This window comes from Bufo bufo, chromosome 11 (genome assembly GCF_905171765.1).
Source record: "Bufo bufo chromosome 11, aBufBuf1.1, whole genome shotgun sequence".
NCBI lineage: Eukaryota > Metazoa > Chordata > Amphibia > Anura > Bufonidae > Bufo > Bufo bufo.
The window spans coordinates 139,916-211,279 of NC_053399.1; the positions used below are offsets into that span (position 1 = coordinate 139,916).

A 71,364-nucleotide genomic window follows, 5' to 3' on the forward strand; every position below is an offset into this window, starting at 1 on the left:
TATTTCACTTACAGCCTGTCAGGCACCTGGAAAAGCTGCGTGTTCAGCTGGTTTTACATGTATGTTAAAGGGGTTTTCTGACATTTTACTATTGATGACCTACCCTCAGGATAGGTCGATATCAGATCGGGGGGTCCGACACTGCTGCTGGCAAAGACCGCAGCAGCGGACAGGAAGAGAGGCGGCACGTGCTCACTGCGCGTGTCGTCTCCTCATACAGCTAATGGGCGGGGGGTGCCGGGTGTCAGACACCTGCCAATCCTGAGGATAGGTCATCAATAATAAAAGCCTGGACAACCCCTTTAATTCCACCCATCACGGACGTGCATAGGTGTCATTGCAGTCATGTGAGCTCAGGAGCTGCGCTCACGTCATCGCCTACGGGTGCCATCTTTATTGCACCCAGATCTTACTGCCAAGATTGGAGATAACACCTCAAAAAATGCAATCAAAAGTTCAGAAAGTGGTACATACTCCAGAGTGGACCCAATAAAGCACCAGGGCCCCCCAAAAAGGTGCTATTCAAAAATACAACCTGCAATAAACAAGCCCTCAATGGCTGTGTCAGCGGAAAAGCTCTGGCCTCTGGGGTGTAGAGATGAAAAAACTCTGCGTCCTGAAGTCCAAAATAGACAAGGTGGGGGGGGGGGGGGGGGGGGTTTATATACAATAACCCTGTCTTAACAAGGCTTAATGCATAGCTACAGCAGGGAGGCCGATGAGGAAGGGAAGCGGATAAGGAAGGGAAGCATGGGAGGCGGATGAGGAAAGAGAAGCAGGAGAGGCGGATGAGGAAAGAGAAGCAGGAGAGGCGGATGAGGAAAGAGAAGCAGGAGAGGCGGATGAGGAAAGAGAAGCAGTAGAGGCGGATGAGGAAAGAGAAGCAGGAGAGGCGGATGAGGAAAGAGAAGCGGGAGAGGCGGATGAGGAAAGAGAAGCGGGAGAGGCGGATGAGGAAAGAGAAGCAGGAGAGGCGGATGAGGAAAGAGAAGCAGGAGAGGAGGATGAGGAAGGGAAGCAGGAGAGGCGGATGAGGAAAGAGAAGCAGGAGAGGCGGATGAGGAAAGAGAAGCAGGAGAGGCGGATGAGGAAGGGAAGCAGGAGAGGCGGATGAGGAAGGGAAGCAGGAGAGGCGGATGAGGAAAGAGAAGCAGGAGAGGCGGATGAGGAAAGAGAAGCAGGAGAGGCGGATGAGGAAAGAGAAGCAGGAGAGGCGGATGAGGAAAGAGAAGCATGGGAGGCGGATGAGGAAAGAGAAGCAGGGGAGGCGGATGAGGAAAGAGAAGCATGGGAGGCGGATGAGGAAAGAGAAGCATGGGAGGCGGATGAGGAAAGAGAAGCAGGAGAGGCGGATGAGGAAAGAGAAGCAGGAGAGGCGGATGAGGAAAGAGAAGCAGGAGAGGCGGATGAGGAAAGAGAAGCAGGAGAGGCGGATGAGGAAAGAGAAGCAGGAGAGGCGGATGAGGAAAGAGAAGCAGGAGAGGCGGATGAGGAAAGAGAAGCAGGAGAGGCGGATGAGGAAAGAGAAGCATGGGAGGCGGATGAGGAAAGAGAAGCATGGGAGGCGGATGAGGAAAGAGAAGCAGGAGAGGCGGATGAGGAAAGAGAAGCAGGAGAGGCGGATGAGGAAAGAGAAGCAGGAGAGGCGGATGAGGAAAGAGAAGCAGGAGAGGCGGATGAGGAAAGAGAAGCAGGAGAGGCGGATGAGGAAAGAGAAGCAGGAGAGGCGGATGAGGAAAGAGAAGCAGGAGAGGCGGATGAGGAAAGAGAAGCAGTAGAGGCGGATGAGGAAAGAGAAGCAGGAGAGGCGGATGAGGAAAGAGAAGCAGGAGAGGCGGATGAGGAAAGAGAAGCAGGAGAGGCGGATGAGGAAAGAGAAGCAGGAGAGGCGGATGAGGAAAGAGAAGCAGGAGAGGCGGATGAGGAAAGAGAAGCAGGAGAGGCGGATGAGGAAAGAGAAGCAGGAGAGGCGGATGAGGAAAGAGAAGCAGTAGAGGCGGATGAGGAAAGAGAAGCAGGAGAGGCGGATGAGGAAAGAGAAGCAGGAGAGGCGGATGAGGAAAGAGAAGCAGGAGAGGCGGATGAGGAAAGAGAAGCAGGAGAGGCGGATGAGGAAAGAGAAGCAGGGGAGGCGGATGAGGAAAGAGAAGCAGGAGAGGCGGATGAGGAAAGAGAAGCAGGAGAGGCGGATGAGGAAAGAGAAGCAGGAGAGGCGGATGAGGAAGGGAAGCAGAGGAGGCGGATGAGGAAAGAGAAGCAGGAGAGGCGGATGAGGAAAGAGAAGCAGGAGAGGCGGATGAGGAAAGAGAAGCAGGAGAGGAGGATGAGGAAGGGAAGCAGAGGAGGCGGATGAGGAGCGGAAGCAGGGGAAGAGGATGAGGAGTGGAAGCAGGGAAAGGGATGAGGAGTGGAAGCAGGGGCAGAGGAAATATAGCAGGGGAAGCAAATGAGGAAGTAAAATGGGACGCAGATAATGAAGAGAAGCTGATTAACAGTGTAAGCAGGGGAAGTGAATGAAGACGTCAATGACTGTAAAGGCTGAACTGCATAGGGTGAAATCCGTGGCAGAAGCCACATGTAACACGTATGTTGTGGATTTTACTGGTGAAATGTGGCACAGAACCTGTCTTTATTGTGTCTCTGACAGAGCACCAGGATGGGGTACAGGAGCTCCAGCTCTCCAGGGGGCACCGTGCAGGGGTACAGCCCCCCCCCCCCCCACTTCTCACGGAGCAGGGCGACACCGGTCACACAGGTCTGGACACTAATCTTCACATCTTTCGGTCTTAAAGTATCTAATTTGTAGGCGAGAATTGCAATGTGCATGGAATATTGTGGAGGGGGAAGGCCTAGGACGGGGCTCACAGTTACTGCGCCCCTCACCCCTCCTGACATGTCTGGTGCAGGAAATACTCCCATCTCCCAGGTAGTAATAATTCTGGGGCACCTATTCTTATCACTCTATGTGGTGCCTTTCCTCTATTATTCCTACCTGAAGTTAGGAATGAATTGCTAGTGGTCTAGATGGATGTTACCAGATGGGACGGTGCTGGGACATACCCCCCAACTGGTAACACCTATCTGGACCTTCAGTGCTAGTAATTTACGGCTGGCACACTATAGAGCGATCAGAATAGATGTTTCAGAATTGCCATCACAGGTAGAAGTAGTTACTGCACTGGAGATGTCAGGAGGGGTACGGCCCTTTACAGTGGTGGACACATGGTTCTGGTAGCTGGCCTTCACCTGGGGATGGGTGGCACCTTTACACAGGGCAGTGTTCAGGAAGCTGGCGTGGAGCCTGCCCAGAGATAAGCGGCTCACACGTAAGGCTGCCCCATCCCTGATTTGGTTCACCACTACTTGCTGGGCCGTACTATCTGATATAAGCCGCATGTACAGGTGCGGCAGGAATCAGCGGTAATCTCAGGCCACATGGTGCACGAGCGGCCTCACACGGACCCTGCAAGTCCTCAGCCTTCATCTATATGTGGTCTGCACTGTAAAACACGTGATGCCGGTGGAAGCTGGATCTTCAGAAGAGGCGCGTCACGTTTTCTTCAACCGGTGGGTTGTGGGTTTACAGCAGAGCTGCTTCTTCAGAGAACAGTGGTGGGGACTTCAAGGGTTTGTCTCACCTCTGGGACCCCCGAAGTGAAGGAGAGCCCACTGAGCATGTGTGGTGTGCTCTCCAATAATTTATACGGGAGAGCACACAGCTACTCCATCCACCGCTATGGGACTGCCGGAAACTCCCATAGTGATGAATGGAAGGCAGCAGCGTGTGGACGGAGTGGGACCTTCCTCTGACATTGATGGCACGTCCTCGTGAAGGAGAGACCACACACTCAGGACCATTTCAGAAGGCGTATCTAAGCCCCGGGGCCCCCTGAACCTTACCCTATAACACAGACACCTAATAACGGATTCATCAGACGGTTTAGTAAAATATGACACACAAGATCTTATTCCTCCCTGGGAGCAGTCTCCATAATACTGAAGGACTCGGGGCACAGTTTGTTGGTAGCCCTTAATGTGCAGGAGGTGTGGACTCTGAGCGCAGCAAGAAATCAACATGCAAAGCAAATAGGTGAGAACCTGGACCCAGTGTCCCTCAGCGCAAGTCCTACAAGCATGAAATCAGGAGGTCTGAGCTGTAAGGTCACTTCTTGTGCTTGTCGTCGGCGGCGGGATGCAGGTGATGTCTCTGGGTGAGCAGTCTCTTTACTCAGGGCTCTCTTTACACGTTCCATTCATGCTATGAGGACGTCGGTTTTCTCTCCGACTGGTGGACAGAAGACGACGTAGAGAAGAAGCAGAGCTGAGGTCTCCACAACTCTGCATGGGTGTCCCAGCCTGACGTCTCTCGTAATCGAAGGAAAGAGGACTCTTCGGAGCCTGTGGACGGACAGAACGGTGTGAACATTACAAAGGATGACGAGATGGAGGAGGAGTAAGGGACAATGGCTGAATGATCAGGCCAGTCTACGGGAAAATGTGGCTCAGCTCTCAGGGGCATGAGGGAGGTTTCCAGGACTGTCACCTCTGGCTACATGAGAGGACACGTGAAAAGGGTTCGTGCAAAGCAACAAGGCAAATAGGTAACATAGTCCACAGCACAGACAGCTCTGACTGCAAGCTTCGCAGGTGACATTACCGGTTTGCAGCTGTCTCCTCCATCCTTAAGACTCCGCCGAGACCTATTCAGGAACCTGGCCACCAGCACCCGGGTATTGCGCCCTCCCTTCAGGTCTCCCAGAGACAGAGCTCCACTTCTGGAAAGTCGCTGAACGGCTTTACGGGTAAAATGCATCCTGCTCTTTCCATCTGAATTAGTGCGAAGGAGCGTTGGCGAGCCAGGCGGCCGCAGTCTGTGTAAACCGGCTCCTTCATATAATCCTGCAGCACAAGAGGCGCGATTCACAACACTCACCTGCTGCTTGCATCCATCTAAACAGCGCGGTGCACCATACACCCTGCATGTCCAATCTCACCCTCTATCATTCATCCCTCCTCACCTGCATCCACAGAGGAAGTCGAGACACTGTCCTCCTCTAGCACCTTGCTGTAATCAGGGACCCCAAAATCTGAGAAATAAAAGAGATTAGAATGACCTCTGCAGAGGACTACACATGACGTCACCTACAGACACGTGTGTGGCTCACCTGAACTGATGCCTGGGTCACTGTGTGAGCGGATGACAAGTCGGGGAGTGACGTCTATGGACAGGGCCTTTGGCCGGGTGTTCTCACTGTACCTGCGGTGGGGACAGTCTGGGGTCTGGCAGGGAGAGCTGTGGAGCAGGGAACACCCAGACCCCCTGTTTACTTCTCTTCCATCCGAAACCTTTCCTTTTACTCGTAACTCTGGAAAACAAGGACCAACTGTGCACCCAATGGTTTCCAGCCTGTTACAGCTCCGTGTGGCACCACTTTCTGCATGGGAAGGAGGATCGGGGCAATCACTGGGTGTAGAACAGGAGAAAGAGCGCCCCCCTTTCACTCGAGGAACTACCACTTCCTCAAAAGGTCCCTGCAGACTTATGGTAGGGCTCTGCTGGTGATGTCCACATTGTCCGCAATCAGCACTGAGACAGTAGTCAGCCCGGCTGCGCTTGATGAAGCGATACTGGACATAACCCACAGATCCGGCCGAGCCTTGCATCTCCAGCAGTACAGAGTCTTCTGAGGGACTGCTGTCCTCTGCAACCGAGAGAGATTGTGTTCAGGCGGGGGGGGGGGGGACTGGACATGAGGCCTGAGGGGACCATGCAACCCACTCATGTAGATCCTGTACATAACTCACTGTCCGCTCATTACCACCATGGCTGCTCTCCTATCTCTGTGCACTCACCATTACCACCATGGCTGCTCTCCTATCTCTGTGCACTCACCATTACCACCATGGCTGCTCTCCTATCTCTGTGCACTCACCATTACCACCACAGCCGCTCTCCTATCTCTGCGCACTCACCATTACCACCACAGCCGCTCTCCTATCTCTGCGCACTCGCCATTACCACCATGGCTGCTCTCCTATCTCTGTGCACTCACCATTACCACCATGGCTGCTCTCCTATCTCTGTGCACTCACCATTACCACCACGGCCGCTCTCCTATCTCTGCGCACTCGCCATTACCACCACAGCTGCTCTCCTATCTCTGCGCACTCACCATTACCACGACGGCCGCTCTCCTATCTCTGCGCACTCGCCATTACCACCACAGCCGCTCTCCTATCTCTGCGCACTCCTCATTACCACAACGGCCACTCTCCTATCTCTGCATACTCGCCATTACCACCACAGCTGCTCTCCTATCTCTGCGCACTCACCATTACCACGACGGCCGCTCTCCTATCTCTGCGCACTCAATTTTAAAAATTGATTCAGGATCTTTGAAGGCCAACGTGGGGCTACTGACCTCAAAGTACCATTTCTTATCCAAATATGACTAACACACCCTACTGTCTGAAGATGTCCAAAATGTATATTCATATGGGGGGGGGGGGGGGGGGGTAATACTAGTCAGGAGTTATGGAGTGCCATAGCGCGTTTGTAGAAATACCTACTACAGGGCGCGCCCCACTCCCCAAAAACAAGACCGGAGCACACACCCGGGGTAACCCAATCAATAGCACACTTTGCGCTATTTTTATTATTATTTTTTATTTATTTATCTACCATTAACACCAAGGAACATATACACAGATTCACACTAAATACAATGCCAATTTTATGCCACTGCCGAGAGATCTTAAAGACCCGACCACCACTACGTCCAGCCGATAGCTCACACTGCCGTTACATTTCATATAGTATCCCATAAAAACAGGTAGGTATACATACCGCAACATAGTCCGCTCTTGTTTATTATTGAGTAATGCCGATCACTTGTCCTTATCGGCACAGTCAGGTAGCGATCCCCCCGCGCATTCCATACAGGAGTAAATATTAACAGACAGCGACGCTCATGCTGTGTTATAATCAGCACCTGTATAATACAGAGCTGCACTGAGCAGCCGACACCCTTCCCTACCACGCCCCCCTCTGGCAGCAGAGTCGCCTGTCGTTACCACGCCCCCCTCTGGCAGCAGAGTCGCGTGTCGTTACCACGCCCCCCTCTGGCAGCAGAGTCGTCTGTCGTTACCACGCCCCCCTCTGGCAGCAGAGTCGCCTGTCGTTACCACGCCCCCCTCTGGCAGCAGAGTCGTCTGTCGTTACCACGCCCCCCTCTGGCAGCAGAGTCGGCTGTCGTTACCACGCCCCCCTCTGGCAGCAGAGTCGCCTGTCGTTACCACGCCCCCCTCTGGCAGCAGAGTCGCCTGTCGTTACCACGCCCCCCTCTGGCAGCAGAGTCGCCTGTCGTTACCACGCCCCCCTCTGGCAGCAGAGTCGCCTGTCGTTACCACGCCCCCCTCTGGCAGCAGAGTCGCCTGTCGTTACCACGTCCCCCTCTGGCAGCAGAGTCGCCTGTCGTTACCACGTCCCCCTCTGGCAGCAGAGTCGCCTGTCGTTACCACGTCCCCCTCTGGCAGCAGAGTCGCCTGTCGTTACCACGTCCCCCTCTGGCAGCAGAGTCGCCTGTCGTTACCACGTCCCCCTCTGGCAGCAGAGTCGCCTGTCGTTACCACGTCCCCCTCTGGCAGCAGAGTCGCCTGTCGTTACCACGTCCCCCTCTGGCAGCAGAGTCGTCTGTCGTTACCACGTCCCCCTCTGGCAGCAGAGTCGCCTGTCGTTACCACATCCCCCTCTGACAGAGTTGTTTGGGCAATCTCCACACATAGGATAAAGTGTCCAAGAGTGGGAGACAGACGTGCCATTCCACTATGGGTGGCTCTCCTATTGTCACAATAGGTAGGTAAGCGGGGAAATAACCAAACACGGAAAAACAAACAGAACAAACGACTAGGCCCAAAAATTAGGGAGAAAAGGGTCACCTCCTAGCGATCCCTAATAGCTTTCCCTAAACTGCTGTGCCCATGTGCATACCCTAATGGTAGATATGCACATGGCCTCGTGCCTAAACCTAAACACCCTGGGCAAACCCTAAGCAGCAGGGGAAAGGGAAGAGGCAACCTGCTTCTTCAAACCAGGAGGAAGCAAGCGTCTCCCTAGAGGCCTAGATTAAACACACACAAGGGAAATGAAGGAGAGGACTTATCTTGAGCAGAGCTGGAGCAGACGATCCACCACAAATCAAGAGCTCCCAGGAAAGAACTATAACCCACACAGGCCACTGGGAGAAGGAGGGATAAATAGCCTCACTAACAATGAAACCCAGTACAGCTGAGGGAAGGTGGATCCAGCTCAAACCCAAATCAAAACAAACAAATAAGTCAGACATGTGCAGCCAGTCTGACAGATCTCTGCACATTCACAGGGCAAGGCGTGACTACCCACCCCTACCTTCTACCGGTGACCTCCGGAACCAAAGAACCAACTGTATCCGGGTGTGCCCTGTGAAAGGCCCTCACCAGGCGGCTAGCACTGACATCAGCAGCCGGAACCCACATTCTTTCCTCGGGACCGTATCCCTACCAGTGCACCAGGTACTGGAGGGAACCCCGAAGAACACGTGAGTCGAGAATCTTAGAGATTTGAAACTCCAAAATTGCCATCCACCAGGACAGGGGGAGGTGGCAATGGAGATTGTTCCACAGGTTCCACATATTTCTTTAATAAAGACCTGTGAAACACATTATAGATCTTCCAGGCCGAAGATCCAGACGAAACGCCACCGGGTTGACAATCGCAGAGATTTTGTAAGGGCCGATAAATCTTGGACCCAATTTCCAAGATAGTACCTTCAGCTTAATGTTTCTTGTAGACAACCACACCGAATCACCCACACACAGGTCGGAGCAGTTATACATCTCCTGTTAGCCATCCGTTTATATCTTTCACCCATCTTTTACAAATTAACTTGGATCTTTCGCCAGATAGATGACAAGGCGGAAGAGAATCTCTCCTCTTCTGGCATCCCAGAAGATCCAGTCCCAGAAAAAGTACAAAACTGTGGGTGAAAACTATATGCGCCAAAAAATGGCGACTTATCAGTGGACTCCTGTCTACGGTTATTCAAGCCAAATACGGCTAGAGACAAGAACGATGACCAGTCATCCTGGTTCTCGGCAACAAAACACCTCAAATAGGTCTCCAGGTTTTGGTTAGTGCGCTCTGTCTGACCATTCGACTGGGGATGAAAAGCCAAAGAAAAAGACAAATTCTCAGACGAGAGCAGAACGCCCTCCAAAACCTGGAAACAAATTGCGTTCCCCTATCAGACACCACATCAGAGGGAATGCCATGTAGTTTCACAATGTTATCAATAAAACCTGAGCGAGAGTTTTGGCATTGGGCAAGCTAGGTAACGGTACAAAGTGAGCCATCTTACTGAAGCGGTCCACTACCACCAAAATCACAGTTTTTCCAGAGGAACTCGGTAAATCGGTAATAAAGTCCATGGACAAATGTGTCCAAGGACGAGAGGGGATGGATAAAGGAAGAAGGGATCCTGAAGGCCGAGTGTGAGCCACCTTCGCACGTGCACAGGTCTCACAAGCTGTCACATAACCCTCCACACCCTTGCGCAACCCTGGCCACCAGAATCTCCGGGAAATAAGATCTAAGGTGGATTTGCTTCCAGGGTGTCCCGCAAGGACCGTATCATTATGTTCCTTGAACACCTTGTATCGCAGTTCAGCAGGAACAAACAACTTGTCTGGAGGACAGAAATCAGGAGCCTCCTCCTGTGCCCCCAACACCTCCATCTCAAACTCAGGGTACAGAGCGAAAACCACCAGCACATCAGCCAGAATCGGAGCGGGATCCTCTGAATCACTCCCCCCAGGAAAACTACGTGACAACGCATCTGCCTTGACATTTTTAACCCCAGGGCGAAAGGTGACCACAAAATTGAACCTAGTAAAAAACTGTGACCATCTAGCCTGTCTAGGATTCAGGCGCTTAGCAGACTGCAGGTAAGCCAAATTCTTGTGGTCAGTATATACTGTAATAGGATGAGTAGCACCTTCCAACCAATGACGCCATTCTTCAAAAGGCCAATTTAATGGCCAGCAACTCTATCTCCTACATCATAATTTCTTTCAGCGGCCGAGAGTTTCGTGGAGAAAAAAAGCACACGGATGCCATTTGCTAGGGGATGGACCTTGCGACAGAACTGCTCCGACCCCCACTTCTGATACATCAACCTCCACGATGCACGGTTGAGACACATCAGGTTGCATCAGAATAGGAGCAGACGCAAAACATTTCTTAATAGCAGAAAAGGCCTGCAATGCCTCATCCGACCAGACAGAAAAGTCGGCGCCTTTTTTAGTCATATCTGTCAAAGGTTTTACAATGGTGGAATAATTCAAGATGAATTTTCTGTAGTAATTGGTAAAAACCCAAAAACCGCATCAGAGCTTTCTGATTCTCAGGCCGGTCCCATTCCAGTACCGCCCGGACCTTTTCGGGGTCCATACGAAAACCAGTCAGAAAGCGGGTATCCTAAAAACGGTAGCTCCTGGACAGCAAATACACATTTTTCCAATTTTGCATACAATTTGTTCTCCCAAAGGATCAACAACACCTGTCTCACGTGATCCTGATGGGTCGCCAAATCAGGTGAGTAAATTAGTATATCATCAAGGTAAATAACAATGAACCTTCCCACTAAATGATGGAAAAGATCATTGACAAATCGCTGAAAGACCGCTGGCGCATTAGTTAAACCAAAGGGCATGACAAGATTCTCGAAATGACCTTCGGGTGTATTGAAGGCCGTTTTCCACTCATCTCCTTAATTCTGATCAGATTAGAAGCTCCTCTTAAATCCAACTTGGAGAACACCTTGGCTCCGACAATTTGATCAAATAGATCAGAAATTAAAGGAAGGGGATACGGATCACGGACTGTAATAAGATTAAATTCCCGGAAATCTAAACACAGTCTAAGTGATCCGTCTTTCTTTTTTACGAAAAAGAAGTTGGCGGCCACAGGGGACTTCGATGGCCTAATATGTCCCTTTGCCAAACTCTCGGCAATATACTTCCGCATTGCCTCTCTTTCGGGTTGGGAAAGGTTGTATAGCTGAGATTTTGGCAGTTTAGCTCCAGGGATGAGATTGACCGGACAATCATATTCTTGATGGGGAGGCAGCTCTTCAGCTCCACCGTCCGAGAATACGTCCGCAAAATCAGAGAGAAACTGAGGTAGGACCGTAGTTGACACCCCTGAGATAGAAGCACAAAGACCGTTGTCCGAACAAAATTCACTCCAGCCACTGATTTTTCTTGTTTGCCAGTCAATAGTAGGGTTATGCTTTATCAACCACGGTAAACCCAGAACCATCGGGGCAGGCAAGCCCTTCATAACAAAACAAGAAATGGACTCAACATGTGAATCCCCCACCCTTAACAGAATGTCATGAACGATATGAGTAAGACTCTTTTGTGAGAGGGAGGAGGAATCAATAGCAAACACTGGTATCTCTTTATCTAAAGTGCTAGTTCTAAAACCAAGAATTTGGAGGAACTAAAAATCAATAAAGCTTACCCCTGCACCACTGTCAACAAAAACCCTTTAAAAAAAAAAAATCCTGAGTCTAGCGCCACCATGGCAGGCAGGAGGAAACGGGTATTGCAGGCAGAATGCATATTTGCTTGCTTAGACTTACCATTCCCACTACCAAGAGTCAGGGAAGTCTTATTTTTCTCTTTATGTGAATACCTCCGTAGTTTTTCATTACCGCTTTGAGGTTTAACCAAAAGGACACGCACAAACAAAATTACCTTTTCCACAGAAGAAACATAGCTTATTCAGCTTCCTAAAATCCCTATCACCTGAGCGAAAGGAAACCTGGCCCAACTGCATAGGCTCCTCTCCTGCCACAGATTCAAAAGTCATATTACCCCGGGGACTAGGTGGGACGGATCCACTTACAGACGGGACCCCCCACTCGAGAGGAAACATACCTTTCTCTATGACGTCTATCAAGCCGCACTGCCAAAGACATGGCCGTCTCCAATGAATCGGGATACTCATGAAAAACAAGGGCATCTTTCAACCTCTCAGATAGCCCCTGACAAAACTGACTCAGGAGTGCAGGATCATTCCTCCCCAAGTCAGTTGCCCATCTTCTAAATTCTGCACAATACGACTCTGCAGTACGTTCTCCCTGTAACAAACTGTGCAGCTTAGATTCAGCCATAGAGACCCGGTCTGGGTCATCATAAATCAAGCCCAAGGCTCTAAAAATTTCATTCACCAACCGGAGGGATGGTGAACCGGTCGGCAGAGAAAAAGCCCAGGACTGCGCGTCCCCTTTGAGCAGAGATTTAATAATCCCCATTTGATTCTCGTCAAATACAACCTGCAGGACTCCCTGAACCGAATAAAGTCATCACCACCCCCTGAGAACCTATCAGGGAGAGCGACTTTAGGCTCCTAGCAGACCTGATTTCCTGGAACGGCTCCAGACGCCAGAGCATTCTGACACTGTGCAACAGAACTGTGGAGATCAGCAACCTCCAGTGATAATCCCTGCATGCGATCAACCAAGGCATCCATAGCCTCCATTTCGCAAACAGGGATATAACAGTTTTTTTGGCGGGTTATGATGTCACGATAGGTAGGTAAGCGGGGAAATAACCAAACACGGGAAAACAAACAGAACAAACGACAAGGCCCAAAAGCTGGGAAGAAAAGCGTCACCTCCTAGCGATCCCTAAACTGCTGTGCCCATGTGCATACCCTAATGGTGGATATGCACATGCCCTCGTGCCTAAACCTAAACACCCTGGGCAAACCCTAAGCAGCAGGGAAAATGGAAGAGGCAACCTGCTTCTTCAAACCAGGAGGAAGCAAGCGTCTCCCTAGAGGCCTAGATAAAACACACAAAAAGGAAATGAAGGAGAGGACTTATCTTGAGCAGAGCTGGAGCAGACGATCCACCACAAATCAAGAGCTCCCAGGAAAGAACTATAAACCGCACAGGCCACTGGGGGAAGGAGGGATATATAGCCTCACTAACAATGAAACCCATTACACCTGAGGGAAGGTGGATCCAGTTCAAACCCAAAACAAAAACAAAGAAGTCAGACATGTGCAGCCAGTCTGACAGATCTCCACACATTCACAGGGCCAGGCGTGACACCTATCTCTGCGCACTCACCATTCCACCACGGCCGCTCTCCTATCTCTGCACAATTACCACGGCCACTCTCCTATCTCTGCACACTCACCATCCCACCACGGCCACTCTCCTATCTCTGCGCACTCACCATTACCACCACGGCCACTCTCCTATCTCTGCACACTCACCATCCCACCACGGCCACTCTCCTATCTCTGCGCACTCACCATTACCACCATGGTCGCTCTCCTATATCCGCACACTCACCATTACCACCATGGTCGCTCTCCTATATCCGCACACTCACCATTACCACCATGGTCGCTCTCCTATATCCGCACACTCACCATTACCACCATGGTCGCTCTCCTATATCCGCACACTCACCATTACCACCATGGTCGCTCTCCTATATCCGCACACTCACCATTACCACCATGGTCGCTCTCCTATATCCGCACACTCACCATTACCACCATGGTCGCTCTCCTATATCCGCACACTCACCATTACCACCATGGTCGCTCTCCTATATCCGCACACTCACCATTACCACCATGGTCGCTCTCCTATATCCGCACACTCACCATTACCACCATGGTTGCTCTCCTATCTCTGCGCACTCACCATCCCACCACGGCCACTCTCCTATCTCTGCGCACTCACCATTACCACCATGGTTGCTCTCCTATCTCTGCGCACTCACCATTACCACCATGGTCGCTCTCCTATATCCGCACACTCACCATTACCACCATGGTCGCTCTCCTATATCCGCACACTCACCATTACCACCATGGTTGCTCTCCTATCTCTGCGCACTCACCATCACCACCATGGTTGCTCTCCTATCTCTGCACACTCACCATCCCACCACGGCCACTCTCCTATCTCTGCGCACTCACCATTACCACCATGGTTGCTCTCCTATCTCTGCGCACTCACCATCCCACCACGGCCACTCTCCTATCTCTGCACACTCGCCATCCCACCACGGCCACTCTCCTATCTCTGCACACTCACCATCCCACCACGGCCACTCTCCTATCTCTGCGCACTCACCATTACCACCATGGTTGCTCTCCTATCTCTGCGCACTCACCATCCCACCACGGCCACTCTCCTATCTCTGCACACTCGCCATCCCACCACGGCCACTCTCCTATCTCTGCACACTCACCATCCCACCACGGCCACTCTCCTATCTCTGCGCACTCACCATTACCACCATGGTTGCTCTCCTATCTCTGCGCACTCACCATCCCACCACGGCCACTCTCCTATCTCTGCACACTCGCCATCCCACCACGGCCACTCTCCTATCTCTGCACACTCACCATCCCACCACGGCCACTCTCCTATCTCTGCGCACTCACCATTACCACCATGGTTGCTCTCCTATCTCTGCGCACTCACCATCCCACCACGGCCACTCTCCTATCTCTGCACACTCGCCATCCCACCACGGCCACTCTCCTATCTCTGCACACTCACCATCCCACCACGGCCACTCTCCTATCTCTGCACACTCACCATCCCACCACGGCCACTCTCCTATCTCTGCGCACTCACCATTACCACTGTGGCCTGTGGAGTCGATTCTGTCTGATATGCTTAGACACAAGACTTCATTCGCTTGGGCATCGTATAATGTGGCCTATGAAAACAATTCAGAAAACCAATATCAACCGAACAAGCTGCAGGAACCTGGGTGGTACGAGCAGTGAACCTTACCTGGCTGTCCTCTCGGATCCCCATCACACTCTCATATGATGGTGGGAAGTCTACTGGGTAGAGAGGGATGGGGCTGTCCATGGATCCATTGTATGTAATACTGTAGAAATAAATCAGTAACATCATGGAAATGAGCGCCCAAGGTCTATGCCCGACATCAGCTGGGCATGGCCGTACCTCTGGGCATCTGTCTCCGAGCTGCAGGTGTATTCTGGAGGATAATATGGAGGTGGAGGAACAGGGGGCACAAACTCTTCACACTCCATCATGCGCTGCAGGATGGCGTCTTGTGCAGAGAAGCACTCCAGGTTGACAGAGGTTGATCTCTGAGGGGCCAGCTGAGGGCGACAAGAGAGATACGTGACAGGGCAGGCGCTTTCAGCTGACGTGGGTGACGTGGTACAGCACTTACTACATGGGTGACATCCAATGAGAAAATCTGAATGCAGCAGATGACAGCGGACAGGGTGCAGATGATGGTGGAAAAGATGGTGAGGCCACAGACACTGAACAACAGGTCCTAAGACACACAGAGGGCGGTCAGTAAGAAAAGGACGTACCACCACAGGCAGTGGCAGATGACCAAAGGAGAGGAAGGCAAAACATGAAGACCATGTAAAAAAAAAAACAAGATACATTTATCTCCTGCGTTATATATGTCCAGTGCAGCGAAGACGCAAAGGTGGACTTACCACCAACAGCAGCTCCTCAGAGGTCACACTATCTCCACCAATACAAGGGTCACATGAAGTCTACCAAGCAACATGAGTAGGAAGGCCTTTCCTGTTCTCCAAGACCTAGCGCTACAGAACGAGCTTCTCTCACTGTACCCATTACATGCAGCCAGTGAAGGGTCACCTACCTTCAGAGCGATGCGGATGCTGTCACACTGATGGTTGGGATACAGGGTCAGCTTCTCCATTTCCCTGCAGTCAGGTACTGCCTCCTGCTGGCTGATGGGGTGGCAGCAAATGCACCAGTTATTGTCCTGGGGAAGAGAGTGCAGTGATAAGAGCCCCATCTGATGAGCCTGGGGCTGAGAGCATAGCACAGGAGGCACACTCACCTTCTTACAGGAATTAAAGGATTTCACCAGCTGCCCGTTCTGGCAGGAGAGGATGGAGCCGGCCAGGCTGAGCATTACACTCAGGGCACTGACTAGGGTGAAGGCGGTGACCTGGAAGAAGGATTCAGCATCACTCTCATCATGCTGCTAGTCTCCCCTCACAGTACTATATCGCCACCGCCTGTATATCGCCACCAGCCAGTCTGTATATACCGTCCTGTGTTGTCTTGCCCACCAGATCCCACTGGCTGGAGTTGCACCTTATCCGCTTCTTTTTGTGGGGCATATTTTTCCTGAACACTTTGTGCTATCCTACCTGCGTACATTGATAAGCTCGCTCCAAATAGTCTAGTGAGTTTTCTACCAGTCTAGAACCTGCCATGCATCGTGCTCAAGATCAATACGACCCAACCTTACCCGGTAGCCTCGGCTCCATACTTACCACCAGAGTGATCGGCTTTTTCCATGAGATGCAGCCAATGAGGCCTGAAACAGCCAACTAAGAGAAGGACGAGCAAAGGAAGAGGAAAGAGGGTCGGAAGAAGACCACAAAACGGGAGAGACAGGGTAATGGGGGGTGAAGAGTCAATGTATGGAGGGATGGTGGAAGGTAAAAGAAAGAAGGAAAAAAGGGACAGTGTGTTAGAAAGTGACCATTATACACATGGATGGAGACTGGTGTACGTGACCAGGTCCTCAATATAACACAATATTACAAGTCCGGTCAGCACCACCCCCATCACAGCTCTCTGGAATCTACAGCACCAGCCATGACCCTCTACACCCAATATAAATCCCACTGTGACCCTCTGCGCCTGTTATAGGGCCTTCTGTGACCCTCTACATCGGTTAGATACTTCTGTTACCCTCTATGCCCGTTATAGGGCGTCTGTGGCTCCCTACACTCATTGCATCTTTCTGTGTTTCCCTACCCCCAGTTATAGGGCCTTCTGCGTTTCCCTACCCCCAGTTATAGGGCCTTCTGCGTTTCCCTACCCCAAGTTATAGGGCCTTCTGCGTTTCCCTACCCCCAGTTTTAGATCCTTCTCTGTTTCCCTACCCCCAGTATTCGATCCTTCTGTGGCTCCCTACCCCCAGTATTAGATCCTTCTGTGGCTCCCTACACCCGTTAGATACTTCTGTTACCCTCTACGTCTATCAGATCTTTATGGGTTTCTCTTTGCCAGTTATAGGGGTTTCTTTGGCTCCCTGCGCCTGTCAGATCCTTCCGTAGCCCTCTACGTCTATTATATGGCCTTCTGCCTACGGCCGTTAGATCCTTCTGGGGCTCCCTACGGCCGTTAGATCCTTCTGGGGCTCCCTACGGCCGTTAGATCCTTCTGGGGCTCCCTACGGCCGTTAGATCCTTCTGGGGCTCCCTACGGCCGTTAGATCCTTCTGGGGCTCCCTACGGCCGTTAGATCCTTCTGGGGCTCCCTACGGCCGTTAGATCCTTCTGGGGCTCCCTACGGCCGTTAGATCCTTCTGGGGCTCCCTACGGCCGTTAGATCCTTCTGGGGCTCCCTACGGCCGTTAGATCCTTCTTGGGCTCCCTACGGCCGTTAGATCCTTCTTGGGCTCCCTACGGCCGTTAGATCCTTCTGGGGCTCCCTACGGCCGTTAGATCCTTCTGGGGCTCCCTACGGCCGTTAGATCCTTCTGTGGCTCTCTACGGCCGTCATACCTTTTCGCGACTCCCTACACCAGTCATACCTTTTCGCGACTCTCTACACCAGTCAGATCCTTCCGCTACTCTATACACCCATCATACCCTTCTGTGACTCTACACCCGTCAGACTGTCCTGTGATTGTCTCCACAGACATACTCATACTACCTGACCCCCTCCACGCACCTCTCAGTACCTGAGCTCAGACTGCTCCCGGCCATCCACAACACCTAATATGTGTCCTCCGCTCATCTAGCAGGACTCCACACACCCAAAATATCTGTCCTCCTACGCACCTCTCCCCACATTATACAGCTGTCCTGCACCCCAGATTCCCAACATGTCTTCCTACTCCTCAGGTAATATATCCTTTCAGTAGATCCTTCTAGACAAGGCAGGCTGCCACATTCTGAAGGAAGCACCATGAACTGACTGTTCATGGTCCGAGGCCCCCCGACTACGCTGAGAGCAGAGCGTAGGTACCGACTCCAGAAAAGAAGCAGAACTTACAGAAAATCCGGCCCACGATGGACATGAGTGTTTGATTTTGGTGTTTGTGGTGATAGAAGCTGTGACCAGACTGAACGTGACTATGAGGACCCCCAGAATCACCTGCACAAACCCCAGTGCTAGCAGCACATGTGTCCAAGCCCGGTGGAGCCTCAGCTGGGACAGGCTGCGGGATGTCCGTCCAGTAAGGGAAAAACTGGAATCTGTTGGGGAGGGCATCTCTACAGAAGGCTCCAGTGACCGCTCTCATCAGGAAGAGGCCCCCAGAACAGAGGCTTCAGTGAGGGGCTCCCTAGCCAGCCTTATGTCCGCAGTACACAATCCCACGGGATGGAGGAGACGAGAGGTTAACCCTTAATGATCAGTTAAAAAAGCACAATCTCATTAAACTCAATTGTAAAGATTTAGAGAATTCCACGTAAAAGGATCTAGCGGGAATATTAAGCATGGTCATCAGAGAACACAGCAGAGGGCGGCCATGCAGACAACTCGGCAAGAATCGAGGCCAAGCAATGCAGCATGGACAGAGCGAGGTCGAGGAGCGACAAGTCCAAAAAACGGAAGGGAGGGAAGCAAAGGTTATTTACACATCAACTACACAAAATCCAGGACGGGTCCCCGAGACCTGAAGTCATCACCGAGCTGTCCTGTGACCCTACATAACTCCACACACAGAAGAAAGGACCTAGGCCAGGACGGTCAGCGATGGACAGATGTGATGGTGGTTAGATGGTGGGCACGGAGCCAGGGAGACATCACTGCAGGAATGATGGATACTACAGAAGTGATGCTCGTGGTGGAAGACCGACAATGGCTGAAAGGTGAAGATGCTGGAGAAATGAGATGCAGGAGATAGAGGGTTAAAAGCTCCACGTGATGACCAGAAGATGAAGACCCTCAGGATGCCAGACTGAAGCAGGTAAGTGAGGACCTGAAGCACCAGACAGAAGGGTATAAGATCCCAAGGCAACAGCAGCCTCCAGTCAATCACACAAGAGATCCAAGGCCACCATTCATTTGCAGTAGAAGTCCCTGGGTCGCCTGCATGTCGGAGGATGAGAGTTGCAGCAGGTACAGAAGTGTCTGTGTCAGTCCCAGACCAGACTGGGACATCTACCAGCAGAAGTCTGAGCGCTGCAGACGACTGACAGGAACAGGGGACCCAGAGCTGAACAGTATTCTCCGGCATCTGCTCAGCATCCTTACAGCTGCAGTACTGCTCCGCTCCCCTCCCTCCACACTGCAAGGCAGGCTGGGAAATGTAGTCTGCAGGGGGATGGGGACCTGTGATGTCATGGATTTAAAGGGACAGGAAGCATTAACTAGAGCGCTAAAGACACGCTGAAGACACGGTCAATCTCTAGGAATCCATGACCAGGAGCAGAGAAAATGTCCTATATTACAACTTGACGTTCTAGGCTGAAAAGCTAGCACTCGCCACTCTACTCACTGATGCTGGTTCTATGCAGAGCCATCCAGGAATCGGAGGGCTACTGGTGTTCTGCTCCCTTCCCCCCATCCCTGTGGAGCCGTCTAATGGAACCCTTTTATCTGGATCCAGCTCGGGTTTCAGTCAGCAGAAAGGAAATGAACGTCAAACTCATCTTTTATTAATGCCTCATCTTCAGCTAGTGCGCCACATCCAGCGGGCAGCGCCTCCTCCCCGCGCCTCACTCTGCAGCACTCTGCCCAGTACAAAATGGCGGTCATTGTGTGCTACTCCATGGGCGCCCATGCAGGAATGAGTGCACCCCCGCCGGTGTGAACGGAAGACTACAAAGAGGACATCAGCTTAATAAAATGGTTTAATTTGGCATCAGCTGGTCAACACGTCCGACCCCTCCGCAACATCACGTGGGCCAGACAGAATCTGAGGCTACATGCATTACCCCTATTACCAGAACATACATGTAAACATGAGGCATGCTCACCCCCCTCCCTCCCAACATCACAGGTACACCCGGCTTTAACTGAAAAGAGCCCTCCACAGGCAGAGAAGGGTTAATCCTGAGTGGGAAGGCGTTACGTCCCGGTAGGTGGCGTTACACGCATGACACAACCACAGACAGTCGTCTCTCGCACGCTCCCCCATAGTGTCACGCTCACATTGTGTTAATACAGACACACAAGCATTAATGAAGAGCGGCGAGCCCAGGTGAACGTCAGCGCTGGAACAAGCTGCCGCAATACAGTCCAACAGTGCAGGGATGTGGCAGACAGATGGCGCTCCCGTCCCATCTTAAGGCGTGAACGCACTTTGGGCAGCCCCGGCTGCTACGTTGGTCGCTGCAGTGCGCACAGTGGGATTAGAAAACACACCAGCAGCAAACTCCTCTTGTGCCTTCTGGAAACTGGCACCGGTCCGGCGGTAGATGGAGTGGATCTGTGGGAGAAATCAGAGGTACTGCCAAGCTCGTGTCTCACCAGAGATACATATATATGATACAGAGGTGCCGCCCAAACTCACCCTCTTCAGCATGACAATGCCCATGACTGCAGTTGCTGTAAGGAGCAGCGCGACTATCATCATGAAGACAGAGACCCCCGTATAACCGCCTTTCAGCGCAGCGAGAGCAGCGACCCAGCCGCTAGAAACAGGAGAAAAGCAGCACCATTAATACAGCCCGGTGCGGGCAGCGCATGTCCGCTGCTCACATCATCACATGACTGTCCGTACCTGAAGCCCCAGCCAGGGATCCCCACTGCCTCCAGCACATACATTATATCTTGGACAAAATAGATGAAGAAGAAGGCGAAGAAATTGAAGGAGCTGTCACTCCTGATGAGAGAAGACAACAATCAGAGCAGCGGGGGACATGGCCTACTTACAGGAGCGATGCAGGCGGCCATTCTTTACCAATATGAAAACATCATCATTTGGAGTCGCCCTCCAGTCCAAACCTGAAAGACAGTCTACATACCTCCTGGCCACCATTCCTGTTCCACCCGATTCCTTTCGAGATGGCCGCCAATATCTCAGACTTGTCCATGCAAATAGAACAGTCTAAGGGCTCTTTCACACGAGCGGATCCCGTGCGGGTAATCTGCTGCGTGAGAGAGCTAAGCCCTGTTCCAGACAGCAGAGACACGGAGCATTAACATGATTGATGATGCTCCGTGCCTCTCTCTGATCTTTTTACTACAAAATCAGAGTGGGATAAAGTTGTAGTAAAAAGGTCACAGAGGGGCACAGAGCATTATCAATCATGTTAATGCTCCGTGTCTCTGCTGTCCGGAACGGGGCTTAGCTCTCTCTCACGCAGCAGATTACCCGCACGGCATCCGCTCATGTGAAAGAGCCCTAAGACTTGTCCTCAGATGGACACAGGATTTACATCATTGCTGCTGGCCCTTCCCAGGGCAGTGGAGGGGCCTCACATCTTAGACTGTTCTACAGTACTCTGCATGGTGGCAGGACAGAGGAATGGGTGGCACCAGGTATGCAGCAAACTATTCGGGTGTCGTTAGACTGGAGGCCATCTTACCTGAAAGCCTTGTACAGTGGTCTGTACCAGCAAACAAATGAGCAGGGTGTAAAGAGGATACCCCAGAGGATGGACAGGCCAAAACCAGAGGCCCCAGTGGCATCTACACAGAACAAGGCGAAACAGGCCACGAAGTTCAGCAGCAGAGTTCCTGCACTGACTGCAACAAGAAGGAGATGGAGAAAGGGCACAGCATAGACAGACCAGGAACACAGGCTTTCATACATGCATTAAACACGCACCAAGCCACAGGTAATACATGATGGACACCGTCTTCTGGAAGTCCTGTGGAATGTCCACACCTATATCCTGGTAGAAGCAAGGCTTCACAGGGCAGAAAGATGGCAGCGGGGGCCAGTTATTCTGTCTCACTAGGACGACACAAGAGAGGAAAAATAAAAAAAAATAACTCCCATAGGAACGAGCTCCATCAACGAAAACTGCAAATGTGTATAACCAGACCATGACATCTAGACTGAGGCCTGAGATCTACCTGACAGAACTAGGGCCGCACAGTTCCTGACCCCTACTCCAAACCTCAGGCAGCTCATGTCAGAACTATCAGAACAAACCCTTAGCCCCCTTGCAGACGAGCGGACTAGGTCTGGATGCGTTCAGTGAAAATTGTGTGATTTTGCAATCAAGTTCATTCCGTTTTTATCACGCGATTTAATGCGTTTTTCAAACAACATCTCTTAGCAACCATCTGTGAAAAATGCATTGCATCCGCACTTGCTTGCGGATGCAATGCGATTTTCACGCAGCCCACTCACTTCTATGGGTCCATGCTGCGATTTTCACTCAACGCAGAACTGATGTGTGAAAACCAACACTCATGTACACAGACTCATTGAAATGAATGGGTCCAGATTCAGTGCGAGTGCAATGCGTTCGTATCATAAATTGCACCCGCGCGGAATACTCGCTCGTGTGAAAGGGGCCTTAGTATCCAACCATAATGCATACACAGTCCCCGCCAGCCTCTGTGCTCTATCCATCCCGTCCAGACCCTCACCGTCCCCGCCAGCCTCTGTGCTCTATCCAGACCGTCCCCGCCAGCCTCTGTGCTCTATCCATCCCTTCCAGACCCTCACCGTCCCCGCCAGCCTCTGTGCTCTATCCATCCCGTCCAGACCGTCCCCGCCAGCCTCTGTGCTCTATCCATCCCGTCCAGACCCTCACCGTCCCCGCCAGCCTCTGTGCTCTATCCATCCCGTCCAGACCCTCACCGTCCCCGCCAGCCTCTGTGCTCTATCCATCCCGTCCAGACTGTCCCCGCCAGCCTCTGTGCTCTATCCATCCCGTCCAGACCCTCACCGTCCCCGCCAGCCTCTGTGCTCTATCCATCCCGTCCACACCGTCCCCGCCAGCCTCTGTGCTCTATCCATCCCGTCCACACCGTCCCCGCCAGCCTCTGTGCTCTATCCATCCCGTCCAGACCCTCACCGTCCCCGCCAGCCTCTGTGCTCTATCCATCCCGTCCAGACCGTCCCCGCCAGCCTCTGTGCTCTATCCATCCCGTCCAGACCCTCACCGTCCCCGCCAGCCTCTGTGCTCTATCCATCCCGTCCACACCGTCCCCGCCAGCCTCTGTGCTCTATCCATCCCGTCCAGACCCTCACCGTCCCCGCCAGCCTCTGTGCTCTATCCATCCCGTCCAGACCCTCACTGTCCCCGCCAGCCTCTGTGCTCTATCCATCCTGTCCAGACCCTCACCGTCCCCGCCAGCCTCTGTGCTCTATCCATCCCGTCCAGACCCTCACTGTCCCCGCCAGCCTCTGTGCTCTATCCATCCTGTCCACACCGTCCCCACCAGCCTCTGTGCTCTATCCATCCGGTCCAGACCATCACAGTCCCCGCCAGCCTCTGTGCTCTATCCATCCCGTCCAGAATGTCCCCGCCAGCCTCTGTGCTCTATCCATCCCGTCCAGACCCTCACCGTCCCCGCCAGCCTCTGTGCTCTATCCATCCCGTCCACACCATCCCCGCCAGCCTCTGTGCTCTATCCATCCCGTCCAGAATGTCCCCGCCAGCCTCTGTGCTCTATCCACCCCGTCCCCGCCAGCCTCTGTGCTCTATCCATCCCGTCCAGACCCTCACAGTCCCCGCCAGCCTCTGTGCTCTATCCATCCCGTCCAGACCCTCACCGTCCCCGCCAGCCTCTGTGCTCTATCCATCCCGTCCAGACCCTCACCGTCCCCGCCAGCCTCTGTGCTCTATCCATCCCGTCCAGACTGTCCCCGCCAGCCTCTGTGCTCTATCCATCCCGTCCAGACCCTCACCGTCCCCGCCAGCCTCTGTGCTCTATCCATCCCGTCCACACCATCCCCGCCAGCCTCTGTGCTCTATCCATCCCGTCCAGAATGTCCCCGCCAGCCTCTGTGCTCTATCCACCCCGTCCCCGCCAGCCTCTGTGCTCTATCCATCCCGTCCAGACCCTCACAGTCCCCGCCAGCCTCTGTGCTCTATCCATCCCGTCCAGACCCTCACAGTCCCCGCCAGCCTCTTTGCTCTATCCATCCCGTCCAGACCCTCACCGTCCCCGCCAGCCTCTGTGCTCTATCCATCCCGTCCAGACCGTCCCCGCCAGCCTCTGTGCTCTATCCATCCCGTCCAGACCCTCACCGTCCCCGCCAGCCTCTGTGCTCTATCCATCCCGTCCAGACCCTCACCGTCCCCGCCAGCCTCTGTGCTCTATCCATCCCGTCCAGACCCTCACCGTCCCCGCCAGCCTCTGTGCTCTATCCATCCGGTCCAGACCATCACAGTCCCCGCCAGCCTCTGTGCTCTATCAATCCGGTCCAGACCCTCACCGTCCCCGCCAGCCTCTGTGCTCTATCCATCCCGTCCAGACCCTCACTGTCCCCGCCAGCCTCTGTGCTCTATCCATCCCGTCCACACCAGCCTCTGTGCTCTATCCATCCCGTCCAGACCCTCACTGTCCCCGCCAGCCTCTGTGCTCTATCCATCCCGTCCAGACCCTCACTGTCCCCGCCAGCCTCTGTGCTCTATCCATCCCGTCCAGACCCTCACAGTGCCCGCCAGCCTCTGTGCTCTATCCATCCCGTCCACACCGTCCCCGCCAGCCTCTGTGCTCTATCCATCCCGTCCAGACCCTCACCGTCCCCGCCAGCCTCTGTGCTCTATCCATCCCGTCCAGACTGTCCCCGCCAGCCTCTGTGCTCTATCCACCCCGTTCAGACCCTCACTGTCCCCGCCAGCCTCTGTGCTCTATCCATCCTGTCCGGACCGTCCCCGCTAGCCTCTGTGCTCTATCCATCCTGTCCAGACCCTCACAGTCCCCGCCAGCCTCTGTGCTCTATCCATCCTGTCCAGACCGCCCCCGCCAGCCTCTGTGCTCTATCCATCCTGTCCAGACCCTCACAGTCCCCGCCAGCCTCTGTGCTCTATCCATCCCGTCCAGACCCTCACAGTCCCCGCCAGCCTCTGTGCTCTATCCATCCCGTCCACACCGTCCCCGCCAGCCTCTTTGCTCTATCCATCCTGTCCAGACCGTCCCCGCCAGCCTCTGTGCTCTATCCATCCCGTCCACACCGTCCCCGCCAGCCTCTGTGCTCTATCCATCCTGTCCAGACCCTCACCGTCCCCGCCAGCCTCTGTGCTCTATCCATCCCGTCCAGAATGTCCCCGCCAGCCTCTGTGCTCTATCCATCCCGTAGAGACCCTCACCGTCCCCGCCAGCCTCTGTGCTCTATCCATCCCGTCCAGACCGTCCCCGCCAGCCTCTGTGCTCTATCCATCCCGTCCAGACCCTCACCGTCCCCGCCAGCCTCTGTGCTCTATCCATCCCGTCCAGACCCTCACCGTCCCCGCCAGCCTCTGTGCTCTATCCATCCTGTCCAGACCGTACCCGCCAGCCTCTGTGCTCTATCCATCCTGTCCAGACCCTCACAGTCCCTGCCAGCCTCCCTCTATCTCATCCAGACCCTCACTGTCCCCGCCAGCCTCTGTGCTCTATCCATCCCGTCCAGACCCTCACAGTCCCCGCCAGCCTCTGTGCTCTATCCATCCCGTCCAGACCGTCCCTGCCAGCCTCTGTGCTCTATCCATCCCGTCCAGACCGTCCCCGCCAGCCTCTGTGCTCTATCCATCCCGTCCAGACCCTCACAGTCCCCGCCAGCCTCTGTGCTCTATCCATCCTGTCCACACCGTCCCCGCCAGCCTCTGTGCTCTATCCATCCTGTCCAGACCGTCCCCGCCAGCCTCTGTGCTCTATCCATCCCGTCCACACCGTCCCCGCCAGCCTCTGTGCTCTATCCATCCCGTCCAGACCCTCACCGTCCCCGCCAGCCTCTGTGCTCTATCCATCCCGTCCAGACCCTCACAGTCCCCGCCAGCCTCTGTGCTCTATCCATCCTGTCCAGACCGTCCCCGCCAGCCTCTGTGCTCTATCCATCCTGTCCAGACCGTACCCGCCAGCCTCTGTGCTCTATCCATCCTGTCCAGACCCTCACAGTCCCTGCCAGCCTCCCTCTATCTCATCCAGACCCTCACTGTCCCCGCCAGCCTCTGTGCTCTATCCATCCCGTCCAGACCCTCACAGTCCCCGCCAGTCTCTGTGCTCTATCCATCCCGTCCAGACCGTCCCTGCCAGCCTCTGTGCTCTATCCATCCCGTCCAGACCCTCACAGTCCCCGCCAGCCTCTGTGCTCTATCCATCCCGTCCACACCGTCCCCACCAGCCTCTGTGCTCTATCCATCCCGTCCAGACCCTCACTGTCCCTGCCAGCCTCTGTGCTCTATCCATCCTGTCCAGACCGTCCCTGCCAGCCTCTGTGCTCTATCCATCCCGTCCAGACCCTCACAGTCCCCGCCAGCCTCTGTGCTCTATCCATCCTGTCCAGACCCTCACCGTCCCCGCCAGCCTCTGTGCTCTATCCATCCCGTCCAGACCCTCACAGTCCCCGCCAGCCTCTGTGCTCTATCCATCCCGTCCACACCGTCCCCACCAGCCTCTGTGCTCTATCCATCCCGTCCAGACCCCCACTGTCCCCGCCAGCCTCTGTGCTCTATCCATCCCGTCCAGACCCTCACTGTCCCCGCCAGCCTCTGTGCTCTATCCATCCCGTCCAGACCCTCACAGTCCCCGCCAGTCTCTGTGCTCTATCCATCCCGTCCAGACCCTCACAGTCCCCGCCAGCCTCTGTGCTCTATCCATCCTGTCCACACCGTCCCCGCCAGCCTCTGTGCTCTATCCATCCTGTCCAGACCGTCCCCGCCAGCCTCTGTGCTCTATCCATCCCGTCCACACCGTCCCCGCCAGCCTCTGTGCTCTATCCATCCCGTCCAGACCCTCACCGTCCCCGCCAGCCTCTGTGCTCTATCCATCCCGTCCAGACCCTCACAGTCCCCGCCAGCCTCTGTGCTCTATCCATCCTGTCCAGACCGTCCCCGCCAGCCTCTGTGCTCTATCCATCCTGTCCAGACCGTACCCGCCAGCCTCTGTGCTCTATCCATCCTGTCCAGACCCTCACAGTCCCTGCCAGCCTCCCTCTATCTCATCCAGACCCTCACTGTCCCCGCCAGCCTCTGTGCTCTATCCATCCCGTCCAGACCCTCACAGTCCCCGCCAGTCTCTGTGCTCTATCCATCCCGTCCAGACCGTCCCTGCCAGCCTCTGTGCTCTATCCATCCCGTCCAGACCCTCACAGTCCCCGCCAGCCTCTGTGCTCTATCCATCCTGTCCAGACCGTCCCCGCCAGCCTCTGTGCTCTATCCATCCTGTCCAGACCGTCCCCGCCAGCCTCTGTGCTCTATCCATCCCGTCCAGACCCCCACTGTCCCCGCCAGCCTCTGTGCTCTATCCATCCTGTCCAGACCCTCACAGTCCCTGCCAGCCTCCCTCTATCTCATCCAGACCCTCACTGTCCCCGCCAGCCTCTGTGCTCTATCCATCCCGTCCAGACCCTCACAGTCCCCGCCAGTCTCTGTGCTCTATCCATCCCGTCCAGACCGTCCCTGCCAGCCTCTGTGCTCTATCCATCCCGTCCAGACCCTCACAGTCCCCGCCAGCCTCTGTGCTCTATCCATCCCGTCCACACCGTCCCCACCAGCCTCTGTGCTCTATCCATCCCGTCCAGACCCTCACTGTCCCTGCCAGCCTCTGTGCTCTATCCATCCTGTCCAGACCGTCCCCGCCAGCCTCTGTGCTCTATCCATCCCGTCCAGACCCCCACTGTCCCCGCCAGCTCTGTGCTCTATCCATCCCGTCCAGACCCTCACTGTCCCCGCCAGCCTCTGTGCTCTATCCATCCTGTCCAGACCGTACCCGCCAGCCTCTGTGCTCTATCCATCCTGTCCAGATCCTCAGTCTCTGCCAGCCTCCCTCTATCTCATCCAGATCCTCAGTCTCTGCCAGCCTCCCTCTATCTCATCCAGATCCTCAGTCTCTGCCAGCCTCCCTCTATCTCATCCAGATCCTCAGTCTCTGCCAGCCTCCCTCTATCTCATCCAGATCCTCAGTCTCTGCCAGCCTTCCTCTATCTCATCCAGATCCTCAGTCTCTGCCAGCCTCTGTCCTCTATCAAGGTTCCCCCTGAGCCTTATAGTTGGGGCTCTTACATGTTCCTCCTCCAAGCGCAGCATTCTGTAGTTCTCTTTCCCTCCGGTCTATCTCTTCAGCCTTGCGGTTCAGCTCTTCCTGGCGGCGTAATAACTCTGCTGTCGCTGCAGCTGTAGAGTCCTTCAAATATAAGAAACAAATACCCAATATGAAGAGATGAGAACTAGAAAATTCACCAGAAATTACCATCAACGGATGCGAAGAGCAGCAAATCAACATCACAGGTCTGGGCGGATCTCTACCTGGGTCCCGTATGAGCCGTAGTTTTTGGGTTCAGTGGGACTTTGTTTCTTGACAGCTGGGCTGACAGTCGGCTGGATGGTTGCAGCAGGCGCAGTGGCAGCTGGCTGGACTGATGGCTCATGGTAAGGAGGCGGCACCTGAAACCATCAAGCCATAAATCGTGTATTCAAACTAAACTCTAAGCATATAATGCAATAGAGAGGCCCCAAGTGGGGAGGTGGTGGACGCTTGGACCACATGATTCTCACCCCGAGGTTGTCAAATGGATTGTAGACATCTAACGTAGCATACTGGCTGCTGGGCCGATGCTCCGTCACCGCGGGGTCCTGGATAAAAGGAAAAAAAAGAGAGAAGTAGCCCCCAGTAATACAGGAGAGGACAGTGCCGAGGAGCCAGCGCCCAAACACGGGAGAGGAGCCAGCGCCCAAACACGGGAGAGGAGCCAGCGCCCAAACACGGGAGAGGAGCCAGCGCCCAAACACGGGAGAGGAGCCAGCGCCCAAACACGGGAGAGGAGCCAGCGCCCAAACACGGGAGAGGACAGTACAGACAACTAGTATACATATATCTCCAGGCTCAGCCGGTATACATATATCTCCATGCTCAGCCGGTATACACATATATCTCCAGGCTCAGCCGGTATACACATATATCTCCAGGCTCAGCCGGTATACACATATCTCCATGCTCAGCCGGTATACATATATATCTCCAGGCTCAGCCGGTATACACACATATCTCCAGGCTCAGCCGGTATACACATATATCTCCAGGCTCAGCCGGTATACATATATCTCCATGCTCAGCCGGTATACACATATATCTCCAGGCTCAGCCGGTATATATACACATATATCTCCATGCTCAGCCGGTATACACATATATCTCCAGGCTCAGCCGGTATACACATATATCTCCATGCTCAGCCGGTATATACACACATATCTCCAGGCTCAGCCGGTATATACACACATATCTCCATGCTCAGCCGGTATATACACACATATCTCCAGGCTCAGCCGGTATATACACACATATCTCCAGGCTCAGCCGGTATACATATATATCTCCAGGCTCAGCCGGTATATACACACATATCTCCATGCTCAGCCGGTATATACACACATATCTCCAGGCTCAGCCGGTATATACACACATATCTCCAGGCTCAGCCGGTATATACACACATATCTCCATGCTCAGCCGGTATATACAGTGGCGGAAATAATTATTTGACCCCTCACTGATTTTGTAAGTTTGTCCAATGACAAAGAAATGAAAAGTCTCAGAACAGTATCATTTCAATGGTAGGTTTATTGTAACAGTGGCAGATAGCACATCAAAAGGAAAATCGAAAAAATAACTTTAAATAAAAGATAGCAACTGATTTGCATTTCATTGAGTGAAATAAGTATTTGAACCCTCTAACAAAAAAAGACTTAATACTTGGTGGAAAAACCCTTGTTTGCAAGCACAGAGGTCAAAGGTTTCTTGTAATTGATGACCAAGTTTGCGCACATTTTAGGAGGAATGTTGGTCCACTCCTCTTTGCAGATCATCTCTAAATCCCTAAGGTTTCGAGGCTGTCTCTGTGCAACTCTGAGCTTGAGCTCCCTCCATAGGTTTTCGATTGGATTAAGGTCCGGAGACTGACTAGGCCACTCCATGACCTTAATGTGCTTCTTCTTGAGCCACTCCTTTGTTGCCTTTGCTGTATGTTTTGGGTCATTGTCGTGCTGGAACACCCATCCACGACCCATTTTCAGTTTCCTGGCAGAGGGAAGGGGGTTGTCGCTCAGGATTTCACGATACATGGCTCCGTCCATTTTCCCGTTTATGCGAATAAGTTGTCCTGTGCCCTTAGCAGAAAAACACCCCCAAAGCAAAATGTTTCCACCCCCATGCTTGACGGTGGGGACGGTGTTTTGGGGGTCATAGGCAGCATTTTTCTTCCTCCAAACACAGCGAGTTGAGTTAATGCCAAAGAGCTCTATTTTGGTCTCATCAGACCACAGCACCTTCTCCCAGTCACTCTCTGAATCATTCAGGTGTTCATTGGCAAACTTCAGACGGGCCTGCACATGTGCCTTCCTGAGCAGGGGGACCTTGCGAGCCCTGCAGGATTTTAATCCATTGCGGTGTAATGTGTTTCCAATGGTTTTCTTGGTGACTGTGGTCCCTGCTAATTTGAGGTCATTAACTAACTCCTCCCGTGTAGTTCTAGGATGCTTTTTCACCTTTCTCAGAACCATTGACACCCCACGAGGTGAGATCTTGCGTGGAGCCCCAGAGCGAGGTCGATTGATGGTCATTTTGTGCTCCTTCCATTTTCGAACAATCGCACCAACAGTTGTCACCTTCTCTCCCAGCTTCTTGCTAATGGTTTTGTAGCCCATTCCAGCCTTGTGCAGGTCTACAATTTTGTCTCTGACATCCTTGGACAGCTCTTTGGTCTTTCCCATGTTGGAGAGTTTGGAGTCTGCTTGATTGATTGATTCTGTGGACAGGTGTCTTTTATACAGGTGACTAGTTAAGACAGGTGTCCTTAATGAGGGTGACTAATTGAGTAGAAGTGTCTAACCACTCTGTGGGAGCCAGAACTCTTAATGGTTGGTAGGGGTTCAAATACTTATTTCACTCAATGAAATGCAAATCAGTTGCTATCTTTTATTTAAAGTTATTTTTTCGATTTTCCTTTTGATGTGCTATCTGCCACTGTTACAATAAACCTACCATTGAAATGATACTGTTCGGAGACTTTTCATTTCTTTGTCATTGGACAAACTTACAAAATCAGTGAGGGGTCAAATAATTATTTCCCCCACTGTACACACATCTCCAGGCTCAGCCGGTATACATATATCTCCATGCTCAGCCGGTATATACACACATATCTCCATGCTCAGCCGGTATATACACACATATCTCCAGGCTCAGCCGGTATATACACACATATCTCCATGCTCAGCCGGTATATACACACATATCTCCAGGCTCAGCCGGTATACATATATATCTCCATGCTCAGCCGGTATATACACACATATCTCCATGCTCAGCCGGTATATACACACATATCTCCAGGCTCAGCCGGTATATACACATATATCTCCATGCTCAGCCGGTATATACACACATATCTCCAGGCTCAGCCGGTATATACACACATATCTCCAGGCTCAGCCGGTATACATATATCTCCATGCTCAGCCGGTATATACACACATATCTCCAGGCTCAGCCGGTATATACACACATATATCTCCAGGCTCAGCCTGTATATATACACATATCTCCAGGCTCAGCCGGTATATACACACATATCTCCAGGCTCAGCCGGTATATACACATATATCTCCATGCTCAGCCGGTATATACACACATATCTCCAGGCTCAGCCGGTATATACACACATATCTCCATGCTCAGCCGGTATATACACACATATCTCCATGCTCAGCCGGTATATACACACATATCTCCAGGCTCAGCCGGTATACACATATCTCCAGGCTCAGCCGGTATATACACATATCTCCAGGCTCAGCCGGTATATATACACATATATCTCCAGGCTCAGCCGGTATATATACACATATATCTCCAGGCTCAGCCGGTATATATACACATATCTCCAGGCTCAGCCGGTATATACACACATATCTCCAGGCTCAGCCGGTATATACACATATATCTCCAGGCTCAGCCGGTATATACACACATATCTCCATGCTCAGCCGGTATATACACACATATCTCCAGGCTCAGCCGGTATATACACACATATCTCCAGGCTCAGCCGGTATACACATATCTCCATGCTGTGAGGATCTGCCCGGCTGTCGGTAGTACCTGGAAAGGGTTGTCCAGCTCGCTGTACGGGGCCGCCATGTCTACAGAAGTCCTACCCGGAAGCGGCGCAGTCAGCCGGTCACATGCCGATCCCGTGACCATGACGTCACATGATGACTGCCGCCGAACCTGTGACGTCATCTCTCATATACATATATGTATGCTGATGTCTGTCAGCCGGGTGTGTCTAGTAATGACTGCTCCTCCTATGACGTGCGACCTCATCCCCCCACCCCCCCCGCCTGTGTGTGACTGTATATATATATATAGGAGTGGAGAGTAAGGGGAGGTCGTGTGTGGGGCTGGCGGACCAAGGGTTAACGCTAGCTGCCGCCTTGTAGGGCCCCGTGCTCCTTATAGGGCCCCGTGCTACTTGTAGGACACTGTGCGCCTTGTAGGGCCGAGTGCGCCTTGTAGGGCCGAGTGCTCCTTGTAGGGCCGAGTGCGCCTTGTAGGGCCGAGTGCGCCTTGTAGGGCCGAGTGCGCCTTGTAGGGTCTGTGCGCCTTGTAGGGCCGAGTGCGCCTTGTAGGGCCGAGTGCGCCTTGTAGGGTCTGTGCGCCTTGTAGGGCTCCGTGCGCCTTGTAGGACACTGTGCGCCTTGTAGGGCTCCGTGCGCCTTGTAGGACACTGTGCGCCTTGTAGGGCTCCGTGCGCCTTGTAGGACACTGTGCGCCTTGTAGGGCCGAGTGCGCCTTGTAGGGCTCCATGCGCCTTGTAGGGCCGAGTGCGCCTTGTAGGGCCGAGTGCGCCTTGTAGGGCCGAGTGCGCCTTGTAGGGCCGAGTGCGCCTTGTAGGGCCGAGTGTGCCTTGTAGGGCCGAGTGCGCCTTGTAGGACACTGTGCGCCTTGTAGGGCCGAGTGCGCCTTGTAGGGCCGAGTGCGCCTTGTAGGGCCGAGTGCGCCTTGTAGGGCCGAGTGCGCCTTGTAGGGCCGAGTGCGCCTTGTAGGGCCGAGTGCGCCTTGTAGGGCCGAGTGCGCCTTGTAGGGCCGAGTGCGCCTTGTAGGGCCGAGTGCGCCTTGTAGGGCCGAGTGCGCCTTGTAGGGCCGAGTGCGCCTTGTAGGGTCTGTGCGCCTTGTAGGGCCGAGTGCGCCTTGTAGGGCCGAGTGCGCCTTGTAGGGCCGAGTGCGCCTTGTAGGGTCTGTGCGCCTTGTAGGGCTCCGTGCGCCTTGTAGGACACTGTGCGCCTTGTAGGGCTCCGTGCGCCTTGTAGGACACTGTGCGCCTTGTAGGGCTCCGTGCGCCTTGTAGGACACTGTGCGCCTTGTAGGGCCGAGTGCGCCTTGTAGGGCTCCATGCGCCTTGTAGGGCCGAGTGCGCCTTGTAGGGCCGAGTGCACCTTGTAGGGCCGAGTGCGCCTTGTAGGGCCGAGTGCGCCTTGTAGGGCCGAGTGTGCCTTGTAGGGCCGAGTGCGCCTTGTAGGACACTGTGCGCCTTGTAGGGCCGAGTGCGCCTTGTAGGGCCGAGTGCCCCTTGTAGGACACTGTGCGCCTTGTAGGGCCGAGTGCGCCTTGTAGGGCCCCGTGCTCCTTATAGGGCCCCGTGCTCCTTGTAGGGCCCCGTGCGTCTTGTAGGGCCGAGTGCGCCTTGTAGGGCCCCGTGCTCCTTATAGGGCCCCGTGCTACTTGTAGGACACTGTGCGCCTTGTAGGGCCGAGTGCGCCTTGTAGGGCCGAGTGCTCCTTGTAGGGCCGAGTGCGCCTTGTAGGGCCGAGTGCACCTTGTAGGGCCGAGTGCACCTTGTAGGGCCGAGTGCGCCTTGTAGGGCCGAGTGCACCTTGTAGGACACTGTGCGCCTTGTAGGGCCGAGTGCGCCTTGTAGGGCTCCGTGCGCCTTGTAGGGTCTGTGCGCCTTGTAGGGCTCCGTGCGCCTTGTAGGGCTCCGTGCGCCTTGTAAGGTCTGTGCGCCTTGTAGGGTCTGTGCGCCTTGTAGGGTCTGTGCGCCTTGTAGGGGTCCGTGCGCCTTGTAGGGTCTGTGCGCCTTGTAGGGCTCTGTGCGCCTTGTAGGGGTCCGTGCACCTTGTATGGCTCCGTGCGCCTTGTGGGGTCCGTGCACCTTGTAGGGCCGAGTGCGCCTTGTAGGGCCGAGTGCACCTTGTAGGACACTGTGCGCCTTGTAGGGCCGAGTGCGCCTTGTAGGGCTCCATGCGCCTTGTAGGGCTCCATGCGCCTTGTAGGGCTCCATGCGCCTTGTAGGGCCGAGTGCGCCTTGTAGGGCCGAGTGCGCCTTGTAGGGCCCCGTGCTCCTTGTAGGGCCCCGTGCTCCTTGTAGGGCCGAGTGCGCCTTGTAGGGCCCCGTGCGCCTTGTAGGGCTCCGTGCGCCTTGTAGGGCCGAGTGCGCCTTGTAGGGCCCCGTGTGCCTTGTAGGGCTGAGTGCTCCTTGTAGGGCCCCGTGCGCCTTGTAGGGCTGAGTGCTCCTTGTAGGGCCCCGTGCGCCTTGTAGGGCTGAGTGCGCCTTGTAGGGCCCCGTGTGCCTTGTAGGGCTGAGTGCTCCTTGTAGGGCTGAGTGCTCCTTATAGGGCCCCGTGCGCCTTGTAGAACACTGTGCGCCTTGTAGGGCCCCGTGCGCCTTGTAGGACACTGTGCGCCTTGTAGGGCCCCGTGCGCTTTGTAGGGCTCTGCGCGCCTTGTAGGACTCTGTGCGCCTTGTAGGACACTGTGCGCCTTGTGGGGCTGAATGCGCTTTGTAGGACTCCATGCACCTTGTAGGGCTCTGTGCGCCTTGTAGGGCTCTGTGCGCCTTGTAGGGTCTGTGCGCCTTGTAGGACTCCGTGCGCCTTGTAGGGTCTGTGCGCCTTGTAGGGCTCCGTGCGCCTTGTAGGGTCTGTGCGCCTTGTAGGGGTCCGTGCACCTTGTATGGCTCCGTGCGCCTTGTAGGGTCTGTGCGCCTTGTAGGGCTCCGTGCGCCTTGTAGGGTCTGTGCGCCTTGTAGGGTCTGTGCGCCTTGTAGGGGTCCGTGCGCCTTGTAGGGTCTGTGCGCCTTGTAGGGCTCCGTGCGCCTTGTAGGGCTCCGTGCGCCTTGTAGGGTCTGTGCGCCTTGTAGGGTCTGTGCGCCTTGTAGGGCTCCGTGCGCCTTGTAGGGTCTGTGCGCCTTGTAGGGTCTGTGCGCCTTGTAGGGGTCCGTGCACCTTGTATGGCTCTGTGCGCCTTGTAGGGTCTGTGCGCCTTGTAGGGCTCCGTGCGCCTTGTAGGGCTCCGTGCGCCTTGTAGGGGTCCGTGCACCTTGTATGGCTCCGTGCGCCTTGTAGGGTCTGTGCGCCTTGTAGGGCTCCGTGCGCCTTGTAGGGCTCCGTGCGCCTTGTAAGGTCTGTGCACCTTGTAGGGTCTGTGCGCCTTGTAGGGGTCCGTGCGCCTTGTAGGGTCTGTGCGCCTTGTAGGGCTCTGTGCGCCTTGTAGGGGTCCGTGCACCTTGTATGGCTCCGTGCGCCTTGTGGGGTCCGTGCACCTTGTAGGGCTCTGTGCGCCTTGTAGGGTCTGTTCCCCGTGGAGGGTCTATGCCAGGGGTGGGATTCAAATTTTTAACAGGTTCCCTCCCTACTCAACGGCGCACACGGGACATTACCGACACATGTTTACATGTACATACGCCATACATATGTCACACATACACATAAATACACCATATACATGGTACGCAGACATACCACCCAACTGAGGAGCTAAAGTATCAGCGGCAGTCAAAGAGATGGAAGTAAAGATCTCCGCTGCCTGACAACGCCAGAGCACCGGAACGGGACACCAGTTGTAATTTTAACAACCAGATCTGGAGAACTGGAGGGAACTGGCTAAAACCCATGTCTGGTCCGTGCACCTTGTAGGGTCCGTGCCCCGGGGAGGGTCTGTGCACCATGTAGGGGGTCCCCTCTCATGTCATACTGCACGCTATATACTGTAGGCAGATGTGGGTGATTATTTCAGACTCGTGGTGGTAATTCTCATGTAGACCCCGGTCAGTACAGGCCGGTGATGACTGTGATCAGTACTGATCTGTAGACCCCGGTCAGTACAGGCCGGTGATGACTGTGATCAGTACAGGCCGGTGATGACTGTGATCAGTACTGAGCTGTAGACCCCGGTCAGTACAGACTGGTGATAACTGTGATCAGTACTGAGCTGTAGACCCCGGTCAGTACAGACAGGTGATGACTGTGATCAGTACTGAGCTGTAGACCCCGGTCAGTACAGGCCGGTGATGACTGTGATCAGTACTGAGCTGTAGACCCCGGTCAGTACAGGCCGGTGATGACTGTGATCAGTACTGAGCTGTAGACCCCGGTCAGTACAGGCCGGTGATGACTGTGATCAGTACTGAGCTGTAGACCCCGGTCAGTACAGGCCGGTGATGACTGTGATCAGTACAGGCCGGTGATGACTGTGATCAGTACAGGCCGGTGATGACTGTGATCAGTACTGAGCTGTAGACCCCGGTCAGTACAGGCCGGTGATGACTGTGATCAGTACTGAGCTGTAGACCCCAGTCAGTACAGGCCGGTGATGACTGTGATCAGTACTGAGCTGTAGACCCCGGTCAGTACAGGCCGGTGATGACTGTGATCAGTACTGAGCTGTAGACCCCGGTCAGTACAGGCCGGTGATGACTGTGATCAGTACTGAGCTGTAGACCCCGGTCAGTACAGGCCGGTGATGACTGTGGTCAGTACTGAGCTGTAGACCCCGGTCAGTACAGGCCGGTGATGACTGTGGTCAGTACTGAGCTGTAGACCCCGGTCAGTACAGGCCGGTGATGACTGTGGTCAGTACTGAGCTGTAGACCCCGGTCAGTACAGGCCGGTGATGACTGTGGTCAGTACTGATCTGTAGACCCCGGTCAGTACAGACTGGTGATGACTGTGATCAGTACTGAGCTGTAGACCCCGGTCAGTACAGGCCGGTGATGACTGTGGTCAGTACTGAGCTGTAGACCCCGGTCAGTACAGACCGGTGATGACTGTGATCAGTACTGAGCTGTAGACCCCGGTCAGTACAGGCCGGTGATGACTGTGATCAGTACTGAGCTGTAGACGCCGGTCAGTACAGGCCGGTGATGACTGTGATCAGTACTGAGCTGTAGACCCCGGTCAGTACAGGCCGGTGATGACTGTTATCAGTACTGAGCTGTAGACCCCGATCAGTACAGACCGGTGATGACTGTGATCAGTACTGAGCTGTAGACCCCGGTCAGTACAGGCCGGTGATGACTGTGATCAGTACTGAGCTGTAGACCCCGGTCAGTACAGGCCGGTGATCACTGTTATCAGTACTGAGCTGTAGACCCCGATCAGTACAGACCGGTGATGACTGTGGTCAGTACTGAGCTGTAGACCCCGGTCAGTACAGGCCGGTGATGACTGTGATCAGTACTGAGCTGTAGACCCCGGTCAGTACAGGCCGGTGATGACTGTGATCAGTACTGAGCTGTAGACCCCGATCAGTACAGACCGGTGATGACTGTGGTCAGTACTGAGCTGTAGACCCCGGTCAGTACAGGCCGGTGATGACTGTGATCAGTACTGAGCTGTAGACCCCGGTCAGTACAGGCCGGTGATGACTGTGATCAGTACTGAGCTGTAGACCCCGGTCAGTACAGACTGGTGATGACTGTGATCAGTACTGAGCTGTAGACCCCGGTCAGTACAGGCCGGTGATGACTGTGGTCAGTACTGAGCTGTAGACCCCGGTCAGTACAGACTGGTGATGACTGTGATCAGTACTGAGCTGTAGACCCCGGTCAGTACAGGCCGGTGATGACTGTGATCAGTACAGGCCGGTGATGACTGTGATCAGTACTGATCTGTAGACCCAGGTCAGTACAGGCCGGTGATGACTGTGATCAGTACTGAGCTGTAGACCCCGGTCAGTACAGGCCGGTGATGACTGTGATCAGTACTGAGCTGTAGACCCCGGTCAGTACAGGCCGGTGATGACTGTGATCAGTACTGAGCTGTAGACCCCTTTCAGTACAGGCCGGTGATGACTGTGATCAGTACTGAGCTGTAGACCCAGTCAGTACAGGCCGGTGATGACTGTGATCAGTACTGAGCTGTAGACCCCGGTCAGTACAGGCCGGTGATGACTGTGGTCAGTACTGAGCTGTAGACCCCGGTCAGTACAGGCCGGTGATGACTGTGATCAGTACTGAGCTGTAGACCCCGGTCAGTACAGGCCGGTGATGACTGTGATCAGTACTGAGCTGTAGACCCCGGTCAGTACAGACCGGTGATGACTGTGATCAGTACTGAGCTGTAGACCCCGGTCAGTACAGGCCGGTGATGACTGTGATCAGTACTGAGCTGTAGACCCCGGTCAGTACAGGCCAGTGATGACTGTGATCAGTACTGATCTGTAGACCCCGGTCAGTACAGACCGGTGATGACTGTGATCAGTACTGAGCTGTAGACCCCGGTCAGTACAGACTGGTGATGACTGTGATCAGTACTGAGCTGTAGACCCCGGTCAGTACAGGCCGGTGATGACTGTGATCAGTACTGAGCTGTAGACCCCGGTCAGTACAGGCCGGTGATGACTGTGATCAGTACTGAGCTGTAGACCCTGGTCAGTACAGACGGTGATGACTGTGATCAGTACTGAGCTGTAGACCCCGGTCAGTACAGACTGGTGATGACTGTGATCAGTACAGGCCGGTGATGACTGTTATCAGTACTGAGCTGTAGACCCCGGTCAGTACAGACTGGTGATGACTGTGATCAGTACAGGCTGGTGATGACTGTTATCAGTACTGAGCTGTAGACCCCGGTCAGTACAGACTGGTGATGACTGTTATCAGTACTGAGCTGTAGACCCCGATCAGTACAGGCCGGTGATGACTGTGATCAGTACTGAGCTGTAGACCCCGGTCAGTACAGACTGGTGATGACTGTGATCAGTACAGGCCGGTGATGACTGTGATCAGTACTGAGCTGTAGACCCAGGTCAGTACAGGCCGGTGATGACTGTGATCAGTACTGAGCTGTAGACCCCGGTCAGTACAGGCCGGTGATGACTGTGATCAGTACTGAGCTGTAGACCCCGGTCAGTACAGGCCGGTGATGACTGTGATCAGTACTGAGCTGTAGACCCAGTCAGTACAGGCCGGTGATGACTGTGATCAGTACTGAGCTGTAGACCCCGGTCAGTACAGGCCGGTGATGACTGTGATCAGTACTGAGCTGTAGACCCCGGTCAGTACAGACCGGTGATGACTGTGATCAGTACTGAGCTGTAGACCCCGGTCAGTACAGACCGGTGATGACTGTGATCAGTACTGATCTGTAGACCCCGGTCAGTACAGGCCGGTGATGACTGTGATCAGTACTGAGCTGTAGATCCCGGTCAGTACAGGCCGGTGATGACTGTGATCAGTACTGAGCTGTAGACCCCGGTCAGTACAGGCCGGTGATGACTGTGATCAGTACTGAGCTGTAGACCCCGGTCAGTACAGACCGGTGATGACTGTGATCAGTACTGATCTGTAGACCCCGGTCAGTACAGGCCGGTGATGACTGTGATCAGTACTGAGCTGTAGACCCCGGTCAGTACAGGCCGGTGATGACTGTGATCAGTACTGATCTGTAGACCCCGGTCAGTACAGGCCGGTGATGACTGTGATCAGTACTGAGCTGTAGACCCCGGTCAGTACAGGCCGGTGATGACTGTGATCAGTACTGAGCTGTAGACCCCGGTCAGTACAGGCCGGTGATGACTGTGATCAGTACTGAGCTGTAGACCCCGGTCAGTACAGGCCGGTGATGACTGTGATCAGTACTGAGCTGTAGACCCCGGTCAGTACAGACCGGTGATGACTGTGGTCAGTACTGAGCTGTAGACCCCGGTCAGTACAGACTGGTGATGACTGTGATCAGTACTGAGCTGTAGACCCCGGTCAGTACAGGCCGGTGATGACTGTGGTCAGTACTGAGCTGTAGACCCCGGTCTGTACAGACTGGTGATGACTGTGATCAGTACTGAGCTGTAGACCCCGATCAGTACAGGCCGGTGATGACTGTGATCAGTACTGAGCTGTAGACCCCGGTCAGTACAGGCCGGTGATGACTGTGATCAGTACTGAGCTGTAGACCCCGGTCAGTACAGGCCGGTGATGACTGTGATCAGTACTGATCTGTAGACCCCGGTCAGTACAGGCCGGTGATGACTGTGATCAGTACTGAGCTGTAGACCCCGGTCAGTACAGACCGGTGATGACTGTGGTCAGTACTGAGCTGTAGACCCCGGTCTGTACAGACTGGTGATGACTGTGATCAGTACTGAGCTGTAGACCCCGATCAGTACAGGCCGGTGATGACTGTGATCAGTACTGAGCTGTAGACCCCGGTCTGTACAGACTGGTGATGACTGTGATCAGTACTGAGCTGTAGACCCCGATCAGTACAGGCCGGTGATGACTGTGATCAGTACTGAGCTGTAGACCCCGGTCAGTACAGGCCGGTGATGACTGTGATCAGTACTGAGCTGTAGACCCCGGTCAGTACAGGCCGGTGATGACTGTTATCAGTACTGAGCTGTAGACCCCGGTCAGTACAGGCCGGTGATGACTGTGATCAGTACTGAGCTGTAGACCCCGGTCAGTACAGGCCGGTGATAACTGTGATCAGTACTGAGCTGTAGACCCCGGTCAGTACAGGCCGGTGATGACTGTGGTCAGTACTGAGCTGTAGACCCCGGTCAGTACAGGCCGGTGATGACTGTGATCAGTACTGAGCTGTAGACCCCGGTCAGTACAGGCCGGTGATGACTGTGATCAGTACTGAGCTGTAGACCCCGGTCAGTACAGGCCGGTGATGACTGTGATCAGTACTGAGCTGTAGACCCCGATCAGTACAGGCCGGTGATGACTGTGATCAGTACTGAGCTGTAGACCCCGGTCAGTACAGGCCGGTGATGACTGTGATCAGTACTGAGCTGTAGACCCCGGTCAGTACAGACTGGTGATGACTGTGATCAGTACTGATCTGTAGACCCCGGTCAGTACAGGCCGGTGATGACTGTGGTCAGTACTGAGCTGTAGACCCCGGTCAGTACAGGCCGGTGATGACTGTGATCAGTACTGAGCTGTAGACCCCGGTCAGTACAGGCTGGTGATGACTGTGATCAGGTTGGCTGCCCTGCACTTGGGGATCCTTTGGCTGGGGCAGCCTCCCCTGTTCAGTACTGGTGCTGTCCTCCCCAGACAGTGTATATTACAACCTAGCTGCACCCCCATGCTTGGGGCCCCACATCTTCCTGGCCCCTTGGATTTCCATCCAGGGAATTAAGTGTAACTCCTTCTTTGTTATTTTTTCTATGAAATGAATACACAGAGGAGTCAGGAGATCCTGTCATGTATTTACAGACATAGCTGCTCCCAAGAGCTTACAGTTTACAGGAACCAGGGGGAACAGGATGAGCAGTGCGGGAGGCCCCTTACAGTCCAGAGTAAGCAGGATCACCAGGATGAGCAGTGATGGAGGACCCTTACAGTCTAGGGGAAGCAGGATGAGCAGTGCGGGAGGCCCCTTACATTCTAGAGGAAGCTGGATGACCAGGATGAGCAGTAATGGTTGCCATCTAGAGGAAGCAGGGTGAGCAGTGCAGGAGGCCCCTTACAGTCTAGAGGAAGCAGGCTGACCAGGATGAGCAGTGCGGGAGGCCCCTTACAGTCTAGAGGAAGCAGGGTGACCAGGATGATCAGTGCGGGAGGCACCTTACAGGTTAGAGGAAGCAGGGTGACCAGGATGAGCAGTGCAGGAGGCCCCTTACAGTCTAGAGGAAGCAGGCTGACCAGGATGAGCAGTGCAGGAGGCCCCTTACAGTCTAGAGGAAGCAGGGTGACCAGGATGAGCAGTGCAGGAGGCCCCTTACAGTCTAGAGGAAGCAGGCTGACCAGGATGAGCAGTGCAGGAGGCCCCTTACAGTCTAGAGGAAGCAGGGTGACCAGGATGAGCAGTGCAGGAGGCCCCTTACAGTCTAGAGGAAGCAGGCTGACCAGGATGAGCAGTGCGGGAGCCCTCTCCAGCTAATGTCCAGTACAGTGTTATCGAGGCGTAGACTGGTCACAGGAGGAGGCAGCGGACCCCTGGCTGGGGTGGCCCCGCCGCAGTCTGGGTGCTGGTCCTCAGGTAGGTCAGCTTGTCCGCCATGTGGTGGCTCTGGTCCTGTCGCACGATGGTTCGCAGCTCCCGGGACAGGTGGACGTTGGTCCCTGCCGCTCTCACCTGCTCCTGGTCGTGGGCATTCTGCCAGAAGAGACATGACAAGTCAGTGTGGGCATGGCCTCATGTGGCCCCCACCGGGCCCCGGCACTCACTCTAGCCAGATGATACTTCTCCCGAAAGTGCTCCCTCATCAGAGCCCTCTCTGCTTTCTGCTGCGCATACATCGAGCTCCTCCTCCTGCGCCAGACAAAATGGCGGAACCAGCTGTAGATTATCACTGATTATAGACCTGACCGTACATTATATGCCTGACTGTACATTATAGACCTGACTGTACATTATATACCTGCCTGTACATTATAGACCTGACTGTACATTGCAGACCTGACTACACTATAGACCTGACTGTACATTGTAGACCTGACTGTACATTATATACCTGACTGTACATTGTAGACCTGACTGTACATTATAGACCTGACTGTACATTGTAGACCTGACTGTACACTATAGACCTGACTGTACATTATAGACCTGACTGTACACTATAGACCTAACTGTACATTATAGACCTGACTGTACACCTGACTGTACACTATAGACCTGACTGTACACTATAGACCTGACTACACTATAGACCTGACTGTACATTGTAGACCTGACTGTACATTATATACCTGACTGTAGACCTGACTGTACATTGTAGACCTGACTGTACACTATAGACCTGACTGTACACTATAGACCTGACTGTACACCTGACTGTACATTGTAGACCTGACTGTACACTATAGACCTGACTGTACATTGTAGACCTGACTGTACATTATATACCTGACTGTACACTGTAGACCTGACTGTACACTGTAGACCTGTCTGTACACTATAGACCTGACTGTACATTGTAGACCTGACTGTACATTATATACCTGACTGTACACCTGACTGTACATTGTAGACCTGACTGTACATTATAGACCTGACTGTACATTGTAGACCTGACTGTACACTATATACCTGACTGTACATTGTAGACCTGACTGTACATTATATACCTGACTGTACACCTGACTGTACATTGTAGACCTGACTGTACATTATAGACCTGACTGTACATTGTAGACCTGACTGTACACTATAGACCTGACTGTACATTATAGACCTGACTGTACACTATAGACCTAACTGTACATTATAGACCTGACTGTACATTATATACCTGACTGTACACCTGACTGTACATTGTAGACCTGACTGTACACTATAGACCTGACTGTACATTGTAGACCTGACTGTACACTATAGACCTGACTGTACATTATAGACCTGACTGTACACTATAGACCTGACTGTACATTATAGACCTGACTGTACACTATAGACCTAACTGTACATTATAGACCTGACTGTACACTATAGACCTGACTGTACACCTGACTGTACATTGTAGACCTGACTGTACACTATAGACCTGACTGTACATTGTAGACCTGACTGTACATTATATACCTGACTGTACACCTGACTGTACATTGTAGACCTGACTGTACACTATAGACCTGACTGTACATTGTAGACCTGACTGTACACTATAGACCTGACTGTACATTATAGACCTGACTGTACACTATAGACCTGACTGTACACTATAGACCTGACTATACTATAGACCTGACTGTACATTATAGACCTGACTGTACATTATATACCTGCCTGTACACCTGACTGTACATTGTAGACCTGACTGTACACCTGACTGTACATTGTAGACCTGACTGTACACTATATACCTGACTGTACATTGTAGACCTGACTGTACATTATATACCTGCCTGTACACCTGACTGTACATTGTAGACCTGACTGTACACCTGACTGTACATTGTAGACCTGACTGTACACCTGACTGTACATTATAGACCTGACTGTACATTATAGACCTGACTGTACATTATAGACCTGACTGTACATTGTAGACCTGACTGTACACTATAGACCTGACTGTACATTGTAGACCTGACTGTACACTATAGACCTAACTGTACATTATATACCTGACTGTACACTATAGACCTGACTGTACACTATAGACCTGACTGTACATTATAGACCTGACTGTACACCTGACTGTACACTATAGACCTGACTGTACACTATAGACCTGACTGTACATTGTAGACCTGACTGTACACTATAGACCTAACTGTACATGATATACCTGACTGTACATTATATACCTGACTGTACACCTGACTGTACATTATAGACCTGACTGTACATTATAGACCTGACTGTACACCTGACTGTACACTATAGACCTGACTGTACACTATATACCTGACTGTACACTATAGACCTGACTGTACATTGTAGACCTGACTGTACATTATAGACCTAACTGTACATTATATACCTGACTGTATACCTGACTGTACACTATAGACCTGACTGTACACTGTAGACCTGACTGTACACTATAGACCTAACTGTACATTATATACCTGACTGTACATTGTAGACCTGACTGTACACTATAGACCTGACTGTGCACTATAGACCTAACTGTACATTATATACCTGACTGTACACTATATACCTGACTGTACATTGTAGACCTGACTGTACACTATAGACCTGACTGTACAGTATATATTTGACTGTACACTGTAGACCTGACTGTATACTATAGACCTAACTGTACACTATATACCTGACTGTATACTATAGACCTGACTGTACACTATATACTGACTGTACATTGTAGACCTGACTGTACATTATAGACCTAACTGTATATTATATACTGACTGTACATTGTAGACCTGACTGTACACTATAGACCTGACTGTACATTGTAGACCTGACTGTACACTATAGACCTAACTGTACATTATATACCTGACTGTACATTATAGACCTAACTGTACATTATATGCCTGACTGTACACCTGACTGTACATTATATACCTGACTGTACACTATAGACCTGACTGTACATTGTAGACCTGACTGTACACTGTAGACCTGACTGTACACTATAGACCTGACTGTACATTATATACCTGACTGTACATTATATACCTGACTGTACATTGTAGACCTCACTGTACACTATAGACCTGACTGTACATTATACACCTGACTGTACACTATAGACCTGACTGTACATTATAGACCTGACTGTACACTATAGACCTGACTGTACATTGTAGACCTGACTGTACACTATAGACCTGACTGTACACCTGACTGTACATTGTAGACCTGACTGTACACTATAGACCTGACTGTACACTATAGACCTGACTGTACACTATAGACCTGACTGTACACTGTAGACCTGACTGTACACTATAGACCTGACTGTACATTGTAGACCTGACTGTACACTATAGACCTGACTGTACATTATAGACCTGACTGTACACTATAGACCTGACTACACTATAGACCTGACTGTACATTGTAGACCTGACTGTACATTATATACCTGACTGTACACCTGACTGTACATTGTAGACCTGACTGTACATTGTAGACCTGACTGTACACCTGACTGTACATTGTAGACCTGACTGTACATTATAGACCTGACTGTACATTGTAGACCTGACTGTACATTATAGACCTGACTGTACATTGTAGACCTGACTGTACACTATAGACCTGACTGTACATTGTAGACCTGACTGTACACTATAGACCTAACTGTACATTATATACCTGACTGTACACCTGACTGTACACTATAGACCTGACTGTACACTATAGACCTGACTGTACACTATAGACCTGACTGTACACCTGACTGTACACTATAGACCTGACTGTACACTATAGACCTGACTGTACATTGTAGACCTGACTGTACATTGTAGATCTGACTGTACACTATAGACCTAACTGTACATGATATACCTGACTGTACATTATATACCTGACTGTACACCTGACTGTACATTATAGACCTGACTGTACATTATAGACCTGACTGTACACCTGACTGTACACTATAGACCTGACTGTACACTATATACCTGACTGTACACTATAGACCTGACTGTACATTGTAGACCTGACTGTACATTATAGACCTAACTGTACATTATATACCTGACTGTATACCTGACTGTACACTATAGACCTAACTGTACATTATATACCTGACTGTACATTGTAGACCTGACTGTACACTATAGACCTGACTGTACACTATAGACCTAACTGTACATTATATACCTGACTGTACACTATATACCTGACTGTACAATGTAGACCTGACTGTACACTATAGACCTGACTGTACATTATATACCTGACTGTACACTATATACCTGACTGTACATTGTAGACCTGACTGTACACTATAGACCTGACTGTACATTATAGACCTAACTGTACATTATATACTGACTGTACATTGTAGACCTGACTGTACATTATAGACCTAACTGTACATTATATACTGACTGTACATTGTAGACCTGACTGTACACTATAGACCTGACTGTACATTATATACCTGACTGTATACCTGACTGTACAGTATATACCTGACTGTACAGTATATACCTGACTGTACATTGTAGACCTGACTGTACATTGTAGACCTGACTGTACATTATACACCTGACTGTACACTATAGACCTGACTGTATACTGTAGACCTGACTGTACACTATAGACCTGACTGTACATTGTAGACCTGACTGTACATTATATACCTGACTGTACATTGTAGACCTGACTGTACACTATAGACCTGACTGTACATTGTAGACCTGACTGTACATTATAGACCTGACTGTACATTGTAGACCTGACTGTACATTATATACCTGACTGTACACTATAGACCTGACTGTACATTATAGACCTAACTGTACATTATATACTGACTGTACATTGTAGACCTGACTGTACATTATAGACCTAACTGTACATTATATACTGACTGTACATTGTAGACCTGACTGTACACTATAGACCTGACTGTACATTGTAGACCTGACTGTACACTATAGACCTGACTGTACATTATATACCTGACTGTACATTATATACCTGACTGTATACCTGACTGTACACTATAGACCTAACTGTACACTATATACCTGACTGTACATTGTAGACCTGACTGTACACTATAGACCTGACTGTACATTGTAGACCTGACTGTACACTATAGACCTGACTGTACATTATATACCTGACTGTACATTATATACCTGACTGTATACCTGACTGTACACTATAGACCTAACTGTACACTATATACCTGACTGTACATTGTAGACCTGACTGTACACTATAGACCTGACTGTACACCTGACTGTACACTATAGACCTGAATGTACATTATAGACCTGACTGTACACCTGACTGTACACTATAGACCTGACTGTACATTGTAGACCTGACTGTACACTATAGACCTGACTGTACATTATAGACCTGACTGTACACTATAGACCTGACTGTACATTATATACCTGACTGTATACCTGACTGTACACTATAGACCTAACTGTACACTATATACCTGACTGTACATTATAGACCTGACTGTACACTATAGACCTGACTGTACACCTGACTGTACACTATAGACCTGAATGTACATTATAGACCTGACTGTACACCTGACTGTACACTATAGACCTGACTGTACACTATAGACCTGACTGTACATTGTAGACCTGACTGTACACTATAGACCTGACTGTACATTATAGACCTGACTGTACACTATAGACCTAACTGTACATTATAGACCTGACTGTACACCTGACTGTACATTATAGACCTGACTGTACACTATAGACCTGAATGTACATTATAGACCTGACTGTACACCTGACTGTACACTATAGACCTGACTGTACACTATAGACCTGACTGTACAGTATATACCTGACTGTACATTGTAGACCTGACTGTACATTGTAGACCTGACTGTACATTATACACCTGACTGTACACTATAGACCTGACTGTATACTGTAGACCTGACTGTACACTATAGACCTGACTGTACATTGTAGACCTGACTGTACATTATATACCTGACTGTATACCTGACTGTATTGTAGACCTGACTGTACATTATATACCTGACTGTACATTGTAGACCTGACTGTACACTATAGACCTGACTGTACAGTATATATTTGACTGTACACTGTAGACCTGACTGTACACTATAGACCTAACTGTACATTATATACCTGACTGTACATTATAGACCTGACTGTACATTGTAGACCTGACTGTACACTATAGACCTGACTGTACATTATAGACCTGACTGTACACTGTAGACCTGACTGTACATTGTAGACCTGACTGTACACTATAGACCTGACTGTACATTATAGACCTAACTGTACATTATATACTGACTATACATTGTAGACCTGACTGTACATTATAGACCTAACTGTACATTATATACTGACTGTACATTGTAGACCTGACTGTACACTATAGACCTGACTGTACATTGTAGACCTGACTGTACACTATAGACCTGACTGTACATTATATACCTGACTGTACATTATATACTGACTGTACACTATAGACCTAACTGTACACTATATACCTGACTGTACACTATAGACCTGACTGTACACTATAGACCTGACTGTACACTATAGACCTGACTGTACACTATAGACCTGACTGTACACCTGACTGTACACTATAGACCTGAATGTACATTGTAGACCTGACTGTACATTGTAGACCTGACTGTACACTATAGACCTGACTGTACATTATATACCTGACTGTATACCTGACTGTATTGTAGACCTGACTGTACACTATATACCTGACTGTACATTGTAGACCTGACTGTACATTATATACCTGACTGTGCACTATAGACCTAACTGTACATTATATACCTGACTGTACATTATAGACCTGACTGTACACTATAGACCTAACTGTACATTATAGACCTGACTGTACACCTGACTGTACACTATAGACCTGACTGTACACTATAGACCTGACTACACTATAGACCTGACTGTACATTATAGACCTAACTGTACATTATATACCTGACTGTATACCTGACTGTACATTGTAGACCTGACTGTACACTATAGACCCGACTGTACACTATAGACCTGACTGTACATTATATACCTGACTGTACATTGTAGACCTGACTGTACACTATAGACCTGACTGTACAGTATATATTTGACTGTACACTGTAGACCTGACTGTATACTATAGACCTAACTGTACACTATATACCTGACTGTATACTATAGACCTGACTGTACATTATAGACCTAACTGTACATTATATACTGACTGTACATTGTAGACCTGACTGTACACTATAGACCTGACTGTACATTGTAGACCTGACTGTACACTATAGACCTAACTGTACATTATATACCTGACTGTACATTATAAACCTGACTGTACATTATAGACCTAACTGTACATTATATGCCTGACTGTACACCTGACTGTACATTATAGACCTAACTGTACATTATATACTGACTGTACATTGTAGACCTGACTGTACACTATAGACCTGACTGTACATTGTAGACCTGACTGTACACTATAGACCTAACTGTACATTATATACCTGACTGTACATTATACACCTGACTGTACATTGTAGACCTGACTGTACACTATAGACCTGACTGTACATTGTAGACCTGACTGTACACTATAGACCTGACTGTACATTGTAGACCTGACTGTACACTATAGACCTAACTGTACAGTATACACCTGACTTTACATTATATGCCTGACTGTACATTATATACCTGACTGTACACTGTAGAGCTGACTGTATACTGTAGACCTGACTGTACACTGTAGACCTGACTGTACATTATACACCTGACTGTACACTATAGACCTGACTGTACACTATAGACCTAACTGTACATTACATACCTGACTGTACACTATAGACCTGACTGTACACTATAGACCTGACTGTACACTGTAGACCTGACTGTACACTATAGACCTAACTGTACATTATATACCTGACTGTACATTGTAGACCTAACTGTACATTATATACCTGACTGTATACCTGACTGTACACTATAGACCTGACTGTACACTGTAGACCTGACTGTACACTATAGACCTAACTGTACATTATATACCTGACTGTACATTGTAGACCTGACTGTACACTATAGACCTGAATGTACAGTATACACCTGACTTTACAGTATACGCCTGACTGTAAATTATATACCTGACTGTACATTGTAGACCTGACTGTACAGTATATATCTGACTGTACACTGTAGACCTGACTGTACATTGTATACCTGACTGTACATTATACACCTGACTGTACACTATAGACCTGACTGTACACTATAGACCTGACTGTACACTATAGACCTGACTGTACACTATAGACCTGACTGTACACTATAGACCTAACTGTACATTGTATACCTGACTGTACATTGTAGACCTGACTGTACAGTATACGCCTGACTGTACATTATATACCTGACTGTACAGTGTAGACCTGACTGTACACTGTAGACCTGACTGTACACTGTAGACCTGACTGTACACTATAGACCTGACTGTACATTGTATACCTGACTGTACACTGTAGACCTGACTGTATACTGTAGACCTAACTGTACATTGTAGACCTGACTGTACACTATAGACCTGACTGTACAGTATACGCCTGACTGTACATTATATAAGTGACTGTACAGTATATATCTGACTGTACATTGTAGACCTGACTGTACACTGTAGACCTGACTGTACATTATACACCTGACTGTACACTATAGACCTGACTGTACATTATATACCTGACTGTACACCTGACTGTACATTGTAGACCTGACTGTACACCTGACTGTACATTGTAGACCTGACTGTACACTATAGACCTGACTGTACATTGTATACCTGACTGTACACTGTAGACCTAACTGTACATTATATACCTGACTGTACATTGTAGACCTGACTGTACACTATAGACCTGACTGTACAGTATACGCCTGACTGTACACTGTAGACCTGACTGTACATTATACACCTGACTGTACACTATAGACCTGACTGTACACTGTAGACCTGACTGTACATTATATACCTGACTGTACATTGTAGACCTGACTGTACACTATAGACCTGACTGTACATTGTAGACCTGACTGTACATTATATACCTGACTGTACACTATAGACCTGACTGTACACTATAGACCTGACTGTACATTATATACTGACTGTACATTGTAGACCTGACTGTACATTATAGACCTGACTGTACATTGTAGACCTGACTGTACATTATATACCTGACTGTACACTATAGACCTGACTGTACACTATAGACCTGACTGTACACTATAGACCTAACTGTACACCTGACTGTACATTGTAGACCTGACTGTACACTATAGACCTGACTGTACATTGTAGACCTCACTGTACACTATAGACCTGACTGTACATTATATACCTGACTGTACATTGTACACCTGCAGGGCAGGCCCGCTTTTGCCATGAGGCGAGATGAGATCCTCGCCTCAGGCAGCATCTTGTGCTGGCTTTGAGGCAGCGGCACAGCCTGTGGCATTGTACTTTTCATTTTAGAAGATGCAATTCATCTTATAAAGGGAATATTCCGTTATGGAAGCGCTCACTAGTCTGCAGGAGGCGGGGGCATGAAATGCTGTGAGCGCTGTACTTACCCCTCCTCCTGCTCGCTCTTCTCAGGTCCCGCGCGGCTGTGTCTGACCTGAGGCTGCAAAACCAGGAGAGTGGCGGCGGAGCAGGAGAGGTAAGTTAATGTATTTATTTTACAGTCTGATCTGAGGTCTGATATGGGGGTCTGTAAGTCTAATGGGGGTCTTATATGGGGGTCTGGAGGTCTAATGGGGGTCTGGAGGTCTAATGGGGGTCTTATATGGGGGTCTGGAGGTCTAATGGGGGTCTGGCGATCTAATGGGGGTCTGATATGGGGCTCTGGAGGTCTGGTCTTAGGTCTGATATGGGCGTCTGGTATGGTGTTATGGGGGTCTGGAGGGCTCATGGGGGTCTGATATGGTGTTCTGGGGGTCTGTTCTGAGTTCTGATATGGGGGTCTGGAGGGCTAATGGGGGTCTGATATGGTGGTCTGGGGGTCTGGTCTGAATTCTGATATCGGGGTCTGGTTTGAGGTCTGAGAGATCTGATGGGGGTCTGGTCTGATACAGAGGGGGTTTGGTCTGAGATGGGGGGTTTCTGATATGGAGGTCTAATCGGGGTCTGACATAAGAGGTCTAAAGATGGCCTGGTCTGAGATGGGGTCTCATCTGAGGTTTCATATGGGGGTCTGATCAGAAAGGTAAGGGGGTATTTTTTGTACTGGCGCACTGTGAGGTACTAGTATTTTCAGGGGCACGGTTTCTGCAGTATAGTATTGGGGATGGCAGGATGGGATGTTGAGAAGGTGAGAGGATGATGGAAAAGTAGGAAAGTAAGATGTCTGTAGAGACGAGGTGCGGCTGAAAGAAGTCAGCATGGCGGTCTGCTCTGACAGGAGAAGAAGAGGACAGAGAACATCTACATCAGAGAGGAGAAGTCACTGGATGTAAGAGGTACATATGAGGCGCTGTCTTACCCTGGATGTTCTGTAGCGCTTTAGGTAATGTTTTTTTTTCCGTACGAGCGCTGCCTTCTCTGCTGTTTACCTCTTCACCACTGCAGCTGCTGCGACGAGCAGGTAAACAGCGCTGCCTTCTCTTTAAACAGCTGATTGGCGGGGGGCCGGGTGTCAGACCCCCACCGATCTGGAGGGAATGGGTTAGGTTGAGAATTTTGCATGTGGGTGATGTTTCAATTTTTACCTCAGGCAGCAGAAAGGCCAGGTGCTCCCCTGGCCACAAAGGGGGTAAGGGGGGGGGGGGGCGCCTTCACCTCAGGCAGCAGAAAAGCTAGAATTGGCCCTGCTACAGGGTATGGTGGAGATTGCCCCCGCTCTCACTTGTCTGGCTGCAGGACTCTGCAGTTCTGCTCCTCCAAACTCCATCTTCTCATGTTCACTCTGCACTCAGTCTGGGGCCACTTTTCTTGGGGGGGCCCTCCAGACGTACAGCAAGACATACTCTTCACTGGGCCCCCAAACAGCGTCCTAGTCACAGAGGTCATGATCACTGTTATCTGCAGAGGAGAAAATCACACAATGTGGAGGAGAGCTGATGACTACAAGAGGTGGAGGAGAGCTGATGACTACATGAGGAGGAGAGCTGATGACTACATGTGGAGGAGAGCTGACGACTACAAGATCGATGAGAAGGAGAGCCGGCGGCGACACGGTGAGGAGGAGAGCCGGCGGCGACACGGTGAGGAGGAGAGCCGGCGGCGACACGGTGAGGAGGAGAGCCGGCGGCGACACGGTGAGGAGGAGAGCCGGCGGCGACACGGTGAGGAGGAGAGCCGGCGGCGACACGGTGAGGAGGAGAGCCGGCGGCGACACGGTGAGGAGGAGAGCCGGCGGCGACACGGTGAGGAGGAGAGCCGGCGGCGACACGGTGAGGAGGAGAGCCGGCGGCGACACGGTGAGGAGGAGAGCCGGCGGCGACACGGTGAGGAGGAGAGCCGGCGGCGACACGGTGAGGAGGAGAGCCGGCGGCGACACGGTGAGGAGGAGAGCCGGCGGCGACACGGTGAGGAGGAGAGCCGGCGGCGACACGGTGAGGAGGAGAGCCGGCGGCGACACGGTGAGGAGGAGAGCCGGCGGCGACACGGTGAGGAGGAGAGCCGGCGGCTACACGGTGAGGAGGAGAGCCGGCGGCTACACGGTGAGGAGGAGAGCCGGCGGCTACACGGTGAGGAGGAGAGCCGGCGGCTACACGGTGAGGAGGAGAGCCGACGGCTACACGGTGAGGAGGAGAGCCGACGGCTACACGGTGAGGAGGAGAGCCGACGGCTACACGGTGAGGAGGAGAGCCGACGGCTACACGGTGAGGAGGAGAGCCGACGGCTACAAGATCGATGAGGAGGAGAGCCGACGGCTACAAGATCGATGAGGAGGAGAGCCGACGACGACACGATGAGGAGGAGAGCCGACGGCTACACGATGATGAAGAAAAGGAGATTTTTTGTGAAACTCACCTGTAAAATCTTTTTCTCGTCTTTTCCATTGGGGGACACAGACCATGGGTATAGCTTAGTCCACCACTAGGAGGAGACACTATGCAAATAAGAAAAAACAGCTCCTCCTCCACTGGCTATACCCCCATTCTCCAACAGGAGGACCTCAGTGCGTGCAAAAGCAGTAGGAGACCAAAAACTAAATATTAACAAAGAAAAACAGAACCGAGGAATACCATCATCGGGCCATTAACCATAAGATCCCGATAGAAATTAACCAACCCCTCCTGCAACAGACAAGAATGGGTGGGAGCTGTGTCCCCCAATGGAAAAGACGAGAAAAAGATTTTACAGGTGACTTTCACAAAAAATCTCCTTTTCTCGCCCATTCCATTGGGAGACACAGACCATGGGACGTCCTAGAGCAGTCCATGGGGTGGGAAGACCAGCACCACCAGAGGGAAACGTCCAACGGTTAAACAGGAACCACAGCCTGCAATACCTTGCGCCCGAGGGCAGCATCAGCCGAAGCCACAGAGTGCAGCTGGTAGAACTTTGTAAAGGTATGTAAGGACGACCAAGTGGCCGCCTTACAAAGCTGTGATGTAGAGACTTGAGTCACAGAGGTCATGATCACTGTTATCTACAGACCTGTGCCCGCCAGAGTGAAGATGGCTTTGGAAAGAGAGTCCAAACGTCTGCCAACAGAGTCCTGTAGGGAGGACCCGTCCAGGACCGGTATTGCCGTGTTCTTAGCCAATCTGGCCACCGGCGGGTCGACCTTAGGAGGAGAAGACCTCTGCTGCACGTTATCTGCCGGGAAAGGATAAAGAGTATCCATGCACCTTGTGGCAGAAAAACGGTGATTAGGGTGCTCCCAGGCCTTAGAAAGGACCTTGACGAACTGGCCATGAATGGGGAATGTGACTGCCTCTGGTTTCCTGGAATGGAAAAGGGGGAATTCCCGGCTACTAGTGGAAGGTGGTTCCCCCTGGATGTCAAAGGTGTCACGGCCCGCCGTGACCAAGTTTGCCACCATGGTGGAGAGCTTAGGCGAGGGTTCCAGCTCCGTGTCCTCGAATGAGCCGGACCGTTCCCCTTCAGACCTGTAGTCCGCGCGAGGAGGAGAGACTGGACACGCCTCCAGGCGAGGGGGAGAAGCAGAGTCATCCGAGGAGGGATGCTGCTGCGTACGCTGCCTCTTAACGGTCGAGCGTCCTCTGTGGGGGGGCATCGGGAGTTGGATTGGTGCTAACCTCAGGAACCGTGGCCGCCATGCGTTCCATAAAGGCCATGGCGGCGCGCGATACTTGGGCCAAGTCCGCGGCCGACCTAGATATGGCAGAGGCCCAGGAGGGCTCCGGAGGGGTGGAAGAGGGACTGGGCTGGTTTGGGGGAGGAAGATCCTGTCCGAGGCAAGGCAAGAGTCACAGGAGCCTGTAACCGATAGCGGCAAGCAGCAGACCTTACAGGATCCCAGTGGGGCCTGAGTTGCCGCCTTAAATTTTTTGGGGGCCCCGGGTCTAGGCATGATGGCGACAATCCCGGAGTCAGGGTCTCCTACTGTTTTCAGAACACTACTGTGACCAGTGAGGAGCTGGAGGAGCAGCCAAGGTGGAGAAGCGCTGAGGCAAAGCGGAAGCGCTGGAGCCGACGCGCTAGGCTCCGCCTCCCAGTCGCGTCACAGATCGCACAAAAACCTGCGCGCGCGGGAAATATGAAAAAGGCAGACCCTGGCTCCGAAATGCAGGGGTTAACAAGCCCTCCGAACAGAAACGGGGGGAACTGGAAAGGCGCCAGCATGGCGCAGAGTACAGCCACTACCCCAGGAAGGAATCCCTCCTCCCTCTCAACCCAGCAGACCCTGGACTACAGGTAAGCCTTAAGAAAACATGAGCACGGGGGAAGGGTTGCAGGAGAGCCATAAGTACTTATCTGCATCCTGCAGTCTTCACCCTCTGTACCGGACAAGCAGGGGTCACCTCTTCAGTCATCTGGCACAAGGAGTGGCAGTGATCTGGATAGAGGGCAGGACTAGGTGACCCCGGATCTGGTAGGCCACCGGAGCTGCAGGTCGAGCCCGGTTCCACTTATCTTCTGGGGGGGAGGTAGCCGGGGACGTCCATTCGACCCCGGCACTCGCTCCACTGAGAGACCAGGGACGCACCATGCGACCCTGCGTCCTCTATAGAGAGAGAAACAAACAGGAGCAGAACAAAACTACAGGGACAACCCTGCAGGAAGGTCACCTCCTTATCCGACACCAAGCTAAAACTGAGGTCCTCCTGTTGGAGCATGGGGGTATAGCCAGTGGGGGAGGAGCTGTTCTTTATTATTCGCATAGTGTCTCCTCCTAGTAATGGCCTCAGCTATACCCATGGTCTGTGTCCCCCAATGGAATGGGCGAGAAAAGATGACTACAGGATGAGGAGAGCTGAGGGGTGAGGGGAGACAGAGACCACCTCAGCACTTCTGTCCTCTCATTGACTACCCTAATCGTCTGTGGCTCTGTACAAGGAGCGCTCGTTCACATTACTTTGTGCTCCTGCATCAAGGCGGCCATATTCTCACGGCTCTCCTCTAAGAATAGTAAGGACTTACCTGAGCAGTCATAGTCCATGCTGTACCTGCGAGAGCAGCATGGTCCCGATAAAGCTTCCTTATAATCCTTTAAGTTGGGATGAGCGAGTCTCAATCCTTTTTTATCCCCAATGACAGCACTGGCAAAGGTTACTCCCCCGGCAGCCATGTGACCCCCGTCCATAACCAGCCTGTGGGGGGGGCTCCATATACTGCTCTGTTACCGGTCAGGCTGTGGGTAGTATTATACTATGGGGGGGGGGGTGACATCTCTGGCAGCCATGTGACCCCCGTCCATAACCAGCCTGTGGGGGGGGGGGGCTCCATATACTGCTCTGTTACCGGTCAGGCTGTGGGTAGTATTATACTATGGGGGGGGGGGGGGGGGGGTGACATCTCTGGCAGTCATGTGACCCCCGTCCATAACCAGCCTGTGGGGGGGGCTCCATATACTGCTCTGTTACCGGTCAGGCTGTGGGTAGTATTATACTATGGGGGGGTGACATCTCTGGCAGTCATGTGACCCCCGTCCATAACCAGCCTGTGGGGGGGGCTCCATATACTGCTCTGTTACCGGTCAGGCTGTGGGTAGTATTATACTATGGGGGGGGTGACATCTCTGGCAGCCATGTGACCCCCGTCCATAACCAGCCTGTGGGGGGGGGGGGGGGGGCTCCATATACTGCTCTGTTACCGGTCAGGCTGTGGGTAGTATTATACTAGGGGGGGGGGGGTGACATCTCTGGCAGTCATGTGACCCCCGTCCATAACCAGCCTGTGGGGGGGGGCTCCATATACTGCTCTGTTACCGGTCAGGCTGTGGGTAGTATTATACTATGGGGGGGGGGGGGGGGGGGGGGTGACATCTCTGGCAGCCATGTGACCCCCGTCCATAACCAGCCTGTGGGGGGGGGGGGGGCTCCATATACTGCTCTGTTACCGGCCAGGCTGTGGGTAGTATTATACTATGGGGGGGGTGACATCTCTGGCAGCCATGTGACCCCCGTCCATAACCAGCCTGTGGGGGGGGGGGGGGGGGCTCTATATACTGCTCTGTTACCGGTCAGGCTGTGGGTAGTATTATACTATGGGGGGGGGGGGGGGGGGGGGTGTGACATCTCTGGCAGCCATGTGACCCCCGTCCATAACCAGCCTGTGGGGGGGGCTCCATATACTGCTCTGTTACCGGTCAGGCTGTGGGTAGTATTATACTATGGGGGGGGGTGACATCTCTGGCAGCCATGTGACCCCCATCCATAACCAGCCTGTGGGGGGGGGGCTCCATATACTGCTCTGTTACCGGTCAGGCTGTGGGTAGTATTATACTATGGGGGGGGGGGGTGACATCTCTGGCAGCCATGTGACCCCCGTCCATAACCAGCCTGTGGGGGGGGGGCTCCATATACTGCTCTGTTACCGGTCAGGCTGTGGGTAGTATTATACTATGGGGGGGGGGGGGGGGGGTGACATCTCTGGCAGCCATGTGACCCCCGTCCATAACCAGCCTGTGGGGGGGGGGGGGCTCCATATACTGCTCTGTTACCGGCCAGGCTGTGGGTAGTATTATACTATGGGGGGGGGGGGGGGGGGGTGACATCTCTGGCAGTCATGTGACCCCCGTCCATAACCAGCCTGGGGGGGGGGCTCCATATACTGCTCTGTTACCGGTCAGGCTGTGGGTAGTATTATACTATGGGGGGGTGACATCTCTGGCAGTCATGTGACCCCCGTCCATAACCAGCCTGTGGGGGGGGCTCCATATACTGCTCTGTTACCGGTCAGGCTGTGGGTAGTATTATACTATGGGGGGGGTGACATCTCTGGCAGCCATGTGACCCCCGTCCATAACCAGCCTGTGGGGGGGGGGGGGGGGGCTCCATATACTGCTCTGTTACCGGTCAGGCTGTGGGTAGTATTATACTATGGGGGGGGGGGTGACATCTCTGGCAGTCATGTGACCCCCGTCCATAACCAGCCTGTGGGGGGGGGCTCCATATACTGCTCTGTTACCGGTCAGGCTGTGGGTAGTATTATACTATGGGGGGGGGGGGGGGGGGGTGACATCTCTGGCAGCCATGTGACCCCCGTCCATAACCAGCCTGTGGGGGGGGGGGGGGCTCCATATACTGCTCTGTTACCGGCCAGGCTGTGGGTAGTATTATACTATGGGGGGGGTGACATCTCTGGCAGCCATGTGACCCCCGTCCATAACCAGCCTGTGGGGGGGGGGGGGGGGCTCTATATACTGCTCTGTTACCGGTCAGGCTGTGGGTAGTATTATACTATGGGGGGGGGGGGGGGGGGTGTGTGACATCTCTGGCAGCCATGTGACCCCCGTCCATAACCAGCCTGTGGGGGGGGCTCCATATACTGCTCTGTTACCGGTCAGGCTGTGGGTAGTATTATACTATGGGGGGGGGTGACATCTCTGGCAGCCATGTGACCCCCGTCCATAACCAGCCTGTGGGGGGGGGGCTCCATATACTGCTCTGTTACCGGTCAGGCTGTGGGTAGTATTATACTAGGGGGGGGGGGTGACTTCTCTGGCAGCCATGTGACCCCCGTCCATAACCAGCCTGTGGGGGGGGGCTCCATATACTGCTCTGTTACCGGTCAGGCTGTGGGTAGTATTATACTATGGGGGGGGGGGGGGGGGGGGGTGACATCTCTGGCAGCCATGTGACCCCCGTCCATAACCAGCCTGTGGGGGGGGGGGGGCTCCATATACTGCTCTGTTACCGGCCAGGCTGTGGGTAGTATTATACTATGGGGGGGGGGGGGGGTGACATCTCTGGCAGCCATGTGACCCCCGTCCATAACCAGCCTGTGGGGGGGGGGGGGGGGGGGGCTCCATATACTGCTCTGTTACCGGTCAGGCTGTGGGTAGTATTATACTGTGGGGGGGGGTGACATCTCTGGCAGCCATGTGACCCCCGTCCATAACCAGCCTGTGGGGGGGCTCCATATACTGCTCTGTTACCGGTCAGGCTGTGGGTAGTATTATACTATGGGGGGGGTGACATCTCTGGCAGTCATGTGACCCCCGTCCATAACCAGCCTGTGGGGGGGGGGGGGCTCCATATACTGCTCTGTTACCGGTCAGGCTGTGGGTAGTATTATACTGTGGGGGGGGGTGACATCTCTGGCAGCCATGTGACCCCCGTCCATAACCAGCCTGTGGGGGGGGGGGGGCTCCATATACTGCTCTGTTACCGGTCAGGCTGTGGGTAGTATTATACTATGGGGGGGGGGGTGACATCTCTGGCAGCTATGTGACCCCCGTCCATAACCAGCCTGTGGGGGGGGGGCTCCATATACTGCTCTGTTACCGGTCAGGCTGTGGGTAGTATTATACTATGGGGGGGGGTGACATCTCTGGCAGCCATGTGACCCCCGTCCATAACCAGCCTGTGGGGGGGGGCTCCATATACTGCTCTGTTACCGGTCAGGCTGTGGGTAGTATTATACTATGGGGGGGGGGTGACATCTCTGGCAGCCATGTGACCCCCGTCCATAACCAGCCTGTGGGGGGGGGGCTCCATATACTGCTCTGTTACCGGTCAGGCTGTGGGTAGTATTATACTATGGGGGGGGGGGTGACATCTCTGGCAGCCATGTGACCCCCGTCCATAACCAGCCTGTGGGGGGGGGGCTCCATATACTGCTCTGTTACCGGTCAGGCTGTGGGTAGTATTATACTATGGGGGGGGGTGACATCTCTGGCAGCCATGTGACCCCCGTCCATAACCAGCCTGTGGGGGGGGGCTCCATATACTGCTCTGTTACCGGTCAGGCTGTGGGTAGTATTATACTATGGGGGGGGTGACATCTCTGGCAGCCATGTGACCCCCGTCCATAACCAGCCTGTGGGGGGGGGGGGGGGGGCTCCATATACTGCTCTGTTACCGGTCAGGCTGTGGGTAGTATTATACTATGGGGGGGTGACATCTCTGGCAGTCATGTGACCCCCGTCCATAACCAGCCTGTGGGGGGGGGGGCTCCATATACTGCTCTGTTACCGGTCAGGCTGTGGGTAGTATTATACTATGGGGGGGTGACATCTCTGGCAGCCATGTGACCCCCGTCCATAACCAGCCTGTGGGGGGGGGGCTCCATATACTGCTCTGTTACCGGTCAGGCTGTGGGTAGTATTATACTATGGGGGGGGGGGTGACATCTCTGGCAGTCATGTGACCCCCGTCCATAACCAGCCTGTGGGGGGGGGGGGCTCCATATACTGCTCTGTTACCGGTCAGGCTGTGGGTAGTATTATACTATGGGGGGGGGGGGTGACATCTCTGGCAGTCATGTGACCCCCGTCCATAACCAGCCTGTGGGGGGGGGGGCTCCATATACTGCTCTGTTACCGGTCAGGCTGTGGGTAGTATTATACTATGGGGGGGGTGACATCTCTGGCAGCCATGTGACCCCCGTCCATAACCAGCCTGTGGGGGGGGGGGGCTCCATATACTGCTCTGTTACCGGTCAGGCTGTGGGTAGTATTATACTATGGGGGGGGGTGACATCTCTGGCAGTCATGTGACCCCCGTCCATAACCAGCCTGTGGGGGGGGGGGGCTCCATATACTGCTCTGTTACCGGTCAGGCTGTGGGTAGTATTATACTATGGGGGGGGGGGGTGACATCTCTGGCAGTCATGTGACCCCCGTCCATAACCAGCCTGTGGGGGGGGGGGCTCCATATACTGCTCTGTTACCGGTCAGGCTGTGGGTAGTATTATACTATGGGGGGGGGTGACATCTCTGGCAGTCATGTGACCCCCGTCCATAACCAGCCTGTGGGGGGGGGGGCTCCATATACTGCTCTGTTACCGGTCAGGCTGTGGGTAGTATTATACTATGGGGGGGGGGGGTGACATCTCTGGCAGTCATGTGACCCCCGTCCATAACCAGCCTGTGGGGGGGGGGCTCCATATACTGCTCTGTTACCGGTCAGGCTGTGGGTAGTATTATACTATGGGGGGGGTGACATCTCTGGCAGCCATGTGACCCCCGTCCATAACCAGCCTGTGGGGGGGGGGCTCTATATACTGCTCTGTTACCGGTCAGGCTGTGGATAGTATTATACACTGCTCCAAACAATAAAGGGAACACTTAAACAACACGATGTAACTCCAAGTCAATCCCACTTCTGTGACATCAAACTGTCCACTTAGGAAGCAACACTGAGTGACAATCAATTTCACATGGGATAGACAACAGGTGGAAATTATAGGCAATTAGCAAGACACCCCCAATAAAGGAGTGGTTCTGCAGGTGGTGACCACAGACCACTTTTCCTATGCTTCCTGGCTGATGTTTTGGTCCCTTTTGAATGCTGGCGGTGCTTTCACACTAGATGGAGTCTACAGCCCACACAAGTGGCTCAGGTAGTGCAGCTTATCCAGGATGCCATTATTGACAAAGAAATGGACCCCACAGGAGGTTGCCTCGCTAATAAATCGGACAGGAAAAGAAAAATCAGGTGGTCTCTAGGACCTTAGCGTGTTGTTGCAGCCTCACCGGCAGTACATTAAAACTAATCTTTATTATTTTAACTACTAAAAGAAGATATAAGTCTAGGGATGAAACAATTAACCCTATCAGGAATCGGTCATGATCGGGATATCAGTCTTAGTTGTTGAGATGTGATTCACTTCTTACACTGATGTGACCCTGAGGGGTAACATGTTATATTCAGGATCCCTACACAACCTTCCTGCCTAAAAACTGAAGCCTGCTTCCCTACATGTTCCGCCGAGCGATTCGGCGTCTTCAGGGGAAACTCACAGGTTCAAATGTTGGGGGCGGGGTCAACGTCATCAGGGCCGGGATTCGCTATAGTCGTAGCGGATGTCTATGACATCACACAGGATGCCCGGCGCTGATGTCAGTATCTAGTCGCGTCCTTTCGCGCATGCGCACTACTTCTTATTGTGCTCCAGGTAACAGCTCCTCGCATCCTGTCCGGACTTGCATCCTTGTATAAATCCATGCACGCCTCTGTTCTATAGGTCAGGGGCATTTTACACACTGGGTAGGAGCAAATAGATGGTGTATAACCCTAGACTGGTCTCTTGTATGGATATTCCGTTATATTAGGGTATGAATTATATATATTACAAATAATGAGAGGTTTATAGTGATGCACCATGTCTGACCTGGGGCATATCCCACTCCCATTAGGTATGTATATTGGGGGTAATTGTCCATGACCCCCCCCACTCATCTATTGCTGCCTTCCCTACGGTATTCTACCTGTGTCTCATATCATCATTATGGACATGCCTATATCCGCCAATTTTACATAGTTGTCCGGGATCTACCCTTTATGATGAATGTATATGTTAGTTATTACATCGACGCCACTTGGCCCCTGATTATGTAGTCATTGCAGAGCTTGTTTTCTCTTGCAGATCGACCCCAGTCCTGCCAAGGAGCCAACGGCCGGGAGACCACTCGTGAAACGGACAACAACTCCTCCTCCGGTAAGAAATGACAGATCTGTTGTCTGGACAGTCACACTTCATATATACCCATATCCCCTTTATTTGGCGCAATATAGCCCCTGCCCCCAAAGTTATTTAGGGAACATATTATTCTGATCCCTGTGATTGACTTAATTCAGAGATGATTTTTATTATCTCGATTATATACAAATGACCAAAAAAGCCAGTTATTCTTATATTTACAAAAAAGATGTGAAGGTGAATCCTTCATTCAGCCCATTAGGGGCCAGAGAACGGAGAGGGTATATCCACCGCGCCTCCTCTTGCGGTCCACACTGCCCTGTCTGCTCCGCACCGTCTGTATCCCCCAAACCTTCAGGCCTTGTGTCTTCCCACTAGGACATTCCTGTAGATGTCTAGATAGTGGCGTCTCCTCGCTGGTATTGAGGATGCTGAAGTGTTTGGAGAGCCTTCTCCTCAACTCCTGAACAGTCTTGCCAATATACAGTTTATTACACTCGCATTGTATACAGTATACTACTCCAGTGCTTTTACATTTAATGAATTCCCGGATTTTAATGGTTCGCCCATTTTGTGGATTCATGAACTCTTTTAGGGATCATGTATGTACAAAAGCTGCACGCTCCACATGGATAGGATCCTGTAGTTTTGAGCCACGTTCCCTTACTCTTTGATGTCCTCTGAAAATGACTTCGAACCAGCAATTCTTTTAGATTGGGGCCTCGTCTGTACGTTATGCTTGGCATATTAGGAGTACCTGCTTCAAATCCTTCTCCATTCTCAGGATAGGCCAATGTTTTTGGAGAACCTCGTAGACCTTTTTATTTTGCACATCAAATGTGCCTATGCATCTCACGACCCTATCTCCTACTGTTTTCCTTTTAAAGAGCAGTTCCTCCCTGTTGGTATTGACGGCTCTATTGTATGCTTGGTGCAGGACCTTCTTGGGGTAGCCCCTCATTCGAAATCTGCAATAGAGGGCATCGCTTTCTTTTTGAAAGGCCTCATCATTCGAGCAGTTTCACCGGGCCCTCAAGTATTGGCCTTCTTGCCACATCAATGCGAGCTGTGGCAAGAAGGTTTGCTGTGTCTGTCAGCGTAGTGTCCAGAGCATGGAGGCGCTACCAGGAGACAGGCCAGTACATCAGGAGACGTGGAGGAGGCCAACAACCCAGCAGCAGGACCGCTACCTCCGCCTTTTTGCAAGGAGGAACACTGCCAAAGCCCTGCAAAATGACCTCCAGCAGGCCACAAATGTGCATGTGTCTGCTCAAACGGTCAGAAACAGACTCCATGAGGGTGATATGAGGGCCCGACGTCCACAGGTGGGGGTTGAGCTTACAGCCCAACACCGTGCAGGACGTTTGGCATTTGCCAGAGAACACCAAGATTGGCAAATTCGCCACTGGCGCCCTGTGCTCTTCACAGATGAAAGCAGGTTCACACTGAGCAGATGTGACAGACGTGACAGAGTCTGGAGACGCCGTGGAGAACGTTCTGCTGCCTGCAACATCCTCCAGCATGACCGGTTTGGCATTGGGTCAGTAATGGTGTGGGGTGGCATTTCTTTGGAGGGCCGCACAGCCCTCCATGTGCTCGCCAGAGGTAGCCTGACTGCCATTAGGTACCGAGATGAGATCCTCAGACCCCTTGTGAGACCATATGCTGGTGCGGTTGGCCCTGGGTTACTCCTAATGCAAGACAATGCTAGACCTCATGTGGCTGGAGTGTGTCAGCAGTTCCTGCAAGACGAAGGCATTGATGCTATGGACTGGCCCGCCCGTTCCCCAGACCTGAATCCAATTGAGCACATCTGGGACATCATGTCTCGCTCTATCCACCACCGTCACGTTGCACCACAGACTGTCCAGGAGTTGGCAGATGCTTTAGTCCAGGTCTGGGAGGAGATCCCTCAGGAGACCGTCCTCCACCTCATCAGGAGCATGCACAGGCGTTGTAGGGAGGTCATACAGGCACGTGGAGGCCACACACACTACTGAGCCTCATTTTGACTTGTTTTAAGGACACTACATCAAAGTTGGATCAGCCTGTAGTGGGTTTTTCCACTTTCATTTTGAGGGTGACTCCAAATCCAGACCTCCATGGGTTGAAAATATACTGCTCTGTTACTGGTCTGGCTGTGGGTAGTATTATACTATGGGGGGATGGGGGTAACCAGGTTACTCCCCCAGCAGCCATGTGACCCCGTCTATAACCAGCCAGTGGGGGGCTCCATATACTGCTCTGTTACCAGTCAGGCTGTGGGTAGTATTATACTATATTGGAAGGAAGGGGGGTGACCATGTGACCACCGTTCATAACCAGCCCGTGGGGGGCTCCATATACTGCTGCAGGACTCGTTACAGTGTCACAGCACAAACCCATGTACAAACAGCTTGTGTTTTATTTCTCACAAATCACTGTACAAAACATTTTATATAAAAACACTGCGAAATGTAGCGCGCTGTCGCCGCCATAACACTGACATCATAAATATAGGACAACTGTACAGGAGCAGTGTAACCCACCACCACGGGGGCAGCAAGCTCATCTATGTACACGGCAGGCGCTGCTCGCCCCTTTACACTATATATATATATTTATAGAGACTGTGTCACAAAGGGCCTCATCGGCTGATGTCCCGGCCCAGGTCCCAGTGCTTGGAGGCGTGGTCACTCTTCAGCGGGCTGAAAAAGGCGTGCTTCAAGGCCTGTGAAAGCGTGCAGCGCTTGGACGGATCGTACTCCAACATGGCCTCAATCAGGTCAAAGAGCTGGTGGTGCTCCTCACTGTCACCCAGCATGTACCTCTGGAAGGAGAGGAGATGTCAGCCATGGTCGGAGCCTTAGGGGGCCCCCCCCATACACACTGCAGAGTCCTTACCCTCAGGGGCTTGCAGTTGTCGCGCACATATCGGCCCGCAGACGTGCTCTCGTCCCAGTCCAGGTGGCTGTGGTAGAAGTATTTCTGTTTCCTGTAGGTAGAGACAGGCGGTGTAACAGTGACCCTAGAGCAGGAGGGGGGCGACGTAGACACACCACCGTACACTCACCTCGTCTTCCTGATCATCCGGGTTGGGACGGGGCCCAGAATCCTCTCCATCATGGCCAGGTGCTCCCGGTTGTCATGCGTCTATGGAGGACAGGTGGTTAGTGACAGGAATAGAGCAGAGCACAGTAATAAGGAAAGAAACCTTCTCACCTGGAAGAGGGTGAAACCCACATAATACTCAAAGACGATGCACCCGATGCTCCAGACATCACAAGGCTGACTCCAGCCAAGCTCTGGGGGGACACAAGAGGAAAGGGTCAGCCACTGAAGCTCATCCTCACCCAAAAACCCAGCACAACCGGCACTCACCTAAAATCACCTCTGGAGCACGGTAGTGCCGTGTGGACACAATGGTGCTATGGTGCTCGTGGTCAAAGGTGGCACTGCCGAAGTCCACGAGCCGGATATCTGTGCTCTTTACACACCTTTCATCTCTCTTCTTGGGTGGAGGGAGGTCACAGGGAGAGACCACATGAGTACAAGCATTAGGCAAAGGCTGAAGGGCTGCACCCAAAGTAATGCCACAGCCGGAGGGTACCCAGCAAAAGCACCCACCTTCTCCATGTTGTAGCTCAGCTCAAAGTCCGAGTTCACAAAGAGGATGTTCTCCGGCTTCAGGTCTGTGTGCGTCAGCTTATTGTCATGAAGAACTGCAAAAGGACAGCAGCAACTTACTTCAGCCTGCCCTGGCCGAATTGTGCCCCCCCCCTCTCAGCACTTACATTTCACTGCGAGGCACACCTGATAAGCCATGTGCCGCACTTGGTGAATGGGATACGGAAGGTAATTGTTTTCCTTGAGAAAGTCAAACGTGCTGAGGCCCAGAAGTTCAAAGGAGAGGCACATGTGTCCGTGATAGTCGAACCAATCAAACATGCGGACGCAGAGGCTGCAGAGAGCACAGGACACGTCATAAGCACACACACATGGCCACACAATGAAGGAATCTGCAGGGGGAGCACTTACTGCTTATTCTCTGGGTCCTTCTCATTAATCTTCTCCAGGACGTTTATCTCCAGTCGTGCCGCCTCCTTATATTTTTCCACATTCTTGATGATTTTTAAAGCCACCCGGATGCCTCCCCTGCGGAGACCGGAAATCATTAGACAAGTCCCGTCAGCAGAGACCTATCCTAGGGTAAGTCTCCCTCAGCACTCACCTCCGGTGGTCTACGCACTGCACTACTCGGCCAAATGTCCCTTCTCCCAGAGTACTGACAATCTCATCTGTGAAGGGAAGCAGAGAAGATGGGTAAGGACAAGCTGGGGACTCCCCACGACTAGAGCCAGTGAAAGGCCGGTATCAGGCTGGGCGTGGAGCCTTAAGTTACTCTAACTTCCTGCCCCACAACACTATATAACATGGGAGCTTTAAATGAGAGTAAAGTAGGAGGAGGAGGAGGGGGCTGCTCTGTGTCTTTAAAATACAAATCATATGAACACAAAAGACAGACAGTCTGCAGCGTCTCTGGGGAGGGGGAGCTTAGAACTAGAGAGCTAAATTATGTTACGATTTGGCTGTACATCTTTCTTGTAGCCAGTCGCCGCTGCGATAGATCAGGTGCCCCTCCACGTCGTCTTCCACACTCTTGGCCTGCCTGCTGCTCTGGCGACTCCTCTGTTGTGACGGGCCCGTCAATTCACGGCAAAACACCACCATTCACCAGCCAATCAGATTTTCAAACCAGCGGCACATAGGTTGGTTGGTTTGGAAATTCACATTGTAGTTTGAGGTAGGAGGGTGTGCAGTAGATTCCCAGCCAATTCATACGGCACATAGGAATATATAACGATAGGGATATTGCAAGGGAACAGGTCAAGATACAAATACACTAACTGAGAAATCAAAGAAATCAGAAAAATAAAAGCAAAAACATTCGCTAATTGTCTTAATCCAAGCAAAGCAGGAAAAACAGGAGCACAAAGTAACAACAAAAAGGTGAACAATCTTCAGGTAACACTACAACCCCCCCTGCCCCCGTGTGCACTCCTCAGGTAACACTACAACCCCCCCTGCCCCCGTGCGCACTCCTCAGGTAACACTACAACCCCCCCTGCCCCCATGCGCACTCCTCAGGTAACACTACAACCCCCCCTGCCCTCATGTGCACTCCTCAGGTAACACTACAACCCCCCCAACATGTGCAGTTTTCAGGTGACACTACAACCCACACCCCCCACGTCTGCAGTCTTCAGGTGACACTACAACCCCCCCTGCAGTCCTCATGACACATTACAACTCCCCCCCCCCCCCCCCCCCCCACTCCAGTTCCTCCCACAGCTGCAGCCTCCATACATCTTCAATAAATCTCATACTGGACACATCTGGTGGTGACTTGCTCCAATTAAGGATTGGGCATGAGGATATCCATGCGCTATCCCATTGGAGACCCTGTACACATTAGATCAGGGATGGCCAACCTGCGGCTCTCCAGCTGTTGTAAAACTACAACTCCCAGCATGCCCAGACAGCCTACAGCAGGGCATGATGGGAGAGCGGCAGGTTGGGCCACACTCACTATGCTACACCCCTGCACTCCACATCCATCAGGGGGCTCCCATATCTAGAATCACACATGCACGCTGCCACAAGATGCAAGTGATTGGTTAACTGCCCGCTTCATGGGGCACATCACCTATACGACACATGCAGATGCTATGAGGGAGCAGGGTAATACTATTACTACACCTATCTAGCCATACAGTCTAGGCCTCTACCAGGAACTGCAGCCGATCCCCTAATTAACACAGCATGGGGGAGGGGAACACTTACCCAATCTTGCTTTAAGAAAGAAACGGAGAGAGGGGAGGAAAACAAGGAGTTACAGGGACTACTCACCGATGAGGACTGGCTATAAGACCTTGATCTACGCTTCCTGCGTTTCTGCTTGCGTCTGGTGCTCTTGCAGCTCCTGTAGCTGTCGTCTCGGGATCGGTGGTAGTCGTAGGAGTGACGATACTCTGCCTCGTAGTAGACATCTCCCCTCTCTCGGCTGTAGCCGTTCCTTCTGTAGTTTTCACAGTATCTGCGGTCATACGCTCGTCTGTCTGAAGATCGTGCTTCATAGCTGGAAAGGTAGGAACCATCATCACCAGGTCCCAGAAGAAGTAAGCCGAGCTGCCCCGAGATAGGAGGGAGTCACTCACCTGTGAGACCTCTCGTGATAGCTGTCTCCATGTCTGTAGCGCCGGTCACGACCCCTTCCGCTGCTGCTGGATCTCGACCTGCTTCTTCTCCGTCTGTGCTTGCGGCTTCTGTAGCGTTCATGGTAGCTTCCTCCTCTGCTGCCCCTCTCAGATGAACGGTACCGTCTGGAGTGCGGCATCTGTAAGGGAGACAGACGGCCATCAGCACGGCTCAACTACAACCCCCATCTTCCAGGCTATGGTCTGTGCACCTATGTAGTATCAAGAAAAGCTCCGGTCTAATGGCCCCAACAGCTTCCCAGGAGTCTAAATCCAGCATCCTAAAATACTGCTGCCCGAGCCAGGTCTTACCCCTAAAAAGATCCCACCAATTACCCAGGAGACGACAGCTCACATTCCAGGAAGTACCTCATATCCTGAGGTCACCAGGGGTGTGCGGGGGAAAAAAGGTTTAGGCAACGCCACCGGCTCGGGGGGTGTACGAGGGTGTGTAATCGCATGTCCCCATATATTAAATCCCTTTAGTATAAAGTCTATATGTGGCCAGTAAAGATAGGAAACATTAAAGGGGTTCTCCCGACAAGTCCTCTTAAGACCGGCGGGCACTGCTCCTGGTATACTGGGGAGACTGCAGCGCCCTCTACACACTGGTGTGCCAGGAGTCCCCCCCACAAGACCTATCATAAGGGCATCTGTACCACATTCCTACTTATACTGTATATAACCAGTATGATCTACAACAACACTTGCGGTTTTGCTCCCACTTTCCATGAGCTGAACTCAAAGATGTGAAACCTTTTCTACAGACACAGAAGACCCATTACTGTCAGATATTGTCCACAAATCCGTCTAGATCCGTGTCGGGGAGCGCTTCTCCTTTGCCGAGATAACCCATCCCACCTCACAGGTGTGGCAGATCAATGCGCTGATTAGACAGCATGAATAGTGCACAGGTGTGCCTTAGACTGCCCACAATAAAGGCCACTCTGAAATGTGCAGTTTGATCACACAGCACAACGTCTGAGGGAGCGTGCAGTTGGCATGCTGACTGCAGGAATGTCACCCGGAGCTGTTGCCCGTGCAATGAATGTTCAGTTCTCTACCATAAGCCGTCTCCAAAGGAGTTTCAGAGATTTTGGCAGTACATCCAACTGGCCTCACAACCGCAGACCACGTGTAACCAGCCCAGGACCTCCACATCCAGCATGTCCACCTCCATGGTCGTCTGAGACCAGCCACCCGGACGGCTGCAGCAACAATCGGTTTGCCTAACCAAAGAATTTCTGCACAAAGTGTCAGAACCGTCTCAGGGAAGCTCATGTGCTCGTCGTCCTCATCGGGGTCTGGACCTGACTGCAGTTCATCGTTACGTGGGCAAATGCTCACATCCGATGGCGTCTGGCACGTTGGAGAGGCGCTCTGTTCACGGAGGAGTCCCGGTTTTCACTGTTCAGGGCAGATGGCAGACAGCGTGTGGGTGAGCGGTTTGCTGACGGAGAGGCCCATGGTGGCGGTGGGGTTATGGTATGGGCAGGCGTATGTTATGGACAACGAACCGTGACG

General features: G+C 52.4%; 4 protein-coding genes across 7 annotated transcripts in view; all 4 read right to left on the reverse strand.

The window, feature by feature from the left end:
- Nucleotides 1–3,929: 3,929 nt before the first annotated feature.
- On the reverse strand, nt 3,930–19,772 carry LOC120982182 (protein FAM189B-like). Of its 2 annotated transcripts, XM_040412166.1 has the most exons (12): nt 18,117–19,772; nt 16,382–16,438; nt 15,940–16,050; nt 15,736–15,861; nt 15,286–15,393; nt 15,051–15,211; nt 14,874–14,973; nt 14,712–14,796; nt 5,166–5,702; nt 5,019–5,087; nt 4,658–4,899; nt 3,930–4,398 (listed from the first exon to the last, which is right to left on the reverse strand). In XM_040412166.1, exons 1-12 carry the CDS (start codon nt 18,333–18,335, stop codon nt 4,225–4,227), a joined length of 1,989 nt encoding a protein of 662 aa, XP_040268100.1. In that variant the 5' UTR covers nt 18,336–19,772; the 3' UTR covers nt 3,930–4,224. The 2 variants fall into 2 exon arrangements, with proteins under 2 accessions (XP_040268100.1, XP_040268099.1); XM_040412165.1 differs by lacking the exon at nt 15,286–15,393 and having other exon boundaries at nt 15,736–19,772.
- A 131-nt stretch (nt 19,773–19,903) lies between these two features.
- SCAMP3 (secretory carrier membrane protein 3) lies at nt 19,904–32,429 on the reverse strand. The gene is made up of 9 exons (XM_040412171.1): nt 32,280–32,429; nt 28,676–28,753; nt 28,427–28,564; nt 28,184–28,304; nt 21,844–21,972; nt 21,602–21,761; nt 20,794–20,895; nt 20,584–20,704; nt 19,904–20,499 (listed from the first exon to the last, which is right to left on the reverse strand). Exons 1-9 carry the CDS (start codon nt 32,418–32,420, stop codon nt 20,356–20,358), a joined length of 1,134 nt encoding a protein of 377 aa, XP_040268105.1. The 5' UTR covers nt 32,421–32,429; the 3' UTR covers nt 19,904–20,355.
- Nucleotides 32,430–41,640: 9,211 nt separating this feature from the next.
- Nucleotides 41,641–57,389, reverse strand: LOC120982185 (complexin-3-like). Its single transcript, XM_040412172.1, has 4 exons — nt 57,158–57,389; nt 53,448–53,623; nt 42,577–42,661; nt 41,641–42,505 (listed from the first exon to the last, which is right to left on the reverse strand). Exons 1-4 carry the CDS (start codon nt 57,167–57,169, stop codon nt 42,323–42,325), a joined length of 456 nt encoding a protein of 151 aa, XP_040268106.1. The 5' UTR covers nt 57,170–57,389; the 3' UTR covers nt 41,641–42,322.
- An 8,601-nt stretch (nt 57,390–65,990) lies between these two features.
- Nucleotides 65,991–71,364, reverse strand: part of CLK2 (CDC like kinase 2) — a 17,463-nt gene continuing 12,089 nt past the window's right edge. The window contains exons 2-13 of one of the 3 annotated variants that reach the window (XM_040412168.1): nt 69,802–69,980; nt 69,494–69,722; nt 68,179–68,272; nt 67,815–67,881; nt 67,622–67,738; nt 67,378–67,544; nt 67,211–67,305; nt 66,965–67,091; nt 66,806–66,888; nt 66,657–66,736; nt 66,488–66,578; nt 65,991–66,413 (exon numbers count right to left, since the gene is read on the reverse strand). In XM_040412168.1, coding sequence (XP_040268102.1) covers nt 66,231–66,413; nt 66,488–66,578; nt 66,657–66,736; nt 66,806–66,888; nt 66,965–67,091; nt 67,211–67,305; nt 67,378–67,544; nt 67,622–67,738; nt 67,815–67,881; nt 68,179–68,272; nt 69,494–69,722; nt 69,802–69,980 — 1,512 coding nt within the window. In that variant the 3' untranslated portion in view covers nt 65,991–66,230. Of the gene's footprint in view, nt 66,414–66,487; nt 66,579–66,656; nt 66,737–66,805; nt 66,889–66,964; nt 67,095–67,210; nt 67,306–67,377; nt 67,545–67,621; nt 67,739–67,814; nt 67,882–68,178; nt 68,273–69,493; nt 69,723–69,801; nt 69,981–71,364 lie in introns of those variants that run through there. The other 2 variants (XM_040412167.1, XM_040412170.1) reach the window with 2 other exon arrangements.

Excerpts from the sequence above, each read along its gene's own strand:
- LOC120982182 (XM_040412166.1), bottom strand. The coding sequence starts at position 18,335 with ATGCCCTCCCCAACAGATTCCAGTTTTTCCCTTACTGGACGGACATCC. Across the intron at positions 15,862-15,939 it reads CCTTTAATTCCTGTAAGAAG|GACAATAACTGGTGCATTTG; the intron begins GTGAGTGTGCCT and ends TCTCTTCCCCAG. Across the intron at positions 15,394-15,735 it reads GCATCCGCATCGCTCTGAAG|GACCTGTTGTTCAGTGTCTG; the intron begins GTAGGTGACCCT and ends TGTGTGTCTTAG.
- SCAMP3 (XM_040412171.1), bottom strand. The coding sequence starts at position 32,420 with ATGACGTCACAGGTTCGGCGGCAGTCATCATGTGACGTCATGGTCACG. Across the intron at positions 21,973-28,183 it reads TGCGCTTGGAGGAGGAACAT|TGAGACAGAATAACTGGCCC; the intron begins GTAAGAGCCCCA and ends GTGTCGTCCTAG. Across the intron at positions 21,762-21,843 it reads CATGTATTACCTGTGGCTTG|TCAGTGCAGGAACTCTGCTG; the intron begins GTGCGTGTTTAA and ends TTCTTGTTGCAG.
- LOC120982185 (XM_040412172.1), bottom strand. Across the intron at positions 42,662-53,447 it reads AGAGTCCTGCAGCCAGACAA|GAGGAGGAGCTCGATGTATG; the intron begins GTGAGAGCGGGG and ends TGTCTGGCGCAG. Across the intron at positions 42,506-42,576 it reads AGAAGTATCATCTGGCTAGA|AATGCCCACGACCAGGAGCA; the intron begins GTGAGTGCCGGG and ends CTCTTCTGGCAG.